At 41.5% G+C, this 63,743-nt stretch overlaps 2 protein-coding genes across 2 annotated transcripts; one reads left to right on the forward strand and one right to left on the reverse strand.

Annotated features, from left to right (window-relative positions):
* The first annotated feature begins 4,907 nt into the window (after nt 1-4,907).
* On the forward strand, nt 4,908-49,692 carry SHC3 (SHC adaptor protein 3). Its single transcript, XM_044446529.1, has 12 exons — nt 4,908-5,755; nt 25,195-25,265; nt 27,261-27,324; nt 32,034-32,153; nt 34,193-34,246; nt 37,485-37,536; nt 39,003-39,129; nt 40,665-40,818; nt 44,320-44,416; nt 45,728-45,922; nt 46,628-46,923; nt 49,564-49,692. Exons 1-12 carry the CDS (start codon nt 5,234-5,236, stop codon nt 49,690-49,692), a joined length of 1,881 nt encoding a protein of 626 aa, XP_044302464.1. The 5' UTR covers nt 4,908-5,233.
* Nucleotides 49,693-58,453: 8,761 nt separating this feature from the next.
* S1PR3 (sphingosine-1-phosphate receptor 3) lies at nt 58,454-60,632 on the reverse strand. Its single transcript, XM_044446414.1, has one exon. It carries the CDS (start codon nt 60,630-60,632, stop codon nt 59,499-59,501), a length of 1,134 nt encoding a protein of 377 aa, XP_044302349.1. The 3' UTR covers nt 58,454-59,498.
* Between the last annotated feature and the right edge of the window lie 3,111 nt (nt 60,633-63,743).

The raw sequence follows: 63,743 nt of genomic DNA on the forward strand, positions 1-63,743 counted from the left end.
ATTGCTCTCCTAAGTTCAGATGACATGACAACCCACCATAGATCAAAGAACCTCTAGAATGAGCCATGGTTGTTTCTTGCTGAAAAATAGGTCGCCCTGTAGGAAGTGGCCTGCATTCAGATAACATGGCAACCCATCATGGTTAGTCACCCGTGATGGGTTCTTGTGTCATGCAAACCAGATCTTTAAGTTCAACTGGAATGTGTGCATTCATTGTCAGAGACTACAGTTCAGACTGCACTGTGTAGTCACAAGAGCTGCTCACAGACCCAGACTTGAAGGTCCTCCACTATGGTTTGCTGCTGTTAAACTGTCCTCTTCCAGGAATGACTTCCAAATGCAGACAAGGCTTTAATGCACTTATTAGGCCCATCCTTAGCAACAAGATTGCCATGGAAACAGACAGTGAATATAAAAGGGGAGGTGGCATGATTTTTCAAAAATTGAAGTACTGAAGCCTCAATTTGCAAAATAGGAAAAGCTCAAACTTATACTCTTATTTACGTATTGCTTATTTCTGTTAGGACAGTCTGGTTCAGTTCAGAAACAGCTCTGTACTGTCTTGTCCAGCAAGGATAGGCTCAGACCCCCAGTATGGAAGGCTATGAGGGCACTCATGGATTTTTCTTCTCTGTGGAATGCTTTGAAACACAACACCACCACCACCACCAGCAATTTATTTTGAAACTGATTTCTGTGGATACTTACAACTGCAGGAGTTGCCTTGGGAAATTCACATGGCTGTGCATGTGACTGAGGGGAAAGGTGCTACATCGAGGAGGAAAGGAAGAGCCATATCAAAGAGATTGAGGGCTTGGGTTTGCTTTCTTTCAAAGACAGTGTTCAAGATTGGTTTGAAGTCAAGAGATATCTCTTATCATCATCGTCCACTCCCCTCCTCTGAATTTACCAGAAGTCCATTTGAACTCTATTTGTATAAAGTCTTCCACTGCCCCATGTTTAATACAGCAGGTAGAAAGTGCAACTCACATCAAGTTATAAAGAAAACATGTAAGTTTTTGAAATGGTCAATAATTCCTTTTATGACATCTAGGACATCATCATCATTGACATCACTATCATCATCTTCATCATCAGTATTATCATTATGGATCAGATCCCAGGATCCAAGTTGACTGAAGACACATTTACATTGTAGAGTGAGATATCTATATGTTATGTATTCATTTATTTTTCCAAGAAAGTCTTTGTAGCCAAGTCCACCAAAAACCTCCTATTTACTGAATGGCAATACTTCTTTAATGCAAAGATCTGGGCAGAGTAATCTTACCGTGAGTGGTGGGACAGAACTGAAGGCAGAGTATCCAGCATATCCAAAGCCCTGGCAGGGCAGAAGAAGAAGAACTGATAGTTTGCCCTTTTTCCACCTCCCTGCTTCTGGCATATTTTCCCCTTCTTCTGGATTCTCTCCCATTGATTGCAACAGATGGGAATTAATCCACAGATAATCGAGAGATTGCATAGATTTTTTTCTAGTTTGGGTGGAGGATGTTATGGGAATAGAAAGGCCTTTGAACAACAGTAATGTGGACTTTGGAGTTAGGGTTAAAGCCTTTCCACTCAACCATACAAAGCAGAGGGCAAGGAGGTTATACAGCTGCGAATGGGTGAAATTTGCATTCCTATCAAATTTTCTGTATTGTAGACTTTCTTTTTTCCTTGATAGTGTATTGTACAAAGATAAAAGGATACAGCAGGCTTTCTTGGATGTAGCTTGATCAAGCAGCAGGAATTTCATCAGGAAGCTAGAGTCAGGATTTAGTACTAGCTTCCCTTACTCTGAAGGGTGCTATAGCCATGTGTACCAAATTTAGAAAATAAGCAGTTCCCCACAGTGTGCCTTAAGCAACGGCACACTCTTCTTTCTGTTAAGTGGAATGGCATTAATATGGAAAGGCTCAGAGATGGAGAAGACTATCAGTGGTTCTAGTCACGATAGCAGCTACCATACTCTGATAGTAACAGACGCGGTATGCCTGTGTAGGCCTCCACCAGTTGCTGGAGGACACGAGCAGGAAGGAGATGCGGTGTTCTTGTCCCACTCATGAGCTTCCCAGTGTATCCCAGGTTAGCAACTGATTAACCATGGTGTGAACAGGATGCCAGAACAGATCGACCCTTGGTGTAATTCAGCGGGCTCTTCTTACGGTTTGTACCACCAGCCGTTTTCTGACTTCCCTCACTTCTAAATTGCAGCCTATGAAGTTATGGCTGCTGTGGACCTGCCAAAAACCATCATGCTTTCAACTGCAGTCTCAAATCCCTTGCAAAGGCCTCCTTCCCCGTGTGTGCTCAATGCGCTGCAGCTCATCCACGCAGTCAATTCCTTGCCTTGCTGCCAGGAATGGCATTGCCCATGGTTTGAAATGTAGGAAAAGAGGCTCCACAAATGCTTTGTTCCTGGGGCCTGGATCAGGGAGATACATGCAACTATTAGATGTTTCAGTATATCACAAGTTGGTAAATTAGCTGAATGAATCCACACTGCGCCCACTTTCAGAGAAACAGGGCATACATGAAACCTTTGTACCATATTGTATGCAAATATAAAGTATAAGAATCCTGATGGATCAAATCAGAAGTTCTTCTTCTTCAGCATCATGTCTCCTACAGGGACAACCAGAGTATGAGGCCAAAAGCTTTCTTCTACTGTTGGACGGCTTCTGAGTCTGGAGGTAGCATTTAGCTATCCTAACACCCCTTGATAGCCTTTTCCATCACCAATTTGTCTAATCTCCTTTTAAAGCCACCAGATCATGCCAGTGAAATCCTTAGGGTTAGTCTGTACTCTGTGAAGTGCTGTGGTCTGTTCTGAATCTCCCAGTAATTAGTTTCATTGGATGGCCTGGATCTTATCATTATGAGAGACTGAAAGAGAAAGAGACAGAGACAGAGAGAGACAGATATCTTTCTATCTTCCCCATGTCACACATCTTTTATAGACCTTGGTTGTCTTTCTCACTCCCCCCTTACTTTTTTCCTAAATTAAAAAGCCTCAGAACTGTGTTTTTAGTTCAGCATCTTCTAAACGTAAAAGCCCCTTTCAGCACAGGGGAAGTGCTTTGCCCAAATCTTGAATTGTGCCCAAAGTACCTGGCAATGTGAATTCATATGCATCAAGGTATGTATGCTCATGTTCCCATCCTCAGTAGGCATCAACCAACTAAATCAATGTTTGGGGACTGAAGCTCAAATGCATTCTTTATACTATATCTATCTATACTAAAATAGCCTTCAGGGAAAAAATGTAGTAGGATAAATTACTGGTTTGGAGACTCTGTATTTATCTAATGTGTGTGTGTGCATATCCTACCTGTGTGTGAAATGGAATCTTCCACTATTTAGCAAGCCTTTGTTGAATGAGTCATCCAGGCTGCATCCTATTGGTTCAGATAGTTAGCATCCAAGGATTGCCTGGCAGAGGCTGCAAGGCCCTGCTTCATTCACAGAAATGCTGGTATGTTAGCCAGCTCCTTCATTCACATATACAGAATTCCATTCACATTTTTCCCATTTTTTATCTACTTCTAATGAAGGGAATCATTTCTGAATGACAGAGATTTCGGCTTGTTGCTGAACACAAGAACAGAAATGATCTATACTATGTATATTTGCTGTTGCTAGGGTAGCAGGAGGAAGGAAAAAATGAATGCAGTGAGGATGCTGTAGCAGGTTTGCAGTGTGATGAAAGGCTATTCTGCAGATCACTGGAAACCTCCTCTTACAATGAATAGGACATGTTCATTCATCACTACTGGGATCAGAGGTGCTGCCTTCATTTATGTATCATCTATTCTTCTCATTAAATACCTGAATCGAAAGGTTCTATTGTATGGTTGCCTTTTCCATACTTCAGCCTTTCCCTCTGGAAAAATTATTGACTTGTATGTTATAATTTTATTATTTATTTATGCTTTTAAAAAAGTTTCAGTGCCATGATTCTTAATAGTATAGTTACTCAGGTTCATAATTTGCAGCATATGTAGATTGCAGGCATTTAGTATATAATTAGATTTCTCTATGAATATAACATTTTGCATGCTTGCAAAAAAAGATAACATGTATTTTTTATTGTTGGTGTATTAGTTGCTATATCTTCATATCAGGGTGTTTAGGTGTATTTTGTGATTATTACTGATCTAAGATTTATTAGTAGATTTATCTTCATTTTTTTGAAAGTGACCAGCACATTGCCTCGAGTACTTGATAGCTCTTTTTGTATTAGTTAACTGTTAGGCTTTCCATCAATAATGAAGCCCTGAACTTAGAATCTCTTTTGCTGTGGACTATTAGGACTGAAAAGGACATTGTTTCAGGAGTTTCTACTTATTGTCATAAACCAAAAAAGTTTTGTTGTTTCCCCAGCTGTAAGTTCTTCATATAATGTACATTAAAATAAAAAACTTTGTTAGTGGAGAAAGGAGAAGTACAAAGGCATCATAAGTTCAGAGAAAAAAATGGCAAAGTGGTGATTATGATGAGGATGTTCAGCTTTCCTGAAAGACAGACAGATAGACAGAGAAACCAAACTAGTTCTTTACACATTTATCTCCCTACATGGCATTTTTAAATGCATACGGTGTATTTTAGTAGTCTGAAAGCCTTTCCAAGTATGATTGCACTTGTCTGAATTTTATTAATCACAATGTTTTTGTCTTTCTCCTGCCTCCCCATGGCAGATTTAGGGTAGAAATAGTTGTGTGTGTGTGTGTGTGTGCGCGTGCGTGTGTATGTTCATGTGAGCAGTTAAGGTAGTTACTTTCAGCTATTGCAGGCACCTCCGGCTGCAAAAAAGGGGGGAGATAGAAAGAAAAACTGTGAATAAAATATCTGCTTAAGATAGGAAAAGGAAATTTGAGAATTGATTGGTGGTGGTGTGCTGTAAGTGGGTGGATTTTTCCCCCCTACAGGAAGTGATTTGCCGCGTTCACTGAGCCTTTTGTTGAAAAGGGTCCTTCTCATTTGTGTGAGTCATGCTTTTGCTGTGAGAGACTTGGCAGCTCTGAGCAGGACTGGGATCTTTCTCTTACACAGAAAACTACGCTTCACCTAACCTAACCATGGAACCTGAAACAAAATTCCTTTGAATCTCTCTTTAAAAACAATATCTTCCCCCATAACTGATCATCTTTGACATTCTGAATTGCCTGCTATGTTAGCACAGGAGTTGGTTGGCTTGCCAGAACATATGCAGGGTTCCAGATAGAAGGGCATGCTTCAACGTACCAAGTATAACCGCTTCAGGAATGATTCAGTGACATCGGTTGATGATCTTATCCATACTCTGTCCATGAACAGCAAGGTCTCCTCAATTGGTACAACTCCTACGCCGTCACCATACCTGGTCTCGCCTGAGATTCTCCAGAAGGACCAAGATGGATCCCCTGCCCTTTGCACCCTCATGCATAAAGTGCCCCTCTTGAAACTCTCCCACACTGGCAGCCTTTTGGGGATCAAGAACCTTTCCTCTGCAGTGAAGGAGCTTGCTGTCTCCAAGTTGCAGTGCAGCTCAGCAGCAGAGGCTTCAGACAACACATGTAACCTTGTCTCTGGTACGCCGTCTTCTCAGCAGGACAAGAGCAAAATGAATATGGGTAAAAAAACATGGTCAGAGGAAATGCACCTGGGAGGTGAAGACTGGAATCAGGGTAGGAGCCTCGCCAACAAAGTCTCCCAAGGGTGGCTGCATTCAAATGAGAAGATGCTGGGACCTGGAGTGATGTACATTGTGAAGGTTGGTCTGCTTTCTTTCCCATTCTGCTTTTTTAATCAATGAAAACCATCTTTCCTTGTTTCGGCAGCTGGGAAGCTTTCTGTTTGAGCATTTAATTTCTGTGAGTCTTGTGAAGACTATTAAGTGCAGAAAGACAATGTCAGAAATCCATGTTAATTTGTTTTAATTAAAGAAACATGCATGCTGACTCGTTGGAAGTTAATATGATTTAAAACAGTGCTAAAAATATTTCTCAAACAAAAGACTTTGCTTTTCTCTTCTGGAATAGTGGATGTATTCTGCACATATTTCTAGTGTGCCTGGTGCATCCTATAATAGGCAAAGTAAGAGTAACACCTTTATGTGAGATGAACCTGTGTTTATCCATCGCCATATTTCAAGCTTCAGTTCTCTCTAATGGAGTGTGTGTGTGTGTGTGTGTGTGAGTGAGAGAGAGAGAGAGAGAGAGTCTATTTTATTTACATACGTAGACTTCGGTGGGCAAAAGCAGAGCTTTCAGAATTTGTCTTATTTTGCAAACAGAAATATGCTTTCTTTAAGTGGTACAGACAAAATGCAGTCTTGTTTTACATAACAGCCTTTCAGTCACTTTAGCAGTGTTTCGTTTCTGTACATTGGTAGTTTAGGTGCAGTGTAAAAATCCATGCATATTTTAAGGTTAATATGGCTAAGGCACACTTCAGGGTTCTTAATGCACATTCTGACCAGATGGATGGAGAGGCTTAAAGCTGAGGTATATTTTGTGGCCAGAGAGTTTTCAGTGTGTATCAAACTACTTGGCTGAAGAATTATGGTATTGACAAGAAATGCTTAGTCCCCTTACTGAACAGATTTTTAGCAACATTAATTTGCTGTATCTTAAGTGCTTAAGCAGAAGTAAGTTATATTTAATATAAGTTATTCAAAATAGGCTTGATGATTTCAAATGAAAAATGCAGTGTTTCAATTAGTGCAGTAGTTTGCAGACACTTAATCTTCATCTAGTTAAGTTCTATTGGTTATATTTTCATTTTAAATATCTTGTTAAATATCTATCCTTAAAAGGGTGCTTTTAGCAGATGTGGAAAGCATTGTGATTGTTTAATGATGGTAATTACAACAAGTGGTTTAGTAAGAGCCTCTTTTTTTCTCCCCAGTATCAAAAAGACCAAGGCATGTAAAGTGAAATAAGCAATTCATTCCTGCCTTTCAGGACACATTTTCTGCTACTTCACAACGAAAGAGTCGTGCGACTTGTTGCTGGACTTTAACTCCTCTCTGTCTTTATCTGATTAAAATTCTAGTTCAGAGAATGTTGTGCACAAAATTCTTCTGACTCCAGACACCTGCCCAGTATTTATACTGTGCGGTTAAGATAGCGTAGCTAGTGCATAAATGGTCGTCCATGATAGGATGACTTCTGTTTGCATTATTTATGGTTACTGTATATTTGGAGCATGCATATTGACATGTAGCACTTTGGTTCACGGCAGTACTTCAGAAGGGTGATGGATGCCACTGTAGGCACAAAGAAAACAACAGAAGTGCAGGAGCTTTAGAGATTATTGCACAATCCCCCAAGTACTGAAAAGTAAACAAGAAATTTAATAATATGGCACGATACATGCCACTGACAGATAAAATTTCAGATCAAATTTAAGTCTAGCATTGAAGACCTATTAAGAACACAACATAAGAAGAGTGGCACCAAGCAGATGGAAAATAAATCTTTGTATTGGTGGACTCCTAATTTCAGTATTTAACAAAACGTATTCTTCTTCAGTAATAAATTATCTTTATTAAGTATTTCTGAAACTTCATCTGTAAGTGTTGAATTCACACATAGGATAGAAATGCAGTTTACATTTTTGGACTGATGTCAAAATAAGAAAGCAGGATATAGGCAATATACACTGAATGGGGCAGCTATGACGTACCAATATAAAATATTAGGGCATCTTTCATTATAATTAGACTGCCATGCCACACAATGCATTCACTATGCCAAAAACTGTATTCGTTATTAAGTATCAAAAGGGCTGTAATTTTATTGGTGATAATTTAATCAAGTAGATTTGGGAGCCCCCTTCCCCATAGAATAGTATAAATGCTGTACAGAAGATGGTAAACTCTTTATCAGTGTCAGAAAGGGTCAGAATGACGCTAAATAAATACGATTCATGATTTCTATTCCTCTCCCAATCTACCATGCTTAATAGATAAAATCAAAGCACACTAAAATGGGTCTTTAAATAGATGTTACTTGGTTTGGGTTTTTTCCCCCTTCTTTTTGAACAAACGTTGTCACATAGATATAGTGTTTTATATCTGATATTGGATGGGATGTATGAGAGATGTATTTCCTTAGTATAAGGGAAGGCTAAAACAGAAACGTTATCTCTCTCCTAGCCATTGGCAGAGAAGATGTATTCACAGGTTTATTAACAAGATAGTATAATGATATGTTGTTGGTTAAAAAAAAAACACGAAGTAATTTCCTTCACATTAACTGTAGGGATTCATGGACTGCCTTTCCATTGTCTTTAGTTGGTCTGCTAAGTAAATTGCATGAAGGCTATCAATAATTCTTCACAATGGAGATATTTTCTTGTCATCTTGGTGGAATATCTTGTATCTGTGTTTGTAGGCAGTGTTTTAAAAGAAAACACAAAGGGAGATAAGGCTGATATCAGCCCATGACAATCTCAGCTGTTCGTTTACTTGCCTGTCTTGATATTTTTTGATGTTAGAGGGACTGTGTGATGTGCCGATGACTGAGGTGTAGGGCAAACTGAGGAAGAAAAAGCTGATCATGATTACTGTTCTAGTTCTTTGAATTCACTGAGTGAAATGAACACATTGTGTTCTTATAATACTGACTTTCTAGTTCAAGCAAACTTTATCTGTTTCCAATGCCTACAGGTTGGTATTACTATTAACTAGTAAGGGTCAGTACCAAAAAGAGGATGTATAAATGTATAGCAATGTGGTTCCTAACAGATCTACAGTAGGGTGAAATTAAAAACCATATTCAAGATTTTCAGATAATATGATATGTGTAGATAGACGCCTTAATCCGGCAAAGGATATCTACTTGTGGAAACAGGCTTCCACACTCATTGCCAATATGGCCGTGGAGTCACATTTGCAGATCCAGTGTGGCAGTGGGTCTCCATCCACATCACAGTGGATAAACGAAGTGTGCTTTTACTGAACAGATGTACATTTTGATAAAAATGTGTGTCTTCACACAGGGCTACCTGTTGCTATGTTTGACTAGGCGCTGATCTCTAGACCTAAACCAAGGACAAAGAATTCCATAATTTCACCCACCACACACGCACACACTCAGAGAGAGAGAGAGAGAGAGAGAGAGAGAGAGAGAGAGAGAGAGAGAGAATGTATCATTTTTTTCAAATACAGAATAGAAAGGGAATTTGCTAGGCCTTATCAAGCACCAGGACCAACATATACTTTTTTTTTTTTTTTAAAAAAGTGGTTGACACTCTATTTTGTTCATTTTTTCTTTTGGTAAAAACATTAAACATTTTTTAAACATTTTGCATTCCAACATGGACACACAGGCAGGTGTGCATACATCCTGCTGAATTGATTGATTCTGATGTATCCACAGGCTGTCTGCATCCTAATTCAAAAAACGCTGGTTAAAAACAAATCTATTCATCAACAAATAAAATAACCATGTAACTTCATAGAAGCTTGCAGACTAACACTGGCACATATAATCATTAAATAAGAAAGGTTGCAGTCTTGTAGCCATTTACCTAAGAGTAAACCATATTAGTGAACCCTACTTTGATGTACATATTTGTACGATTGCTCTGTAAGGATTTAACTAGACTATCACTTGTTAAGACATGACAAAACATCTGAAATGTGATACATTTGAGATAGATGTAAATGAGGGAGATGCATATTAAAATACATTAAAATCATCTTAGAGAAGAAGAAAGATCTTAATAATCAATTTGCAAAAATAATGTTTGAATGTTTGCATGAAGCCTAAGTGAAGAGAAGCTGAATATCTCTCATTATCATTACCTGTGGTAAATGCAAGGATATATTCATAATTGACATGAGCAGTGTGATCAGATGCCAACCATGTATATTTAAGGGTGCTCATCATCACTAGAAATGAGTAAATTTACATGTATCCTAAGTGGCAGGATTAGGGTTGGAGGCCATATAAACTGGGACCATACACTTTTCCCGTATTGCAAGCAGCCTGAAGATATTGTATTGACTCCTGTGGTAAGAAGCCAAGTGGTACTTTTAGACCCAAACTTAAGCCAGCTGGAAGGACACATTAATCCAGATGATGTTTTCCTTTTGCTGCTTATAATTGGCAATTTGTTGTTGGCACATTTATTGCTTTTACTTAAGGTTTAATTTTTGTGAGCTTGTGATGATGAAAACAGTGGTGTCTTTATGTTCAGACAGATACACACACCCCGTTGGCCATTACCCTGAATACTGTACATTCCAAAATGACACGCATTTCCAGATCTCTAAATCCACTGCAGAAGCTCCTGTCATTCCAATATAAAGCAACTTCATATAGATAGGGTGGAAAAGCTATTGATTGATTAGTCCTGGAGTTTTTTGTAGTAAAAACTGAGAAAACTGCTGTTCTGCAAGCCATTCTCCCATGCATCCAGTATATGTATTTCTGATGATGAATTAACTCTATAACTAAAATTAAAGCCACAGCTAAATGTTTTTCCAATGAACAAAATGTGAGTGTCAATGTCAATTTCATTTATTTATTGGCACCTTTATATATATTATTCTTAGGGCTGGTTACATCAAACTGACAAAGTATAATAGAAAAAAGCTTTGTTTAGTGCCGCAATATCTGGTGTGTGTGGAAAAGCACTCTTTCATTAGATCTGCATGGATTTAATTGTGAGATGCAAGTTTAATAGGAGAAGTATGTTTAATAAGCAATCCTGGATTAGATCTGCATAGATTTAATAGGGAGATACGTATTTTTAAGAAACAAAAGAATTTTACAGTTCTATCAGAATAATTTTGCTTACTAAATATAGAATGTAATGATAAAAAAGGTTTGGATCCCAAGATAAGTTCAACCAAGTTCCTTTTCTGTCTCCTCCCCTGTCAATCAATCACCTGCACCCCCCCAAAAGCCTTTTTTGAGAGACAGGTGGTGTCATGAAGAATGTGGAACAAAGTCCTGCTGAAGGAAACAAGAATCATCCCAAACGGAACAGGCCACTTCCCACATAAAATTCCTCTTCTCATTAGTGTTGTCCTGGGTCATCTCCCATTGTTTAGAAGGGTCTCCACCAGGTTCAGCTTAAGAAACTTTGCTGTCCTGGATGAAATAGAAAATTGTGTCCTTCCCTACCTTCTCACATTCCCTGAGAGAAATAATGGATGATGAAAGATCTGCATATTTTACATGCAAATAACAACATTGCAACAATAAAATCAAAGGATAAAACATAGCAACAATGGCACAACACTTGCAGATAAAAGTCAAATAATCAACAAAACTTCACAGTAATATGCAAGGATTATAAAGAGACTTAAAACATACATATCACAAACCTGCTACAAACTTTACAGTTCAAACCACAAAGACAATCTCTGCCTTTGTTAAGTTTAACAAATTTTATTGCTAACTTTATTGTTTGGCAAATGCATTGTGACTGGATAACCTTCAGTGGCAGATTTACAAAACTTCAAATGATTGCTTCAACACAAATCCAAAAAATATGATATCCAGAATATTTAGGATTGTTGCATAAAGTTACAGTGGATGCTGTGAAATGCTTCTCTGTTTAGACGAGCACGATCTGAATGAAAATTTTACATATAAATGTTGAAGCAGCCAGCCTCAATCACGGCACCATCAATATACAGGCAAAATATCACCACAGTTAGTCCTTCTATGACTCTCCAGCCCTCTAAGAGAAAAGGCCCTAGTGTGGACATAGGGCTAGCCAGCCTAAATGCCCCAATTTTTATGCCCCCAGCCCTCCTTGTCAAACTCCTACTTAAGGCTCAGTCATGATGTGCTGTTTGTTGGATCACATGACCTGACAGCTCACTCCGGCAATAAGCCACAGTGGGCTGGTTGTGTTGCAAAGTACCTATGTATGCACTCAACAGGTGATTTGGATCATAATGGGTACTTCAGCCCCTCATTCTTGCAGGTGGTATTCCAGGGGGCACCAGGAAAAGGAAAAACTCTCTGTTTCTGTTTCTCTCAGTGGCTGCCAAATAGTCCTCATAGTACAATGAGCTTAGTTTCCAGTCCTAGCAGGGGTAGTCCCATGCACCTTGGCCCAGTCTAGGCTGTAAGCTGAACTCATCGCATCCTAAGGCAGGGCTCCTATTTGTCCTGTAGGGACAAAAGAAAGATGGGGGGAGGGGAGGCTGACGGAGCCCATGGAGCAGATCAGGCAGCAAGGTGGTGCAGTTCCTGCCCAGGACTCCAAGAGGAACTGAGAGGAAAGGTAGAATGCAGAGCGCTTGACCCAGTGGTGGCACTGCCCTGACCTCAAGGCTGTGCTGCCACTAAGTTAGCTGGGCACCCCCAGCAGTTCTCACCTTCTGCCCAAGAACTAACTTCTTGGGTAGGAAGCTGGAGGAGGCAGTGGTGGCCAATCTCTTCTCCATCACTGCCCCAAACACAGGACACCACCATGGAATAGATCACCGGCTCCTCCCCTTTTTAAGTATTCCTTGGGTTTTTATTTCTTGTGAATCTCAAAATCAAAGCCAAAAAGAAAGACAAATTAAAAACCCAAAGAAATAAAGTAAAATATTAGATTTATACATGAATTTATTGAGTGGATCTATTACAATGAACGCATGTATACTACATGTCCCCACATATTCTATATATAGCAAAATATACCACTACTAGGAATAATGCTTAGATTTCAACAACAGCAGTTCAGATATCCCTCTATTTCTCCATTCATAAATTATGCCTAAAATCACCCGTTCAAGAACTGAAAGCTTCATCAAGTCCTCAGCCCACTGTTTCATTGCAGCGGTCCATCTGTCCTTCCAGTGTTGCCGTGTTAGGCTTTTTGCTGTCAAAAGCATGTGGAGAATCCTTTCACGCTGACTGACCCCAGCCATCTTTGCCACTGGCTTGAGGGGGGGTCTGTGCCATTCTTGCCAGCAGCTTTGGCAAGGATGGCTGCAGGCAGGGCAAAGTTCCTGATAGCAGTGCCCAAGGGCCATGTGGGCACTTTGGAGGCTGTTTCAGAGGGAGTTTGGCCACTCATGCTGTGTGGCTTGCTGGATCGTAGGGCTCATGAATGGTGGGTCATGTCTTCTGCCTTCAGATCAAGCAACAACCCACCACGGGTGGCAATGACCCTAGAATAGCCCACAGGCACGGCAGGGTGGTTTGTTCAAAAAAACAAGCCATCCCTGGTGAGGAAGCCCCTCTGTATGATTGCCGGCCCATCTGCAAGAGTGCAACAACAAGAGCGTTGTCCTAGCCAGAGCACGGACAAGCCTGTCAGGCTTCCAGTCCCAGCATCATTCAGTGCTATTGTGGCACTGTTCTGTTTCTGTCCCTGCCTTTCCGGGAAACATGGCTTGCCAAAAACCCTGCACAGATCATACCCACCACAGAATCCTCTAACCTGGGCCCAACAATGCCCAGTCCTCAACAAAACAGAGAGGCAGAGCAGAACACCGAGTTATTTTGGCAACGGAGGCAGAAAAGCCCTCAAGTGCCTCTTCCTGAGAATAATTCTAATGGTAAAAAACTAGAATGCAGCTATTTCACGGCACTCAAACCCGCTGCCTCTCTCTGCTCTTGGAGCAGCCCTGTCCCACCCTCCTCCAGAGACACTTGGAGGTACACGGATTGCTGCATGGGGAAGAGAGGACAGGGAATTGAAAGGAAATTGAAGCTAATGTGAGATCCAAGCTAAAATAACTGTGTTGACAGAATGGCAAGTGTTTGTGAAGTAGCTGTGCATGCCTGCGCACGTGTGTGCATATGTGAATATTAAGGGTATTCCTTTTCAAGGCAGCCTGTGCATTTTGTAAAGAAATCAAATCACCAAGCTTTGTTGAAATTTTAATATCGAAATCTTAAAATCTGTTTGAAGTGTGGAGCTTCAAATTACAGCCCCAGACATTGATCAGAAAATTAATTGCAAACAGTTTTGAGCTATTTAAAGAAGAGTCTAAAAATAAAATGCAGTGATTCACAGCCACACAGTGGAATTCTAAAATATACCCTGTTCTCTGAGGAATCTATGCACAGCACGGCACAGCACAGCACACACTCACACACACACCACTTTCCAGTATTTATATATGGGAACTTGAGTTTTGCATTCTCTTGTGGCAGGTGAACTAAAACATTTAAGCCCAGATTTTAAAGCCTGAAGAGGCAAAAATTCCTTCACTGGTGAAACATTTAACTAAATCACTTATTTCTATCATGTCGAGTCAATAATTTCTAGGATATCTGTCTTCCAGAAAGGCTGTTGCTGCAAATCATTTGCATGCCACTTCTTGCTGTACACATTTTTAAAAAATCGAATCTAATCTAATTTAATAACATTCTGAATCATCTTGGGTTAATTCTCACCACAGTTCTCTAAGGCAAGTTAACCTGTTCAAGGATGCCCAGCAAGTCCACAGTAGAGTAGAGATTTGATGTGGTCTCTTCTGGATCCTATATCTGAGCCACCAGACCATGCTCACTTGAGCTATGACTTGAGCAATGACCCAATTAGTTAAAAGCTGCATTGTTTAAATGAACAAAGAGGACAAAGGGCTGATTACAACAAGCTTTGCAAAAATGCCAAAACAGAGCTCTAATGCACCGGAGAAGCAGGCAAACAAAGTCCCTGCACTGTATGGATTGATTTTTTAAAAGTAATTTCTGGGATGGAACTCATCCATTAGAGATTAGCATTTGCGCCCTTAGCCTTTTATGGTTAGAGTTCTTCTAAATGTCCTTGTTAAGCAACAAGGGGAAAAGAGTAAAGAGCATGTACAAAGGATCCAGTGATGGCTCACTCTTTGGTTATTGAGTCCTGCTCCTATCTGAATCCAACTTTTTGGCATACAGGATCTTTTTTATAGATGGACAATAGGTCCACCTAGCCTAGTCTTTTCCGGTATATTATTAGGAGTCTTGGGGAGAGATGTTTTCCATCATCTGCTACTTTATCCTTCTAGCTGGAGTTGCCAGGATTAAACCTGGGACTTTTTGTGTACAAAGCACATGCTCAGTCATTGAGTGTGACCCTTCTTCATTATTTGTTCATTTGTGGGTGAGTCTGAGCTGTTTTGGATGCGATCAGTGAATGGCTGGGGTCAGAATTCAGTACCAACTTCCTTTTTCTGGTTTTCCCTGTCATCCCAAATCAAATTTGCTCCTATTCTTTGGAGATATGGTGACTAGGAAGAAGGTCTTTTCCATGGCAGAACCCTGTTCATATCCCCTTGTCTGAAACAGGTTTGCAATCCTGGTTTGGAGGGTGAATGAGAACTAGCAACTATAGATTGTCTGTAGCATGTTGGTAACAGGAAGCACAAGTCAATTATGCTCCATGTTCCACCCTGCTTAAAATGATCTCTGAAATGGTCTACAGAGGCAAAGATTTGTTGAAGAAGAATAAGAGAGTCATTGATGAAATATGGACTCTTGATGCTTCTGCCTTATTGGACAAAATGTAATTGTATTCATAGTTCAAGGCAAACATTATCATCTGAATGACCTGGAAACACAATGCATTGGCTTGTCCATGATCTAGGTCTAACTGCTCTAGGTGTGAGCAAGACCAAACTCAAGCTAAAGAACTAAATCAACTCCAATTTTCAACAGAGCACAGTTATACAAGAAACAAAGGGAGAAGAGTCCAGAAATGATCAATGGCTTTTAAAATGAGATGAAACAGAGCATTAATTAGCTAAGATTTCATTTTTAAAGTCTAGAATGTGTCAGGTGTACACCTAAAAGCACCTAAAAGCATAGCAATGGGATGCCACTTTACACAGCATATGGAGAGACTTGCATTTGTTGTTACCGTGTGGTGCTGTGCTTTCAAACATCTCAGTGTCTCAACCAATGGGCAGGACCAACTCATTTCCTTCACCAATGGAAGTCTTCCATCGACAGAAAGGAAAAGAGCATGATGTCATTACTCACTGCCCCCCCCCATCCATCATACTGCTACACTCCCCTAAAATCTGCTGCAAAGGATACAAACTTCTGGAGATATTTCTGAGAGTAAAAGTGGCTACAGAAAAGAGGCAGCACTGAAAATTGCGTTGCACTCTGTTTTGAATCTGGACAGAATTGGCTGGATTCTGTCATGTGTCTTGAAAAGATTATTTTGTTTAAGTATTGTAAGTTTACACTAGATAAAGCAGTGCAAAATTATTTGCACCATCTCTACTATTTTGTTGCACCGCATGCCACTCCTATGAGCTTGAACCATTCGGTTTCAAGGACAGCTCAAACTTCTGTCCCTGCTCCATACTATTACTTCATATGTACAGCATTGGTGTTTTCTGGACCTAAGTGGCATCTAATACCACGTAAGATAGTATGTGAGGCTAGGCCTGTGCGTTGTCTCTTCTCAGTCACATGGGGCTGCTGGTGCATCAGGATTTGCCAAGAAGTGCATTTGGAGTTGTATGGGAACCAGGTAGCAATCCAGCTGCTAATGGAACCCCAGGAGTTCTGGCAGTGCAATGATGAGCCCACTGAATTTGATCCTGAATGTTTCAGTGGTAGGATCCTGATCATAGCATTGAAATGCAGCTCAGCATTTGATGTAATTAGACAGGAAGATAGAATAGTGAAAAGGAGCTCCAGTAGCAATTTAAGTTAATTTGCAAATGTTGCAGCTCCACATTGTTTGATTTCTACGGCAATGGCATATGTGAGTGCACATCTTTGTTAACATCTTTGGATACCATCTTTGTTCTTTATTGATCTATAAAGAAATTGTGAGTAATTATGCACAACTTTCGATTAAGTTCATTGCAGATTTATGGAGGAACGTTTCTGCTGGATTGTGTTGCGTGAGTTTAGATTTTCCGTTCCATTTCTTTTCAATTGGTCTTTGCTTCTTGTTTTGTTTTGGTTTTGGATCTGAGACAGAACACACATTCACTGGAGTCTTTAATGAGAATTAGCCATTATGGAGGTATTGATTCATTGGATCTGTTTCCGTGAGGTTCTCTGTGGGTACAAAACTTTTGGTAAATACTAGCAAATCCTTTCTGTATTTTTCAAGAAACAGGTATAGGCACCCACAGTTCTGTTTAATTATATATGCATTAATCAGATGATTGACACATACACAAAAGTGACTGTACAAGAAAATTCAGTTGGCAAAGTTGACCATTTGAATATTAGGAAATACTAGTCTTCAGAAGAATATGATGGTGATGAAGATGGATTGTAAGATAATTGTCTAGTTTCCCTCTGCTGTTTCCAACCTACCACAACTTTGTATTTTGCCTAAAAATGGAGTGCCTCATGTCAAACTAGAAAGTGTGCATGCAACAAACACCCTGGTATACAGCTGGGTGCCCTCTAAATCTTAAAGACTACAGCTTGCATGATCCCCAGCCAGCATGACAGATGATAAAGGATTAGGAGAAAAAAATAAGGGAACGAATGGAGCTCTATAAGCTGCTTTTTCCTCTTGTAAGGAAACCAGAGAGGGATATAAGTACATGATGGTGATAATGGGAGTTGTGGTGCAGAACTTCTGGAGAGTGCAAGGTCTCCTGCCTCTGGTGCCAAGGGGACAAACAGTGAAGTACCTGTCAGTACTCCTAGTCTCTTGTTGCAAATATCTGTATGAAACAGGCAAGTATCTGTAAGAGTGGGCTGTAGGTGGCTGTGGCTAATTTACTGTACCTGCCCATGGTAGTAAACATGTTCTTGCTGCCATGAAAAGGGTGAAGTGTCTCTTCGTGTTATAAAATGTTTTGTGCATACACAAAATACAGAATGTGTTTTTTAAATACATTAATTACATCGGTCAACTTGTGGCATGTAATCTGGTGTTCTATTGAGCACTCTGTGGCTTAAGAAATAAGCAGATTTTAATGTCTCACCCTTGCTTTTCCTCTCTGTTTGAACCAATTTGCTAGATTTAGTAGCTTGAACTGAGTCTCCCAGTTTTCATAGTGCAAAATTCAGGAAGTATACAAGATCGATCTGTACAAATGCATAGATATTTTTAAGTATATATATTTAAAGAGGTATTCTTTTCAAAATATTATTTTTTCATTGTCATAAAGGGAACATTCTTTTTGTTCATGTATGCCTGCCATCTTTAAAGGGAGTTGAGAAAGGAATTTTGGATTTAAAGTGTGGCTTCCTTCAAAAAACAGGTACTTGTAATAGACACATCCAATTAGCATCAGATAAATTCTAGACCATTTCTTCCTCTTCCTCTGAAATTGAAGCATGTTGGTATGCTGGAGGCAGGAATGAGAAAAACACTGTTAAGTCTAGAGGAAACCACCAGAAGAGAGCTTTTGCAGGATGGGAGGACCCAGCTTCAGGAAAGCTACATCTCAGGACATTATTTCAAAGCGAATGATCTGGCAATTAGGAATGCTTGATTAATTTGATGTTTGTAAATACCAGAACTGACTTAGCGGATCCACACTTTTCAGATGAATGCATGAAATGGAATGTGTAAATCAGAACAAATGTGTGAACGAGAAGATTTCACACTTCTCAGAATGCTGTGATGCAGTCCTCAAATTAAAATAACCTTAAAATAATGAACATTTTAAGGCATTTTGCTTTCTTAAAATAGCATTTTGAGAGAAGCAACATTTCAGAAAACATTTTCATAGAAAATGCATTGTATAGTTGTATATTTGAGGAGAAAATATATCAAACATATATACTTAATACACATATTTCTGGGAAGCATGGATCAGCTAGTTAGTGTTGGGTTCTGAGAAGAGAAGATCAGATTCCTTAAGCATTCTTACTTGCAGCATCATGCACCTAAAGACCATGCTGTGAAACTGTGGATTAATATAGAAATGGGACAGAATGGATTTAACAGTGAAGACATGTGGAAGGGTCATAGACCAGAAATAGACAGACGCATCCATCTGTAACAGTGGGCTTATTGAAGCAAAGCAGAGCGCTCTGTAGTCAGCGCCTGGATGAGAGGCAACCAGGGAACCTTAAACATATACAGCTTTGGGCTTCAGGATGAAATGTCATTCATACATATAATAAAATAAATACTCCTTGAGATTTTCAATTTTTGAACAGGTGGCCTTTTAGGCATAATTTGCAACTGGAATCTGGGGTGCCTTTCTTGAAGTCTATGCACAAGTATTTCATAATGGTAGTTTGTTCTGTTATATACGAACATATAGAGATATAAAATATATCTCTAGCATAGCATACTGCTATGGACATTTTTACATTTTATTCAAAAATTGTAATGCTTCCATTTCCTCCTTTTGGAATAGTGTGGTTTGTTTATTTTTTCTGTTGCATAATTTTAAAAATTAATCAAAGGAAGAAATGATCCATGAATATAGAGTTTTATTCCAGGTTCTTCTGCCTTTGCTTTGCCATTCATTCAATATTTAATCAATCAATTAATTGCACTTATTCATGCCAAGCCATTTTATCTTAGTCAAAAAGTCCCCTGAAGTGACTTATATAAATCAACTAAACAAAAAGGTCCACTCTCTAAAATCATACAACATAAAAGTCAGTGGTAGGGGCAGGAGGGAACAGGAAAAAGTGAATTTTAGCATCCCAGCTTCCCCTTTCATCTTCCACTGTTACTACCTACTGGAATGGTGGGAGAGGCGCATTAGAAGAGGATGGCACATTAGTAACCATGCCTATAGAGCAGGATTAAAACTGTTTATACTCATTATTTGGCATCTTACTCCAACTTGGTCTTTCGAGATAATAGAATAGTAGAGTTGGAAAGGGACAGAAAACTACTGGGTCCAACCCCTTGCTCAGTCCAGGACAGCAAATTAAACCATTCCTGTCAGATGGCTATCCAGTTGCATCTTGAATGCCTCTAGTGTGGGAGACCATTGTTGTACTGTTCTAACACTTAGGAAAATTTTCCTGATACCTCCATGTCCTACACTCCGGGATGACTGAAAAAGATCCTGCGTCCTCTTTGTGACAACCTTTCAAGCACTTGTCGAGGGCTATCATATCTCTCCTCAGTCTTCTCAAGGCTAAGCATGCCCAGTTCTTTCAATCTCTCCTCATAGGAATTTGTTTCCAGTCCCTGGGTCAACCTCGTGCCCTCCTCTGAAACCCTTCCAGCTTATCTGCATCTTTCTTAAACTGTGGTGGTCAGAACTGGACACTGTACTCTAGATAAAGCCTAACCAGTCAAGTTTCCCTTTACATGGCATTAGTACTTCACATTTGGAAGTGATACTTGTATTAATGCAGCCATTTTGCAGCCACATCACATTAGTGACTCATATTCAGCTTATGATCTACAACCATTCCAAGGTCCTTCTCCTTTGCGGTAGCGTTGAGCCAAATATTCCCTATCTTGTAACACTGTATTTGGTTTCTTTTTCCTAGGTACAGAATATAGCATTTGTTCCTATTGAATCATTATGTAGTTTTTAGTTCAGCATTCCAACCTATGCAGATCACCTTAAACCTTGTTTCTGCCTTCCAGTATTAGCTATCACACCCAGTTGTGTGTTATCATCATTCCTTGCATTTCCTCATCCAAATCATTAATAAAAATGTTGAAGAGCGCTGGGCCCAGGACTGATCCCTGTGGTAGCTACTTGTTAGCTCACCCCAGAAGGTTCCATTGATGAGCAGTCTGAGTCTGAGTCTGTAGCTACCTGTGGACCTACCTGATCGGTGTTCCAACTAGCAGACTTTTTACTAGTTTGGTAATCAGGACATCACAGGGCATTTTCTCAAAAGCTTTGCTGAAGTCAACATATACTATGTCTGCAGCATTCCCACAGTCCACCAGGAAGGTTACCCAATCAAAAAATGAAATCAGCTTCGTCTGGCAGGATTTGTTCATCAGTAATCCATGTTGGCTTCCAGTAATCACTACATTGTTTTCAAGGTATTTGTAGACTGACTGCGTTATAAACTGCTCCAGAATTTTCCCAGAGAATTATGTCAGAATGACTTGTCTGTAATTCCTAGGTTCTTTTTTTCCCTTTCTTGAAGACAGGGACAACCTTATCTCTTCTTCAGCCATCTGGCACTTCCCCTGTCCTCCATGATTTCTTAAAGAAAGTAGACAGTGGTTCTGAGAGTTCTTCTGCCAGCTCCTTCATGACTCTAGGATGGCGTTCATCAGGTCCTGGAGATTTGAACTCATTTAGCCAATTAGATGGTCCTTGACCACCTGCCTATCAATCTTGAGATGCCATTCTGCTCCTTCATCTTGTACTTTCCCTTCTACAGGTAAGTCATAGATCTTCTTTTAGGAGAAGACTGAGTCAAAGTAGGAATTGAGCACTTCTACTTTTGCTTTGTCTTGTGTTATTTTGCCATCCACATTGAGTAGCTGATCCCCCATTTATTTCATCTGTCTTTTACTTTGGACATATCGGAAGAAGGTTTTTTTGTTGCTTTTAGCATTTCTCACTAGCCTCAGTTCATTCCTAGCTTTTGCCTTCCTGATGCCTTCCCTGCAAGATGTCTAGATATAGTCCTGTAGCCAGTTTCTCTTATTTTCTAAGTGGCCAGGGCAGCCTCTGGTAGTCATATCACAAGCTGTTCCCATGTGGCCTAGGAACCTTGCAGTACCTCCTAGCTATTACTAGGCAAAAAGCAAGGCATATATGATTACCTTTCTATATTTTTAAATAAGTTGTTGTCATGAAACAATAAGCATCCGAGGATGATTGGGACCTGAAACTTTTGCCCTATGAGCTCTTCTTCAATGGCTGGTTAATACAGGCCTCCTCACTCGGTCCCTTCTAGATTTATTGTACTATAACTTCAGTCATCCCTGATGAGCAGGAATTGAATACATTTGTCCTTTTCATAGTTATTTTGGTTCTAACGTTTAATAACAGTAAACAGCAGCCTTGCATTGGCTAGAATTCTGCTATGTTTATATCACTTTCCTTAGAATGTAATCAAGAGAAGGCGCTTGTGTTTTAAGTGATCTTTCACACATGGAAATATTTGATATAACAAATATTTATATACTTCCCTTGTGTACAATTAAGAGTCTGGATTTTTTTAAAAATAAAACCATTTCTGTGCTATCACATTTCTGTACAAGTAATCAGTTCAACATGAATAAATCTTGGCAAGTTTTCGACGATGGTTTCTTTTCCCCCCAGCTAAGACTATTATAATGCAACAGTGAGACAGATTGTATTCTGATAGCCACAAATTAAAATGTGCCTAAGAAAGAAATATCTAATTCTGTAGGCTTATTTTTAGAATGGTGGATAGATGGCTGGCTGTCAACCAGCCTTTTCAGGGATTTTCTGTGCCAAGGTTAGCAAAAGCATCCGAGCACGCTGTTTGCATCATCAAAAATCTTTGACCAGAAACCAAAGAAACAGAAGGGTTTAAAAATGTCAGAGTTATACTTGATTACTTTTTCATGCCTTAAACATGTCTTAAGATCATACTGCACACCTCAGTCTCCCATACTTTTGCCAAGAGCTGCCATTTCAACTTTCATCTTTTGTGGGGCTTGTAGGAGGGCTTAATAAACCCAGAGTGACTTATTGTCTACATTCAGGCAACAAAATAAGCCATGGTCAAGTCAAAAAAGCAGAGAGCCTCCTGGCAAGAACAGCAGAAAGTGTTGCTGCTCTTGTTGATGGGCTAGCGAGCAACTGCCTTGCACAGGCACAGAGTGCCAAAGCAGCGGGCGTCTTCCAAATTTGGGAAACTTGTGGGGGGGGGGCAGGCGTGTGCCTTTAAATCATATCTCTCATGCTTCCCCAGGGTTTTCCTCTGGTTTTGCCACTTTCCAAGGTGGCAACCACTCAGAGGACACTGCACAACTGCAGGGAAATTTGGAGTTTCTTAGCCCCGCCCTGGGGATCCTGCTTGGAAGTGAAGGAGACCTGAGAAAAAAGCTTCCCTTACAGTTTCTTGGTTTCTTTTTATTTTTTGCCAGGGCTCCTTGGGCCTCTGTGTTATCCACACCTGGGATCTGTCCTGCTAAGATGACTGCATGGATACAGTGCCTTTGTCACATTGCAATGGACCCTATGGGACTATTAGTGCACGAGATAAGTTAAATAACTGAATAAATTTGTGGCCCCTTTTTTGTTTTTTTAAAGTGGGGTGTGCAGAAAGCACCCTTTGCAGCAGAATCCTTAGGGTTTTCCTCATGGTGCCCTTGGCTCCCCTCACTTTCCCCAGTGTGGATTGCACAGAGGTGCTTGTTTAAAAAGTCAAGACACAGCCGGTGCCACACAGCCTGATGCAGCTCAGAGGACACCTCAGTGCTCCCTCAGTGTTCCCTGGGATGGGGAGAAGGGAGAAAAAGAAGGGGAGAGGAGACACACGACCCCTGCTGTGCCTGGTCAGCTGACAGGAACAGAGGAATGTTAACCACAGTGCCTGGTTAAAATTTCCAAGGGGTTAACATGTTGTACAAATCCAGCTACTGTGTTGCAGTGATTAGAGGACTGCCTTGGGACTAAGAAATCTGGATTCTAGCCTCAATGTGGTAAAAAACTCACAGGGTGACCTTGGGTCAGTCTTACCTACATACCTCAGATGTAACCTCCCTTGTAAGCTATCTTGAGCTCCTTGCAAGAGAAAAACAGTGGCATAGAAACGTAACGATAAATGAAATATAAAGCTGGGGGTGATCTTTTTTAATGAGGCAAAGGTCATGTAGGGTGCTGACCCCTTCCATGCATGCTGCCTACTGCATCCCCACAATGGATTTCCTCCCAGTTTTACTTTCTTCTAGATGTGCTCTTCCACTGGGGAGAAAGTGATTTAAGTGGAGAAACTGTGAGTAGAGGGAAGCAGAGAGGAACGGGAAGTCTTTAATGGAGAGACAGGAATAGTGAAGGAAACTGCAGAACCAGGGATGGCTTAAGAGATTTTTTTTCCTGAGATGAATGATGGGATCTGGACCAGCCTCCTCATCTCATTTACAGAGGCTGACTGGACCATCAAATTGTGCTTCAGAACTAATGATGGGACAGCTCCCCACACACCTGAGTGCAGAAGCTTAGACTAGGGGCTTGGGGCAGGTCATGTGGCACACCCAATTCTGTCCTCCAATGCACGACCGCTGCTCTGGCCTCCCGCATCTGCAGCCCAAAGCAGCCACCTCACCTTTCATAGTGGTAGGGCCAGTCCTGTGGTTGCAGACACCGAAGAGCCTAGGAAATGGGTGCATGAGACACACATCAACAGGCTATTTGGAAGCCGTGCATATGCATGAGTAAAGCAGGCTAAAGGAGGTGTAAAAGCATCATGGTATGATCTGCTCCTTTCCATAAGCTTTCAAAGGCTTCCCACAAAGATTTGGTTGATCTTTCCTGGTACTAGCCCAAGGCCTGCCCTGCTGCTTTCATGAAGATCATCTGGTTGCTCACGTAGTCCCTACCAATAAAGTTAGGCTTTTCCACAGCTCAAATAAATCCATTCCTCCAAAGTATGCTTGTGCTGCTTTTCTAGATGAGGCTATTCAACCCAGAGTAGTTACTTCTGGTTTTGTTACAGAATTAAAATCTGAACTCTGCATGGATCATTTTCCATTCCTGTCTTTCCACCATAAAACCTCTACATGGTACTTGGTATTACTATTACTATTAGTATTACATCAGAGTGAAGTAATGCAACTACCCATGTGCTGATGAGACCTTTGTTTCTCTTTTCCCTGTTCCAAAATCTTCCACAAAATTACTTTTAAAAACCAGAAGCAACACTGAATGGTGAAAGAATTGTCTAAAATACCTCTAAACAACTCCAAGTGAGGAACGGCAGGAGTCCAGGAAAAGCTTTGTTTAGAAAACCTCATTGCTGGAGTAACTTGAAAGAGAAAGCTGGTGAGATGGTGGTGCCTTGATCTTTCTGTGTGAGGTGTGGTGGAGTCTCCTTTGTCCAAATGAGAGCCGGTGGTAGGAGACAAGAGAGAGGACTTGGTAGAAGCCCCTGATTGGAATGTTTGTTTCTGCTGCCTTGTACTATTATGTGATTTTGATACTGCATGTCCTTTTGGGATGGAGGTATTATACTGTTCATTTACTTGCTTTGAAAACCATTTTGGGGGCTCTTGTTTGGTGGGACAATGCTATATAAATACCATATGAACATAATAAAATCCATGTGGAGATCTCATCCTCCACCTGCTGAATTATCTTCAAGAAGGAATGGGTTGTGTCTGTATTTTGCATTTTCAACTATAATTCCTGTTATAAAATATCTTTCACATATGCTGATATGCACATTTCTTCTCCCACCTTTGTAGTACCTGGGATGTATAGAGGTCTTACGCTCCATGAGGTCCCTTGACTTCAATACTAGAACACAGATTACAAGGTAAGATAATGTGTTGCAGATTTATTTCATCCAGCTGGGGGTTGCACTTTCAAAATGGCAGAAGAGCTAGCTGTGGCATGTGAACTGGCCCAATGGTTTTGCAAGGAAGGCTGTCCTAGCAGCTTATACTACTTTTTGCGGGCTATATTTTGTATAATCTCTCTCTGTACCTTCTGAACTGTTGCTGTCCTATTTCCAAAGATTGATTGATTGATTGATTGATTGATTTATTATATACCTATCCTGCCCCATTGGCCAAAATGGCTCTCTGCTTACAGCTGGGCTAAGGAGATGAGCAAATACATTCTGTTAAAATTAGAGCTTGTTAATTTAGGTGACCATCCTCTAATCTAAGATGCATTGAACCCCAGGGGGCCTAATTTTGAGGAGAAGGAGAGAGATAAATTTGTATTGCTAGAGCTCACTATGATAACCAAAGTAAGAATGTCTTTTCTGTGGATCGGGAGTCTTCAGTATTTCCAGACCTGCAACCCACTTCCTAAACATGTATCTGAGGCCCACCTCCTTATTTTTTTCCAGGAAATTTTTATGAACTTAACATAAGAAAAACCAGCCTGGATCAGACCCAGCATCCAATCTCGACCAGCACTGTGTTCACACAGCAGCTGGTGTTGCTGCTCTTTCAACCTACCTAAGACCAGGCCATTACCCAGTAAAGGGTCCAAACCCACCAGCTCAAGGCTGATGCTGTAGACAGTATGTCATGCAATAGAGTTGGCTATTGAAGTCTGTTATGAAACAATATGATGCACATTATACCAACAGAATAATTATGCCATGTTACAGCATTACAAACAAGCCATCTACCAGACGGAAACAATCTAGGCAGCATCCGAAACTCAGTGTGCATCTCAGTAAGGAGTCTGTAACTGCTGTAGTTATTTTTTGCTTAGTAAATTTAGCATTAAAAAGTTTTCAGCTGGGATTGGGCTAATGACCTTTTATAGGATGAAAAATGACTTCCTAATATTCTTGTAAATCATTTTCTTATATGGAACAAACACTACTTTTGATGATGCCAGGAATCCAAGGCATGTCCAGAAAGGGGTCTGTGTGGAACACAAATTAGGAGAGCACCCTTTCCTCACTGATCATGCAGCAAATTATGTTGAAACGACCAGCAAACAAATGGATGGATCTAGCTCTTGAGCCTGACAATTCCTCCTCACAAATGACCAGGCGTCTTCTTCCTGACTATTCAGCTTATATGTTAGCATGATTTTATTTTACTTGATCCATTTTAGCTAGCACACTATGATGCCTTATTGGCAATGCATGCTAAATCTGGGTACATAACAGAACACCTCAACGATTGCTTTAACACAGAGTAAGATTCTATATCCTGTGATGTTTAAAGATGGCATTTGAGTACATCTGTGGATTTTGCCATATCAATCAACTGCTATAAGAGGAAGTTAACTGAAATGAGGTAATATCCATAGCAGTCTGAGAAAAATCTTGTTTTGGTTATGAGATGTGCTATCTGTGTATTTAAAAAATGAACAGATAGGAAAATAAAAATAAAGAATTGAAAGACTATGTGGCTGCAATAATCCTATAGGCTGATTTCATAGTAGCTGTCATTATATTCTCCTACTGCACTGAAACTGTTGTTAAATCAAGACTGAAGTAAATTTGTTGATCCCAGGCAATATGAGAAGCTATTCAGAAAATGCCTGTTCAGATAGAAGTGTAGCTCTGTCACTAAAAATGTACTTGGCCAAAAAGCTTACACTCCCTTCAGGAACTCAGCCCCATGACCTGCCAAAGCTTTCTTACTGTTTGAAATTATAAAATAATGTAATGCTTCAAGGGCACGAGTATGGTAAGGTTCTAAGGTTCTGTATTGCAGACTTTCCAGAAGAGTCTCATGCTGATGTCCTAGGAAACTGAATTAGACCTTTTAAAAACACAACTCCTAAAAATAATGAACAAGCATAACAATTTGCTATACACATTTTTCTGTCTCTCTAGGGAAGCAATTGGCCTTGTTTGTGAAGTAGTTCCAGGAGCCAAAGGAGCCTTCAAAAAAAGAAAGGTATTTGTTCTTGCAAATATCTCCTCAGCTCAAGTAATAAAATGAAATGCAGCTGCATGCCATGTCAGACTGAAGGTCTATCTGGTCCCACCTTCTGCTCCCACAGGGGTCACCTCATGGCCATGGGACGTGAGTGCAGCAGTACTCTCCTGGTCATGTTGCTCGGTACCTGGCATACCATGGCATGCTCCCTTCAATCCAAGAGGCAGCATACAGCCATCTTGACTGGTAGCCTTCAAGAGCCTTCTCTTCCATGAACCTGTCCAAGTTGGTGGCCCTTACCGCATCTTGTTATAGCAAGAGTCATAGTTTAACTATAAGCTCGATGCAGTTTTAACATGTGCAACCCTTGAACATGTGTGATTTTTGTTCTTCAAATAGTTATGAGGAGACCTAAGCAGGACTGGAATGGTGAGGAGGGAGCTAACTCTTTGCCCTTTTGCCACAGTCCCACTAAAATGCTGCATGAAGCTGCTGCGTGTCACAGGAAGAAAGCTTCCAGCTGTGTTTTTGCTAGGACAATGGCATACAGCAAACAGACTAAAGCCTGTCTTTGAAATAGTCCACCACAAGCTAAGCAGCCTACTATTTTCTTTAAGATAGTGATTGTGCAGAGCAGATCCCATCTAGTTTGGCCCATTAGGCTGGCTTAAAGCATCCTGGTGCATGAGGAAGAAGGGCCTTTGTCCTCACTCACCTAAATACTTCAAGATTCATGGAAATTTGCCAAGCTTATAATGGCACCCAAAGCTACTATCTGAGGTGGTCACCTCACTTTACCTTAACCTGTTGATGGTACACATTTTAAAAAGAGCAACTCCAAAGAAATTCCTTTTACATCCTTTGTCACACAGTTTTATTATGTATATAGCAGACTGAATATATGAAATGCTTGCAAGCCATGTACCATTCATCCTTCTAATAACCTCTGTGCAGCAGGGAATTCAGGTGAAGAATAGTGATTTGCCTCCAAAAGGTCCTTCACTGATTCTGGATTTCAGGTGAATCCAGATGGAACTAAGTGCAGCCCTGCTTTCTCCATCAGGCATAATGGATAGTATTTAGCACACGTCTTGACAAATTGGGAAAAAGAGTAAAGTGTTCATTAAAGGAGAAGCAGCAGTCATGTGCCTTCACAACAACTAAGAGCAGTGCTTTTTTTGTCATAGAACACACTGGAACAGAGTTCTGGCACCTTTTTTCGACATATTTTCCAAGTTTTAAAAGTAACTTTTGAAAATTTGATGTTTGGTCCACGTGGATTTGAATCACCCTGTCTAACGTAGCAGGTCGGCGGCAAAATCATTAAAATGGTGCATGCTTGTGGGTCTGCTTGTGTGTCGAGTCCGATGCATGCGTACTTCGTCCGTGATGGTTGTGATGACACTGCTTGGCTTGTGGCACTGCTTGGCTTGTGATTGGTCATGTGGTCGCATGCTGAGTGCTTACTGCGGGCGGCAACCATTAAGTTTCGTTACACAACTGAAATGTGTGGGTGTGTGTTCAGTGATTGACTACGTGCAAAAGGTAAATAATTTCATGAGTTCCGGCACCGTTTTTCTTACAAAAAAAGCACTGCCTAAGAGAAATCCAAACTGTGCACAGAGAAGCCTTCTTTTTCTTCTTCTTTTATTTTTGCTATTGCTGTTACCATGCAATTTGTTATATTTTATTGTATTTATCTGTTGGGCTTAGCCATTTTGATACCATTCAGTGGAAAGGTTAGACACAAATAAACACATATGGAACAGTATGTCCTTGGACTGTACCATTTCAGAATCTAGGTGAATGCATGCATTCTAGGGCATCCTTCCGTTTAATAAATGCCTTTCTCCAATAGCATTGTTAGAGAGAAGGCTGGCCAGAACACTCTGCAATGTGTTGATGTGTTGACGTGTTACAGATGATTCACACATGCCTGTACATTCTTTCATATTTCATCTGCTGTTGAGTCTCAAGTAACTTTCTCTTGGGTTGCACTGTCTTTGTGATAGTGTGGTGGATTGAAATGCATATGTGATTTTACCTTCACTGAGTGTGTCATGTAGAAGGACAGGACGTGTGAGAATTGTGATGGTGGAGGTAACACAGATTTTCATGATTAATCCCCCTCCCCCAGATTCATTTTCATTAGCCTCATGCTTGTATTGTATGTGTCAACCAAGTTGCAGATTTCTATCTCTAAAATGGGTTTCTGTTTGTGCATTTTTAAACACCAAAGAAATTTGCACTAATCAACCTATTTTCACTATTTGTGCAAGTTGGAAGATGAAAACTAGCCAATTTTAGTGTGTTGTGTGCTGATGGTGTTAGGCCTATGTGGTTTCTGGCTTCCAGTTTGTGTGGAATTGTGTGGAATTAATTGACAAACTATGTACATTTGCACAAATTATATAAATTGCACAAATTTTCTCAGGAGATTTTTTCTGCACAAGCTGTAGCCCATCTTATAGACAGGAGTACACAGAAGGAAACTCAGCTCAGCCTGCTTCTGAGCATCTGATCAGAAGTGGGCAGAAAGTCTGTTGAGTTCAGCTGTGCTGGACTTCCCAGTGTCATTGCATTCCCAGTCTTTAGATAGTTTTCTGTGAGAGGTGTTATTCTTAAATAAAGCTATTTATTTTCTGTGCTTGCTGTTCTTGTTCCTGTATTACATTTCCTCATTGCCGCAAATCTGCTAAAGCAGCGAGTATTTTCTCTGGGCCAGGAGCTGGCCGCTTTACCCTGATTTCAGCCAGTAGATCTGCTAAGACTTGTCTAACAGCATTTTCCCCACAGGTGTCTCTCTATCCTATAATTTCTGTTTCAAACTTATAATCCATAACACAGTGGGAGGGTATTTCACTTCCCCCAGACATTCTCTGTCTCTGACCTGCTGTATTTGAAAAGAAATATTTCTTTTGAAGGCCAATTGCAGTGCCAGGCTGGAATGGATTAGCAAATGTGCCTACGTCAAGGCTTGTGTGAGGTTCCCTCTTCTTAAATGGGAATTCTCTTCAATTTGGCTATGTATCGTGTTGAAGCTGTTATAACAACTTACATTCCTATCCATGCTAGAATTTACTTTCTTAAACTGGTTGATCCTCTGAAAAAATTCAGTCCAAGTTATCTTCTCTTCAACCTCATTCAGGAACTTGAGGAGGCTCATGTCTTTGAACTCTCATTCCAGTTATCGATTTAATAAGTTTATACCCAAATTTCAGAGATATGTCTCAAAGCAGCTTAGACACTATAAAGGGGTTGGACAAGCAAATATACACATGCAGATGGTGGTATCCAATAATGCCTTCACACTAGTAGGACCCATGGCTAATACAATGGGAACTTCACAGTTTCCAAAGCAATTAGAAGCAAACAGAAATGCTCATTTTGGAAATGGCACAGGGCCATGGAGCTCACAGAAGGGAGCTACACTGAACTGTCCCATTCTGGAAAGTAGTCCTGCTGCGGGGGCCTGGACTGATATTAATTGCAATGGACCCATCAAGTGGGGCCTAGGTCAAATCAAGCCAGAATGTGCCCTGGTAGCAAAAATAATTAAACTGAGATTGTTTCATGTTGGGCCCATCATGAGAAGGCAAGACTCACTGGAGAAGGTAATAATGCTAGGGAAAGCTGAAGGCAAAAGAAGAGGAGGAAAACCAAACCTGAGATGGTTCATTTTCATAAAGGAATGCACAGCTTTGAGTTTATATGCAAGGCTGTCCAAGACAGGACATTCTGAAGGGTTTTAATTCATGTGGTTGCCATAAGTTAGAGAAGATGGCATGTGACAACATCTACATTGTTTTCATAGTAACCCTGAAGTCCCAAGCAACAACAGACAAGGCAGCCTCAGTGCAGAAGCTGTAGTTTCCCAGAACCTAAAGCTTTGGGTTCTGAAGCCCAGTTCTGGGACTGGGCAAAGAAACTGTCAAGCAGAATCCCAACTGTATCTTGAGAACCCAGCATCAGGTCAAGACACACCAGATCAGGAGAGTCTGATACAATGCACTTGATCGGAGGGATAATACCTTTGTAAATGGAGGCAATGCAACTCCCTTTCCTTTAACTCTTGATAGCCATGTGGACAGAAGTGAGAAATATTTTCTCCCCTTCCTTCATGGAACCAGACCACAAGTCTCAGATGGGCAGGGTGGCATGGTTCTGAGGCACCACCTTATCTCCTCCTAGTTCAGTGGAATCCCAGGTTACCCTACCTCAGAGCAAACCCTTGGCATCTCTTTTCATATCTTCTCGGCCTGAGAATTTATCTTCCCACATATAATTCTTACAAGAAGTCCCCTGCAGCTTCTCCCATCCCTTGCTGCACAGATGTGTGAGGCTGCAGAAACAGATGCGAGCCCTTTAAAAAAAAATGCAGCTATTGTGCTGTGAGATAAAGACATCAGAAAACCAGACTCTGCCAGCCTGCTTAAGCTGGCAGGGCTTTGTTGGCACATCAACTCATTATGGTAGGATACTCTGGCCAGTGCTTCCTGCAATGCATTGTCCGAGGACCTGAGATGACTCCTGCTTTGCCTGATGTGACCCAGAACAGACCAAGAGTGCCATGCTGCAGGATGAGCTTCGGATAAAAGCAGCTGCACATTGGTGATTAAAAAGGCACACTCTTGATTGCTAAACCCTGGAGGCTTCACTTTATCCTGTGTAGTCAGGTGGCATCAAATGCCAGTAGAGTACTGAAATGCATTATTTTTCCTTTACAGCCACCAAGTAAAGCTCTTTCTAGTATCTTAGGGAAGAGCAATCTTCAGTTTGCAGGAATGAACATAAATCTGAATATATCTACCACCAGCTTAAACCTGATGACTCCTGATTCCAAACAGGTCTGTATCTTCCCATTCCTACATACTTGTGTTAAAGGTTCATGATGCTCATTGCTTGCTACATACCTATTTATTTCTATTCTTAATGTTCATGTACTTCTGAAAATACTACATGTGCACATCAACTCATCAACTGTTCCTACATCAAAAGGAACAGGTTCTCCCATCTGAGCATGCCAATACAAGTGAGATAATCTTCCAGGTAGCCCTCTACTCCCATTGTTGGAGGTCAGGTGGGTTCTGACCAGGGACAGAGCTTCTTGGTTGTGGCAGCCCAGCTGGAATCCAGAATCTGATATTTATTGCCATGTTTAGGACACAATCCTACTGTCTCCTGTCATTGGGAAAACATAGATTCTTCAGAGGTCCTGCAGACTCTGAAGGCAAAGCCCCAGACCACCTCACAGCTGGCACAGAAAGAACCACACTGGCAGCATCCCCTGAGCTTGCCACTGGGCCTCAGAGTGGGGGAAAGAGGATAAGGCAGAGAGCTGGGCCATGGAGTGGTGCTACCTCCAATCAGCAGCCCAGATTCCTTTCCTCCCCACCATGCTCAAACCCACATGGCCAAAGATGGCCATCTAGATGGAACGCAAGGTGTGAAGAAGTGTGGTGGTGGCAGAAACTGCTGCTGCTGCTCCTCCCGCTTCGTGTTGGATAGTCATAACCATTGAGGTCAGAGACTTGTGGGTGATAGGACTGCACCCTTCCTATGTGCATTTGCTCGGGATGTTTTTAGCTTTATTGCTTGTATGCATTCCTATTGTTATGGCCTGATGGTTTCAAATGAAGGAAGGAATGGATATCTTTGTCGAAAAGCCTTAAGATAAAATAAAATGCATTGGAGTGAAAGGAAAAACTTCATCCAGATATCAAATCCCCTTTTTTGCTCAAATTATTTTCTAGAAAATTAGATAAAGATATTATTTGGGTTTTTTAAACCTAAACAGAATTAGTAATTGCTTGAGTAGATGTAGTGTGGTATTAACCCATTTTTGTAGGACAGAAGGCTTCTAAATAAGAGCTGTAGTCACTGGTAGACCAAAGTGTTTTGCATGCAAAGGTCCCAGGAAGGCACATGAAGCAGCCACCATGCTGAAGCTAAGCAGGTCTTGATCTGGTCAGAATCTGGGCTGTGCTTGGAGGAGGTGATCACCGCTCAACCACAATAGAAGAAAGGTGGGATATAAATATAATAAAGAAATTAAAATAATAAAAGGTCACATCACACTATTGCCAGACAGGACTGGAAAGGCTCCTGCCCAAATCCCTAGAGAGTCACTGGTAGTCATTGTAAATACAATACTGAGCTAGTGTGGTGGAACCTGGTGCCACCAATGTTAGTGGAACAGTGTCTCCATTCTGGGCTGTAGTCCAAATGCTTAAGGAGCTGTCCACGGTCCTGAAATTAGGTTTCAGATAGGGTATAACACCATGGATTGTGCTTCAGACTAAAAGCCCAAGTGGATGCCCGACCCTGCTGACAATGAAGCCACCAGCCTCCTCCGAGAAGTGAGCATCATAAAGTTTGGTGCGCCCAGGGGCAACATTCCTTATTCCTTTCTACCACCTTCTTTAGCTTTAAGAAAATATGGACAGTATGTTGCCTGTATACTCAGAAGTTCTGGCTCTATGGGCATCCAGCTCATGATTGTGAATGGAGCTAGACAATCCTACAAACTGCTCCCCACAATCTGCATGAGTGGATGAATCCATGCTGTGCTCCCACCTGTCTTTGCCCATCCACATTGCCTATGGCAGTGAGGCTGGTCTGAAGAGTCTCCATGGATGACCTGCCTTGACAGATGCCAGGACTTCCAGTTTAACATCTAAATGCCAGTTTAAGATGTTGAGAAGTTGCTGTCACTGAGGTTTCAGGGATATATAACATTTATTGCTGATATTAGGATCATTTCTGCTTTTGGCCTCTGACCTTCCTTTGCAGCATATACTTTCTGCAGAATATGGTTCTAAATGAATGGAAAGATAGACAGACTGAATGTCATGCTGATGCTGCTCTTTTCCTAAACTCTCTACAGATTATAGCAAACCATCATATGCAGTCTATTTCCTTTGCATCTGGAGTAGACATGGTAAGTTTTGTCTTGTTCTTGTTTGGTTGGTTGGTTTCTCTTTTCCTTGATGGAAGAAAATACTGTGTTGCAACTGATTGCTTAACTTGCTCAGGAGATATTGCTAGTTAGACCTTGGCAATTAAATTCTAGGGAAAGCCACTGGAAATTCAAAGCATCACCTGGGGCAACCTAGACATACATGTGATAAATGAAGGTCCTCCCAATGATTTGCATTAAAGATAAAAATAAATAAAGATAAAGAAAATGCTTCAAGATGAAAAACAATAAAACTCCCAGATTGTTGATAGAACATGGATTGAACATGGATCCATTTCTGAACATGGATCAGAAAATTAACTGATTGTATCATGTGCTGTTGAGCAGGGGTAACAATTTTTTCAGCTTGTGGTCACATTTTAAGACTGCCCCGGATACCACCACAACATGTCTGCCATGGGATGTGTGGCTAGTCAGAAAAGTGAGTCATTGTATAACCCAGAAGTATATACAGGAAATGACTATCACAACTGTCAGACACCCACATTTGGCCACAAAGCAATCCTAGGTGCTGGTTTAAGTTCTTTCTCTTTTTTACGTGAGAGTGTAAGACGCCTTGGCACACATCAAGAAAGATGTCTGGGGTACATTGTGTCCATCAACTCCACAACATCTATCTCTGTTGTGGATTAATATTTCAGATGTGGACAGCCATGTTCTTAGGTCCAAATGAAAATGCGTTTCCCATCACCCTTAGCTTAGTTATGTGTCAGCGTTTTACTTGTGCTGCAGGACTCCAGTTTGGATTGGGCCTGAGACATTCTGTGAGGCGGGGGTGGGAGTTTAAACCTTTCTCTCCACCCATTTTTGTCCTGAACATCCACTCTTCTTCTTGGCAGGGGGCTAAAAAGAAGAAAATTCTGCATAGGAGTCACTATGAAGTCTAGTATATAGTTCTGGAAAGGGACCTTGGAAGTCTGCTGTCAGCTTCCACACCAGTCTGACATTTTGCAGCATTGCCATATCCTGGGCTGAGGAAGGCAGCCTCTTATAGAATCATGGAACTGTAGAATTTTAAGGGGCCTTCAAGCCATCAAGTCCAACTCGGTGCTCAGTGCAGAACTCCAAGTTGGTGGATCTTGGCTGACCAACAGATGGCTGTCCAACTGCTTCTTGAATGCCTCCAGTGTAGGAGAACCCACCAGCTTCCTAAGTACATTGTTTCACGGTCATATTGCTCTAAATCTGAAAGTTCTTCTTGATGTCCAGCTGGAATCTGGTTTCCTGTAACTTAATTCCATTATTCCGTGTCCTTCACTCTTTGATGATTGAGAAGAGATCCTGGCCATTCTCTATGTGACAGCCTTTCAATTATTTGCAAAGTGGTATCATATATCCACTCAGTCTTCTCTTCTCTAGGCTAAACATGACCACTTCTTTCAATCTTTCTTCCAAGGGCTTTGTTTCCTGAGCATCCTTGTTGTTCTCCTCTGAACTTTTTCCACGTTGTCTGCATCTTTCTTGAAGCATGGTGCCCAGAATGGAACACAATACTCAAGCTGAGGCCTCGCTAATGCCAAAGAGAGGGGAACCAGTACCTCACGTCGAAGCTATACTTCTATTAATGCAGCCCAAAATAGCATTTGCTATTGAATCATATTCAACTTCTGATCTACAATTCCAAGATCCTTCTCACTTGTAATGTTGTTGAGCCAAGTTACTCCTATCTTGTAACTGTGCATTTGGTTCCTTTTCCAAGGTATAGAACTTGGCATGTGTCCTTACTGAATTTCATTAGGTGGCTTTCATTCCAGCACTCCAGACCATCAAGATCACTTTGAATGCTATTTCTTTCTTCTAGGGTATTAGCCATTATGCATCCTCTGTAAATCTGATAAGCATACCTTGCACCTCTTCATCCAAGTCATTAATAAAAAGGTCGAAGAGCACTTTTCCCAGGACTGAGCCCTGTGGTAGCTCTCTCCATCGCTCATCCTGCCTGCATGGATGCTGCTGCTCCAACAGCTTATTGCTTCTTCAGCTCCTCCAGACAAGCACCAGCACATTAGGTTGGAGTATTGCAGCAGGGTACAGAACAGAGAGTGACCTTACTGATGTGCCCACAAAACTTCATCCCAAGCCACGGATGTGACCAAGGGACACAGTTCTCTGTGGCCTCAACTACAGCAAGGAATGACTTTAACACCAGCACCCTGTCCAGCCGTTTAAGCCTTTTCAACATTTGTTAGCCATGATAGCTAAAGGGAACATCCAGAAAGGACAGTATATCTCTCAACATGAGAAGACTTGAGTAAAAAGAGGGCATGTCTATTGATGTTGCATCCTGTTTGTGCACTTAGGGCTTTGTTTGCTTGTGCTTCTTATCAGGAAGAGTTTGCAGGCCAGTTTGCCTCATCAAGCATATAGCATTTATCTTAGAAACATAGAAACATAGAGTCAGAAGGGGTCTCCTAGGCCATCTAGTCTGGCCCCGGGCTCCAGGCGGCTCCTCTCATGACACGCCTACCATGTGCATGTCCAACCTATCCTTGAACACTCTTACCATTGGGGCCTCAACCACCTCCCATGCAAGCCCATTCCGTACCCTTGAGGGCCTAACTGTCAGGAAGTACTTCCTGGCATCCAAGCTGAATCTTTGTATCCTCCTTGTTAAGGCACATGTTTTACAAAGGATTCCTGTGATACACACAGAGCTTCTTCTGGTGCAGTTTCACAGAGTTCTGTGTAACCATCCCATGGATACTTAGAAACAAGTCCAGTTTAGCACAGTTGGACTTATTCTGGAGTTTTAAAAAGCAACAGCACAGGCTTGGGCTGGAGAAGAGAAGAGAAGCACATCTCCTTAAAGGTGTGGAAGAGGCGATTGTGGTATTAATTATAGTGAGAGCAACTACCTTCAACAGATATTGTAAATCGTAACACCATTTTTATACTATCTTAGATTTCAACTGATTGCCCCATGCTGAGGATTTGCTATATTGTTTTTGCAGGGTTGCCTGTGCAGGAGTTTCTGACTGTCAGCCTAATTAATTTATTGCCTCGAGAATCTAATCTCTCTATCTGGTTGATATTTATAACACACTTGTCACCATGGTATCCAAGCACGAGCAACCAGTGGCAAATACTCATATGAGAAGCGATGCACCTTTGTTTCAGCATAAAAGGAAAAACTCACATATTCATGGCAAATGCTTTTGTTCCCCCCGCCCCACTTCACTTCCCCTCCTCCTGTCAACAGGATACAACGGACTACGTTGCATATGTAGCTAAGGACCCCGTTAACCGCAGAGGTAAAGTAATGTTTAACCTTTAATCTTTTCTTTCTTTTCAAAGTGTGAGGGCACAATCATATGCATGACTGGACAGAAAAAGTCTAACATCTCCCGAAAGTTAGATTTTTATAACAGAAAAAAGTTGGAGAATGCTGGAAGTTATAGGACTGCCTTTTCTGTCTAGATATGCATAAGACCATACCACAACGTGTCCAACTTCTCATGAAGGCATCTGGTGTTCTGTGAAGAATGCCTTTGTACAGATAACTGCTTATCTCCTGCACTATGTTTGTTATTTGCACTGTTATTTGTTATAGTCATATCCGACCCTGACTCCAAAGTAATCAGGGCCAACTACACGAGATGCCAACAAGCCAATACTGGATCTCTCGTATATTTTAATTTTTGAAAATAATAGGTGCTGGAAAAGAAGGATGATTTGGATTAAGAAAGTGGTCCTGATGAAAATTATCTTCCCCAATTAGAAAAAACTTTCATGCACACAAGGTATACTCATAGCTTGCAATTCACGAAACTGGTCATCAAGAGAAATTCAGAGGATATCACTATCATTCTCAACACCCATGATGGCCAGTGAATGCACTGGAGTTAGGACAACAAGGACTGTGCTGTGCAATGTGTGAATAGTTTGCAGAGCCCTGCAGGGCCATGAGCTCATGATAACAGGGCCCTAAAGCAGCACAGGGGGGACCTTGTAACTCCCTGCTTTTTACATACCAAGTGACAATTCTTGGTAGAACAGAGATGGGGGCCCTCTGGCCTGGCCTGAAGATATTACCTGTTCCACTCAAGAACCTCCTCCTGGGCAGCTGAACGTGGCTTCTAAATCCTGCCCCATTCCAACAACAATATAGGGCAGCATAGAAATGAAATTGTCGTTGTTATTGCATCGTTCATTGTCGCAGTAAGGATGCTGAGTGGTACTCAAAGCTGGCAAATTCATCCAGCACTTGGAGAAGCCATTCCTCCAAATGCCAGGTGAGTCCATTGGTGTGCCCCAATCAGGATAATGAGTAACATACAAAAGAGGCATCTGGAGGAGCAAGTACCAGCTGAGTCCTGTGTCTCTCTGCTCAGCAAAACGCAAAATGGGTGGGGGCAATTCTCCCCTGCTGTGTTGCTGAGGACTGTGGATAAGAATGCTTTAAATCAAAGTATTGATGATTTATATAGCAAATGTCTGTAGGATATAAATGATCTGTTACCTCTTTGATGATACAGATCAGTAAAATGTACAAGTCCACTAGAAGAATAGATGAGCCAGTACTCTACTTCCCCATGAAACACAATTTTCTTTAAGGTCCGTATACCAGATCTGTGCTTTTAATTTTTACTAGTGCCATACTGATTTTGCTTTGCATTTGCCATTTAAGCTGCATTGAGAATAAAGGTGGAAAACTGTAGCATTTGTTTTTCCAGATACAGGCTTTTGAGTACTCTTCTTGTTTTCCCATTACTTCCAGCATGCCATATCCTGGAATGCTGCGATGGCCTGGCCCAGGATATTATCAGCACCATTGGGCAAGCATTTGAACTCCGTTTTAAGCAATATCTACAGTGTCCATCTAAGATTCCTCCTCTGCATGATAGGTGAGAGCTACCACAAGATTTATTGTTGTTCTTGCTTTTGATTGGAACGCTTTCAAGAACTTTCAAAAACTGGTGAAATAAAGGACACCCTTGTACATCTGTTTGCAGAAGAGACCAACTGGCTGCAAAAGAGATTCTTGGGACAGCTATTTCAGTCAACAGATGAAGGCTTATTTCTGTAGAAGTTACCATGTGCTAGTCCCAAATCTCTGTTGCATGTAACCGGAAACACCATAGTGACTAGAGTGTCAGTTCACTCTAGTCAATCCCTGTCTGACTTGTCTTTCTTCTTCATCGTCCTTTCTACACATGGAAGTGATAAGAGGAAGACAGACCGTGTGGACGACAGACTCTAGTGGGTCAAGTCAATGGCAATCCTTCTTCCCACAGGAGGGCAAAGATGGCATACTGCACACATCAAGAAAGTTGAGCCTTCTCTGATTCTCCAAGCAGAGCAGTAGTGGTGTGAAACAAGTTGTTAGAGTATCTGACTTTGATGAAACTAGTATTTGACTGAGATATTAAGGGAGAGGTATAATAGAGGTTTTCAGTGAACCTGCAGCAATCAAGATATGCTTTCTATATTTTATTATGCATGAGATGTAAACTACAGAAGATGCAAGCTAAGCAGAGGAGAGGAAAGGAAACAGAGACATAAAGGTCAAAAGGCACCCCCAAAAGACAATCATCAGCCAAGGATTAACACAATAGCTGCCACCATAATGATGGAAATTAGTGCCTGAAGACTTAAATAGCAGCAGTGACAATTATCCAAACAATTATCTTAATATATATTGCTCAACTAGAAATCTATTGGCCCAGATTCAAATTCTTCCTCAAATCTTTGGACCATGTCCATAGATAAATTCTGTGGTCAATATGACAAAGGAACTGAATTCTTAAGGAACTGAATATATTCATCTATTATTATTATTATTATTATTATTATTATTATTATTATTATTATACATTACCTTTATAACCTGCCTTTCTTCTCTTGCAAGGAACCCAAAGTAGCTTGCAAGTTTTTCCTTCTTTCCATTTATCCTCATAACAATCACACTGTGAGGTAGGTTAAGCTGAGAATGAAAGATTGGTCCAAAGTCAGTGCATGTCAAAGTTGGGAGAGCCAGTGTGGTGTAGTGGTTAAGAGTGTGGGGCTGGGACTCAGGTGATCTGAGTCCTCACTCAGCCATGCAGCCAAACTGGGTGACTTTGAGCCAGTCACAGACTCTCAGCCCAATGTACTTCACAGGCGTTGTTGTAGGGATAAGACTGAGAGCAGCAGGAGGAGAATGATGTAATCTGCTTTGAGTCTGTTGTAAGGAAAAAACAGAATATCAATCTAATAAAATCAATAATTAAAGTCACTTAGTAAACTTCATGGATAAAGGGAGACTAGAACCTGGATCTTCCAAGTCCCCCGTCCCACATTATGAGCATCGCACCACACTGGTTCATATTTTATATGTTCTGACAATATTGTAATTGAATAGACAACAGAAGAATGCTAAGAAACTACTTCTTTCTGACAGGATGCAAAGTATGGATGAACTTTGGATGGAGGAAGAGGGCGAGGCAACAGAACACCCCTATTACAACAGCATCCCAAACAAAATACCTCCTACAGGGGGCCTTGTTGATGCAAGACTCAAAGCCAAGCTCCCTTCCATTTCGGATCCACCTCAGGTAGGTGAAAAAATTCCTTTCTTGGTGTTCTTAGTTAACATTGCAATGCTTTTAAAATAACCGTATAAATGATACATAGACGCAAATGGTGGAGATGAACCTTGCTAATATCTTGAGTCTACTGAACAAAAGGTTATAATTCATCAGCTCAGGAGGGAGTTCAATAAGGGAGGACTCACCACTCAGAAGAACCTATTACTAGTGGCCACTTCCCTTACTGACTTTAGAGGGAAGCCAGTGAGTAGGGCTTCCAAAGATGATCTCAAAGCACAGCCAGGTTCATATATATACAAATGATCTTTCAGATAACCTAAGTCATGCCTGTTTAGGACACCAGAGTCAAAATCAGTACTGTAAATTGGGCCCTGAACACATTGCCAACCATATGCAGAATTGGTTATGATGTGACTATCTAACTTCAAAAGGGGGACATGTGGCTGCATTCTGTATCAGCCAAGATTTCTGAGTCATCCTCAAGGGCCTCATGGAATGGGATGGAACTAGGGCTCAGTCAGTGCATGTACATCCCTGACCACAATCCAGAAAGCTATTTCAGGGGGGATTCTGTCCCCCTTGCCCACTCACCTGGCATGCCTGTCTGATCAGTGGGACCACTGGATGCCCACATATGCTGCATAACCTTAGTCTGAACAGGATATGCTGCATAAATTCCAAGGCATGTGGCCTTCAACTGCATGACCAATACCTTGGATAAAATTCTGAAACTGACCATGCCTTGGAACTTATGCTAAAAGAATATGATTTATTCTTTTAGCATTTAAAATATTTTATATTGCTTTTAAAGATAAAAATCTTCCCATGTAAAACAGTAAAATATTTATATAAGTAAAACAGTAATACTAATATAGAATACTAATATTCTAATATAACTAACAAAAAATAACCACACGAGGTTCAAATAATAAAATATGAAATGTGGACCAGAAACATTACAGGCAGACTGAAAGTCTGTGTATTCGTTCCTGTTTAAAAGTTGTCAGGGAAGGAGCTAGGCATACCTCCATAGAAACCCATTCCATAAGGATGGGGCCTCCACAGAAAAGGCTTTGCCTCTTGTGCAAAGCTAATGCTGATCACGAAGTGAACTGCAGAAATAGTGCAACTGCACATATACACAAAACATATTTGATGGTAACTTTTTATGTTGCATCTGGCTTTGAAATATTTCTGAAAATTTTCTGTCTGGAGGTCTAGACATTTACAATCTTGCCATTCTATTTATTATTTTTTAGTGGGAAATGAGGGAAATGTGATGAAGTCTGGTCATTTACTAAAGATGCTTTAGTAAGTCTTGGGCGGGGGAGAGTTACAGACATTTGCAAGAATTTTCTGACACTCCCTCTTTAACAGCAGCATTTAAAGTTAACTGCTGTTTAAAACAAAACATCACCCTGAGAGCTCGGCCTGTGAACCAAGTCTTGGCCTCCTCTTTGGGACCAGGTTTGAAAGGATGACTTCATGATTTGGAGCTCAGACCCCACCTGCTTAGGTTCTTGAACCTGTTGTACTTCTTTTAGTTCTAGTACTTTGCTTCTGGGAAATTGAGACTGGCTGTGCTTCTCATGGTAGACACTTTATGCTTGGGCAGGCCTCATCAGATGGCAACCATGCTGTAAGAACACATATGATTCCAAAAAGTTTGGGAACCCTTGCTGTATCCAAAAGTACTCACCCAAAACTATTTTGGAGGTGTGTTAAGCAGAGTATAAAGCCAACAGAAGTCCCTGGTCACTGGGAAGGAGGACTGGGGAATGTCAACCTTAAGAGCATGAGATTCTCCCAGCTGAATAGAGCCAAAGGTCCAGGAAGGGCAGCATCTTGTTCCCTGCTCTGTCAAACCAGATACATCCAAAAAGCCCATGAGGTAGGCTTAAAAACAGCAATGCCCCGCTTTTGTCCTCTGGGGCATTTAGCCCTGGCATCATTAAGGCCCATATAGCCCTTCTGCATGAAGCCAGTGAGAAACAGTTTCCACAGATGTCACCAATCCTTTTTTAACGGCACCCAAGCTAGTGATAAAGCAGCCAGGTCCATAAATCAATGAACTGCAGTATTGTGTGTGGCAATCTTTTGTTTGCCCTTACTCTATACAGAACCAGTTCTAGTTTCACAAAGGTCCGAGGGAGGCATCCATCTCTTCATTTACTTTCTTCAAACCACCTATAAACCACCCTCATGCCCATTCCACCCCTGTTCCTGTCACAATTTTTCTAAATTAAAGAGTCCTAACAAAGTCTTTTCTTCAGAAGAAGGTGCCTGAATCCCTTATCATCCTGACTGCTCCCTTTTGCCCCCTTTCCAGCTCAATGCTGTTATTGAGAAGCAGCATTCAGAAGTATACAAAGCATTTTAAGTGGGGCTGCACCATAGATCGTAGACCTATTATGACACCAGTAGTTTTATTTGTAATCCCCTTCCTATTGTCACTCTTACCTTGAAATAGGTTCCCCCGCTCCTTTGTTTATTCTGAAGAGCCAGCGCTTTCACTAAATGATGACCTCAAGGTCTCTTTCCTGGTTTTTCATTTCTAGCTCATATGTGAAGTCAGGAATTCTGCTGTCCTTCTGAAAGTACATCTTTACCCTTATATGTTACATATCAGCTGTCTGATAACTGATCTACCTCACCCAATAGTTTCAACACTGACCGGCAATGGCATTTCAGGAGTTTCTTCAGCCTTCCCAGAGGTGCTGGGAAGTGAACACAGGCCCTTCTGCATGTAAAGCGAGTGCCCTGCCATTGAGCCGTGGCCTCTAACTGAGTGTCTGAAACTGATTGTGCTATATACCTGTTGAAATACTGATGAATGCATAAAATGTGTATTTCATTTGCATTGCTTTCCCTCTTAAACAATGGTAGTTTTTAATGTAATCTTGCATGACTAAATCAAAGAAATCTCTTATAAAGGTGGTGATAGGGAGCAAAAGTGATATGGTGACCTTTATACCTTGCTGTGATATTTTATGTCCATACTCCTGTAATTTTAACTAAGTTAACGATCATTTTCACCACCATTATAGTAATGAATAATGATTCCTAAATCTGGCATCAGTTATAATACATCGTATAATTAAGAATTATTGGGCAGGCACTTAGATTCATGGTCCAATATCTTGCATTTCATTATTTGGTAGAAGTTTGATTGGGATTATATGGTTGTCAAGTTTATTCCAGGAAAGGGTGGTTAAACAGAGACGTTCCTTTTATAGATGTAATATACCTACTTTGTCATTTAGAATTACAGGGGTTAATAAAACAGGAAAGGAGTACAATTTCCCCGAAGGTCATCTTTTTTCTCCTCCTCCTACGCAAACTCATTCATAAAAGAATGCTCAGGCATAGTGTCATACTTGATGAATGAACGAAGACTGGGTTTGGGTAGAATTGCACCTGGACCAATCATAAAAAAGACCCACTGAAAATGCATTACAGTTTTTAAAGGTAGAGCTTGCATGAAGAATATTTTTAATACCACCTTAGTCCACATCGGCAATGGGAAGAGAGCAAACTTACTACCAGAGTCAGCACATTGGAGACCTATTTGATGAAGACTGGCAACAGGGACCTAGTAGGCAAGGTAAGCTGCATCCTAAAACAGGCGCTCGCTCTCTCTCTCTCTCTCTCTCTCTCTCTCTCTCTCTCTCTCTCTCTCCCCCTCCCTCCATAAATGTTCCATGAATGTTAGGGTTCTGGGTAGAATAATGTGGATAAACAGAGGCCTTTGTGTAATGGACAGTGCCCAGGCCTGTGGTCTGCAATGCTTCTTCTGCCACTGCAGCAAGTGAAGACTTTGAGGTAAAGGGAGAGGGGAGAGGGAAAGGAGATGGAGATGGGGAGAAGTATATAAAAAATTGTGCATTGCACATAAAGAAAATGACTTGAAGTAGAGGAGTGGGTTTTGTTTTTGCTTTTGCTTCCCCCCCCTTCCGTGACACATTTATACATACGTATGTGCCATTTCTGCAACCCCCTAAATACGATGAGAAAAGCACTAAGATGTAATTCACTTCCCCCTGTTGACAACATGTTCCCTATAACTTATATATGTTACCATACACGAGGCATTCTGTGTCCCAAAAACAACATGTTTACAGTATGTTACCACCATCATTAGTTTCCTTTCAGTAACCAAAACCAGGTAGCCATTTTGATGCAAAGGAACCATCTACTGATGCAGAATCCATCTTTATAGAAACAGATGGAAAAACAAAACTGAAGTGGAGTCCTGCTGTCTGGGACTGGCAGAAGTAGCTCCAGTAAGATTCCCACATGATATGACAGAGAGATAGTATGAGGCACTTGCTTTCCTGTTATCCCTGCTATATCCCATAATATTCTAACACAGCCTTCCCTAACTTTATGCTTTATAGAATATCATTCTTTAATGTTTAGATGAAGGCTGTCTCATTCAGTTGAAGGGAAAAAAACTTTTTCAAACTTAAAAGCTTCCTGCTTGTGCTTCTTGTATTGCATTCTGTGAGTGCAGTAGTGGGATTACTGCTGAAAAGCTGGTGATTGCCCCATGAATTACCTCTAATAAATAACCCTTAATGCCAGTTCCTTCATATTGGTAAAGAGAGCAGGGGGCTTTGATTACTCATTCTCCCTATTTTGCTGCATAAAAGGAAATGAAAAAAATAATGAGAAGAAATGAAAAATTAAGTTTCTAAAAATCTTCAGTCTCAATCTGGTGTGGGAAGGAAGGAAGACAGAACAGAAAATGCTGGAATGCTACGGGCTGGCAATGATGGATTCCATAAGTGTGAATGAACCAATAAGGGCAATTCCAGATTGAACCGCTAGTGTGGAAGCACTCTGAGGCAATGACCTGATCTTTTGAACTGCGGAATTGCAGTTTGGATTAAAAATGATGCACTGGTTTTCACAGGGTCTTTGGACATCTACAACATGCCAGAAGGAAAGTCTAACACAACTTCACCAGGAGAGGTGCCAACTTATGTAAATACACAACATATAAATATGGAAACACTGCATGCTCTTCAGGCTGATGCGGAAAACCTGCTTGCTGGAACAGCAGAAAGTACCAAAGACAGCAGCCCAGGAAAAGATCTTTTTGACATGAGTAAGTTCCTCTTAGAAATCACACTTGGATGAGGTTTTTCCCCTACATTCCTTAATTCCATGCATTGTCAACAGTCACTCTCTTGAGGAACTATCAAGAAAAAGAATTCTGCTCTAGCTCTTAGACTTTTCATTAAAAAGTGCTTTCGGAGTTAGCTAAAACCTGCAGTCCTGGAAGGAGTTGAAAGCATCCTCTTACTTGCTGGCAGGATTAGCATGGTACATTTCAGCTTTTTCAGTGATGACCAAGCCACTTTTCTGCTGCTGGGTTCTCCTTCCCTCCCCTGTTCTTCTGATAATTGTGCTGTTCCTCCCATTGCAAATTAGGCAGACCAGATGGGAGCAGAACAAGAGGGCTGCCCATGAACTGTGGGAAAAAGGAGACGTGTGATGTTCCTCTTATTTGCTGGTTTAAATCTGAGGGGAGTGCAATCCTCATCTTAGGGCTTTCAAAAGAGATAAAAAAATGGTAGATGGTTATATTTTTGAAGTCAGCCTTTGAAGCATATAGAAGAGAAAATGGAGCAATTCAGCTAAGGAGCCATTGATTTTGGTGGATGATAACCCCTGAGTTTTTCTGAGCTGTGGTAAGATCCCTAGATGTCTTTCCTTAATGTAGTCCCTTTTATTTTTTGGCAGGGATATGAAAGAGTGGTACTATTTATATTACTCATAATTTGTATCTATTTTCCACTCTTAATGCCAGGCCCTTTTGAAGATGCTCTCAAGAACCAAATGCCTGGGCCCATTTTGAACAAGTCTACCTCAGTTGAATGTAGCAGTCCTCTTCTACCCAGAGCAGCTGGTGTGACAGCAGCTGCAGAACTGAGCACAGAACCCTGGTATCAAGGAGAGATGACCAGGAAAGAAGCAGAACAGCTCTTAAAGAAATGTGGAGACTTCCTCGTTAGGAAAAGTACCTCCAACCCAGGCTCCTATGTCCTGACTGGACTACAGAATGGGCAAGCCAAACATCTCCTCCTGGTGGATCCTGAAGGAACAGTAAGTGCTTGTAGGTAGTGACAAGGGAAGCTACCTCTTAATCCTGATTCAGAGCAAATATCTTCCTTTAATGCTATTTCATGATGGGCTTCGCCTTTATGCTTGTCCTTGCAATGTACATAGAAGCAGTGAGGTCTCCCATGTCACCCTATATGGGGAGACTGATACGTGTATGATGAAAATGTGTTAGCCTTCAAAATACTTCAAGAGTGACCCTTTGATCTTTCATAAAACAGCCCTCAGTATATAAAACTAGTTTCCTTTCGAGGGGAAAGAATTTCTCACCTCTGTAAAAATCTCTCTATTTATTGTACTATGGGAGTATAACAGTAGCTCTACAGATGGATCCCAAGCACATTGGAGCTAGGCCCTGATTTCCACCAGGTCTGAGTCTGGTAAATCCAAGCTCTTCCCAAACCCAGTTACTTTCCAGGTCTGTCATTTGAACCAAATCTCTTTTCAGGTGTATAACTCCCAGGTAGTTTGGATCAAGTTAATGCTACATAACAGGAACCTACTGCCCTAATATTACTTCAAGGTAGAGCTGATAATCTGTGACACTCTGCATTACCGTCACATGCTGTTTAACTGAAGGGCTGCTGCAGTGCAAATGAAGTTCTGATTAGAAGAAACAGCCTTTTTATGGGCCTTAGATTTCCGATGTTGGCTCACAGCCTGGTCTCTGGTGTCATGTAAAAACTAGAAGAAACAATGGATGCAACTCACACATGTAACACTAGAGGACAGTCAAAGATTATTTTCATAATGATTTCCCCGCAAAATGAAAATAGCCAGTAGTTGCTGGTGCTTCGGACAGGGTAAGTGCTTCATGGAAAAAGCAAGGAAGTTACTGAATTTTCTCTGCCTTGCTGGTCAAAATGGTTGTGAATCTTGCACAAAGACTACCTATGCAGTTTTATACAGAAAAAGTGTTGCATCCCCAGCATTCCTCTACAACTGGGAGTTGTAGGAGTTTCTTTGCCTTAACATTCATGGGATCGAGCTGCTAGTATTAAAAAAATGCAACTCATTTCCTAGCTCAGATATCACCACTGTGCTGAGATTGGAGCTCAGCTTTACTATCCCTGTTCACAGTGTTATTTCTTAATTTACTCATTTATTTATAAATTATTGGGATTGGTTTTGTATTTTTAAAAAATCCAAAGCCAATATAGATCGATTTAAACCAAAGTAATTTAAATTGGCAATTAAAAAGGCTGATTTAAACCACTGGTTAAAATCAAGTTTCCCATTGGAACTTTCTCACATATTTTCTGAACAGTGGTGCAGGTCTGACTTCTAAGCTATGTTCATTTATGAATGACAAAGCAATCCTGTACATATCCGCTCAGAAGGAAATCTCACTGAGGGTAGTGGCACTCACTGCTGGTGAGTGAGTATAGATTGCAGTCTAACGAATGAACTATTTTCACTATTTCATTCTTATAAATTGGCCTTGCTTTTTTTTCTCACCATGTATTTCACATGCTTTCTTTGTTTACCTGTGAAGAGAATAGCTTCAAAGTATTTCCATACAGGGCAAAAGAAGAAGGGGGCGGCAGAGGATGAGGAGGCAAGGTGGAGTCACTGGGGCAGTGGGTGTGGGCTTGGGTGGACTCCGGGGGATGGTGGAGGACAGGAGAGCCTGAAGGAATGTTCTCCATGGGATTATGAAGGGTCGGGCATGACTTTGCAACTAAACAAACAAAAAATGTCCATACAGAGAGTCATATGTTCAGCGTCCATGACAATTGGAGTTTAAGATAACTTAAAAATTATCTGAATAAAATCAATTATTAAAATGCCTAGAAAAGAAACTGGTTTTGCCTGGCACTGAAAAGATTATAGCGAAGGTGCCAGGCGAACTGCTTTTGGGAGGCTGTTCCACAAACGGGGTGCTCCTACCGAGAAGGCCCCTCTTCTGTTAGCCATCCTCCTTACCTCCTTGGAGGATGGAGCTTTCAGAAGGGCCTTCAAGACAGATCTTCAGGACCAAGTAGCGATAGTGATAACTAAGTTCCAGACTATGCCTGAGAGGAGAATCCCACTAAAGCTTTGCTTTGGCAACCATTTGCTGAATCATTTACATTTACATCCAGACAGCCAGTGTGGCATGGTCAGAGTGTTGGACTGGGGACCTGGGAGATCTGGTTCTAGTTCCCACTCGGCCACAAAGCTGGCTGGATGACCGGGCTGATCCCAGCCTCTCAGACAAGCTACCTCACAGGGTTGTTGCTGTGAGATAAAAAAGAGCTGTCTAAGCAGCCTTGTGTTCCTCACAAGAAAAAAGGCAGGACATAAATGCAATAGTACAAATAAATAATAATAACAGTATTATCATGTAACAATAATAATCCACTACTGTTAGTGCTTTCCACAACTGCTTATGCCACAGGAAAAAGTGGTGGAGTCGGCTTAGTTCTCTTGGTAATGGTAAGGCCACAGGTTCAATTTCCTGCTATGCCATGAACCACTCTCTCTCACCTAAGCTCTATACTATACATGTATACTGGGCTGATATATGGGTAAGATCCATATGGCTATCCAGTCTAGTTTGGACCTTAGTTAACAGGTCAACATTACCACTTTTGGTTGCTGCATCTACAGATGGACCTTCTAACGGCATGTTCTTCTTTTCAGGTGCGTACAAAGGACCGCATATTCGACAGCATTAGCCACCTCATCAACCACCACCTTGAGAACCACTTGCCAATTGTCTCTTCTGGGAGTGAGCTCTGCCTCCAGCAGCCAGCGAAGAGGAAGCAGTGATGAGCCGCATGGCCGCCATCTCGCACGAGCTGCGCGTAGAAAGGAATGGCAAGGCTGTGACCCTAGAAACAGAGGCAGAATGTCCTCTATTACACTTTATGTAGGTTAAAAAGTGCTGTTCCACACGCTAGCAAGGGGAAAAGCATTCTTCTGACTCTCTAAGGACAGTAAAGGATACATAAAATAGTGGACAGGAAGGTTTTCTTTAAAAAAATGACTTTAATCAAAGTGCTCTGATTCCTTAATATGAATATTGACCGTGTACATACACACATATTCTATATAAATACGGTAGATATTTATATTTTTGAAGTCAGACTGCTGTAGATGAGGAACAAAAGATGTTCTGTTCCATACCTTTTTAACTGAACAAAATGTCCAGTGTGTGTGATTGTGAAGATTAAAATATCACTATAAAGTCTTATTTCCTTGAGAAAATTGATACTGGGAATCTTAAGGGTAGTTTTATGAAACAATAAGCACAATAACAGAGTAAAAAAGCAGACAAAATGCAATGATTAAGTTCCATATGAGGAGAAATGAGCTAGTATTCCAACAGGGAAAGTTAGCTTGAAGCAACTTTTGAAAACATGAGTTGTCTTAAGCAAAAGATCATTCCATCCCCGCTCTTTCTGATGACCATTTAAGATACTCTATAACACGACTCCCAATTGTTTGTAGCTTGGTTTGACTTTGACTAGATGTGATCTCTCTTGTGTATGAGGTATATCCATTGACTTTTCTAATAATATACCTGATGATACAACTTTGATTATTAAAATAGTATTCAATATTAAGATTTTTCTACATGTAATTTACTTCTTGCAGCAGGGGATATAATAACATGTGTACATCTTTTTCCAGGAAGATGCTAGAAACCTTGCACAAGAGTGATTTCTAAACATATTAAGCCCTGGGCATAGGCAACAACAGCTGCTTGCCCACCAAATATCAAAGAATATATCTATGTCTCATAAAAAAAGATGCTTCTAAGAAGCTCAGCAAGGCTCAGATTGGCATCACACTGTGGATGCAAGATGTATATAGTGGTGATATGCATGGAAAGGTGCATGTGTGTACAATTGTCTCTTGTTAGATTTGGTTGACATGCTCCAAGATACACAAACTTGGTCTGAACTTGTCTGTGATGTGCAACAAAGACAGAAAGAGATAGACACTGAAGTCAAGATGTCTCCGCATGAATTTTCTTTCATTTTATTCAGACAAATGAAAGATGTTTCAGTTTAGTTTCTGTCATGAGTTAGATCTATACAACACTGCCCAAGCCCAGTGGGACCACTGCTTGTGCAATGGGGATTTAGTGCTTGAGAGAAGAACCAGAAATTAGTGGCAAAGGGAGAAGCTGGATTTTCTCAGGTACGTGCACCATCCCATTCAAGATGACACTGGTTGACATGCTAACCCTTCCCCAGGTATGTTTTACTGAAACTCCTATGGTTGCCAAATAGCGTAAGAGTGTGGGCAGAGGATTCATATGAGAGCTGCAGCGCAACAGATCAGAATGGCATCAAGTTGGGGAGGCACTGCAAAGAGCAATCTTGTACATTACTTTGACAAGGGTATCAACCTCTTGCTCTGATGTGCAACAGGAGCACAAAATACATTCCCAGTTCCAATATTGTGAGTGCACATAGTATGTAAAGAAGAAAGCAATCTGTGTTGGAAAATGAACACATGGAGGAGAAGATAACCAGGCATCCCTCTTTTCTAGTAGCCCAACTGGCAGGAAAAAAATTGCTCTCTTCATGTGGTAAATTAGCATTGCAATACAAACGTCCTATTTCCAAGTTATTTCAGAGACAGTCGGAGTTGATATCTCATAGCCTTTGGCAATTAGAGACAAATGAAACATCGCTTATGATGCAAGGGGCATCATGCAATGCATAGAACAGCTGCTAACAACCATCCCAATTTCTTCTAAGACAGTAAGTGGCTGCTAAGGAACGGAAAGTCAGAGGGATGACTGTTGGCTGCATCTGAAAGAGAGTGAGATAAACATGGGGAAAACATTCTTTTTCTGCCTGTAACTTCAGCAAATGGCAAACTTTGGAAGTTTAACTTTTAATTAAAAAAGATGCCTCTTTTCCTAGGCCTCATTTTCCCAGATAAGGAGTATATGTGCTGAGCAAATTAAGTGGGAGATCTGGGAACAGTTTGCAAGAGTTCATCCATTCATTGTGCAGTGTGTTACCTGATTGCTTGAAAGTTCCAACAAGGACTTGGAAATGGAAACAATTAAGAGATCAACTTCAGAATGGATAATGACAGGCTGAGTTTCTAAAATAAGAATCAATCTGATGAAGTTGGTCCAAAAATGACAGTCAGTATAACTTTTCCAAATCACCATAAACAAGCTCTCTTTCAAACTGTCTTCTTTCTTAGATTCAAAGATTCATAGAAGAGTAGGGTTCGAAGGGGCCAAGAAGGCCATCAGGTCTAACTCCCTGCTGGTGCAAGCCAGCAGTTACACCATCGCAATCAGATGACTGTCCAGTTTCGCTTTGAGTGTCTCTGGTGTGGGAAAGCTCATGACCTCTCTTGGCAACTGGTTCTGCTGTCATATTGCTCTTACAGAGCAATGTCTAAAGAGAAATTATGGCATGGATAAATCTTCTGTATGTGAAACAATTGGCCTTGACATTGGAAAAGAAAATGCTTTAAAAATCATATCAAAATTTAACTCAAAATTCTGTTATTTCTATCATAATTTAGTAGGAAGTGGATTTTGGCAGTCCACTTATGACTTCAAATCTGAGTTCGGCACTCATCTTTGCACTGTCCATTGTGCAAAATGTTGAGTTTGACGTTGCAATTTCAGATTTGTCTTGGCTTACAGACAATGCAAAAGGACAGAGATCAAATGCTTACTAGCCAGCTGTGCTAACCAGTGACTGCAGGAAAATGAGATCCCAGTGTTCATCATGAGATCCGAGGGTTTATCCAGTCTCTGATGTTGGATAACCTGATGACATCATCTGGCCTGTTGCTGTGTAGATTTTACCTTTTGGACTGCTAATTGCATGCTGCAATGGGCTACCGGCCCCTTCCCACTCCCTTTCCCATGTTCACTGTATAGTGATGGGAGCCACTCAGGGTAAAGGCCTCAGTCCTCCTCAGTTGCTGGTCCATACCTGTAAACAGGCGGTGCACTGGGTCTCCTCCGTAAGTGGTGATGATTGTTCAGGCTGTGCCTAAATGCAAAGTAACAATTTTGAGAAAATTGTGTTTGATCTTAAGTGCTTAAAAAACATTCATGTGTTTGTGAGTGCATGCGCAAGTGCTTGTGGGTGCATGCATGGGTGTGTGCGAAAGAGAAAAAGAGAGTGAGAGAATGTGTGTGTTTTTGGGAGCAACAAAAACTCTCAGTTCCTACCAAAGTGGACCACGAGGCTTCCAGGGTCTTTCGACCATTATGGAATGTTTTCAGAAAGTAAGCTGCAGCAGGAATTGGACCATCAGAATTTGGAAGCACAGTATGAATAGAAAACACTCCAGAGAGACACTGGGAGAATAAAAAACACTAGAATTCTGGCTTGTGCCTCCAGAGTTTTCCTGTTTCATCTCCGCTGAATGATATTCTCTGTCCTTTCTAATCAGCTCATGCTGTACTGCTAAACCATGAAAATTCATAAATGCTTATGGCATTGTACAGTAATTTGGCAAGCCAAATTCTAGCTGCTGGATGAAATATATACATAAGGGAATTTAGGCAGGAAAATGTTTTGTGGGTGTAATTATGCTTAAGCAGTTCTTTCCACGCATTTTAGTTTTTTACATTTGCTGTAACTGGAGTGGGAAAACTCACTTCCATGAAAGGGGATGCCAGTCACAAATGACTACTTTAATGTAAACAGATCACTAAATGACCCTTTTCACTGTAGTTCAATTAAAGTAAATGACACTAAATGGGGAACATTCGATGAAAATGTCCCTTGCCACTGAATATGTGCATACTTACTGTCAGTCAGTCAATACTTTGCTGAAAGCAATGGTCATGGTAAAAATAGGAACATTTAACACAGGAAAATCAAATCTAAGGTTCAGAGCAACAAATTCAAGATGCATTACGCACATCAGATTATATTGTTTCCTGTGGGTGTTAATAGAGTAAGGATAGTATGGTATCCAAAATTAAGCTAAGGACTGTGGCAATTTTGCTTTCAATCTCTTCTTTGCCAGAACTTTCAAAAGGCTGTTAACCTCAGAGCTATCTCACTGGATCAGGGGGCGTTGCTTCCTTCATGGTATATTGTTAAGTGCTGTGTTCTCTTGAACCTGTAGCTATTATGCTCCTCAAGTTCCACAGGAAGGATTGCAGTCAAGCGCAGAATCGTATCCTGTATGGGATGGTACATGGATCCTGGAATTTGCCATGCACCCCTTCCAGCACTTTAGCTCCAACTCAGAAGATTTTTCCTTTGTAGGTGCTGCGGGGTGGGAAGAAGAGGTAGTAAGAGGGGACTAGGTACAAAGCTGCATGTTCTCATCCGGAGACACCATCGTCCTTATTGGTTCTGGTGAAGGAAGGGCGGGGGGAACTCAAGCAGCAGCTCAGTTTGGCCTGTGCGGTACCCAAAACTCTCTGGAGCCCTTCTAAGAAGATGCAGCTGAGATGCAGAACCTGCTCCAGCCTGAAGACCAACTTCCATTTCAGAGAAGCTCTTTGGATCCCAGAAGCCATTCTTAAGTGAAATCACTCTTCCAAACAGACTACCCCATTTGGAAGTTGTGGGTTTGTTTCCTCTGTTCTCCCTTGACCTCACCGAGTGCCCTGAAATGATGATGTTACTCCAGGAAGGGAGAAAATTCTGGCTAGCAATGAAAGCAACTCTTCCTGCTCTTCAAGGTTCCTCAGAGGTATCATGGCACAGCAAGCATTAAGCCAGAGGCTTTCTGGGGGAAGGGAAAAGCACGGCCTTTCCTGGGAGGAGTTCAACTGCTGCCATAGTCAGCCAAAGCAAGCCTGAGTAAGAGGGAGCTTGCTACTGCAGGTTATTGGGTGCTGGGGGCAGCCCACTACTTGCCTCAGAGTCTGGTTACTACCAGAAATGGGGACGGGATCTCCCTGCTTCTTACATGCCCTCACCATGTGTGGCTTGGCTCAGTTTGCAGAAATAATTCAGAGCCATCTCCTCTTTCCGGAGTGCAGCTCAGCTCTTAATTGTAGCACGCTCTGGACTGTGTAGACTGACCTGGCTTGGGGCAGGAGGCTGGCCCAGAAGGCATTTTTGCTCCTTGCCAGTATCCCCAGATATGTCGACAACTTCGATTCAGCCTCTTCCTCCTTGACGTGACTTTAGGAGCAGAGAAGCAGATCTCCTACACTCCTGGCTTGGCTTCTGTGCCTAGAAGAAATGGCCCCTTCCCAAAAGACCCCCAAGCATCAAGAAGGACGTTTGCTGGAAAACGGCATGCGGATGTTGCTCCTGGCAACCTGCAGGCAGTGCTAGCTGGAGCACCATAATCATCACGGCCTCTGTGGCTCTTCATGCATGCCTGCTTCAGGACACATTGCAGACAGCGTGGTCAGGGCCGGGTTGTTGTGGCTTGGATCCCGTTCTGGACAGACACACCCTCATCTCTCTGGAACAAGGCGAGCAAGGCACATTTTGAAAGCATCTGCTCCTGCTGACTTTCACGGAGCCAGGGTCAGCCCGGGTTCGGCTGCCAGCCAATTTGAGACCTCCTTGGCATGTCTGACACCAAGATGTGCCTCTGCTTGGTCGGTTTTAGAGCACTGCCCTGCCAGCAAATAATCATAGTATAGGAAAAGAGGGTGTGCCTTAGCCCCACTCGTTTCAGCAGAGCTTAATCTGCTGCCCTGTTTCTTTGAGCTCTTTGGAATTAAGTGCATTTTTGCCACAATGCTATATTCTCTTTTAAAATTATTGTCAGTCATCTGGGGCATGTTATGATTGAAGGGAGGGCTAGGCAGGCAGTGTGGTGTAGTGGTTAGAGTGCTGGACCTGCAACCTGGGAGATTCAGGTTCTAGACTATGGCCCACTTGGCCATGAAGCTCCCTGGGTGACTAGCTCAGCCTAACCCACCTCACAGGGTTGTGCTTGTTGATGTTCAGATAAAAATGATGCTGTGGAAGCTTGCCTTGCGTTTTGCATCAAATGCAGTCTACTACTACTACTAATGATTATGATCATAAGATTAGATAATTAAATATATTTATACTTACCTGCTCGAATATAATCCTATGTATTTTTACTTGGGACTGCACCCTTTCAAATCAGTGGAGATCTGGTTTATGGATTCAGCAGGAAAAGGCAGGTGGCAAGAGTGGTGAGATGGCAGAGTGACATCAATTCGGAAAGGCCCTCTGTACGTGTGTGTGCGCCTTATTTGTCCCAGCAAATAAGTGTGAGTTTCTCATTCGGCTCATTCCCTGTTGAGCTATGTTTCTATTTGCGGGCATGTGTCCTGGTGGGGGAAGCTTCAGAAATGTGGTTTTCCACCTGACATACTGTCAGATACGGACTGGCTCTGGCGCCTCATTCTGATGCATGCGTAGAGACCAAGGCTAACTTCCGAATAAACTGGGCTGCATGGTCTGTGCGCGATCGTGCTGTGTCTGTGGTCAGTCCTGTTGCTGCATGGCAGTTAGCATTCCCCCATGCTGAGTGTTTGCATGCTAGCCCAGCGAAGGCAAGCCAACGCCAGTTACTCATGGCAGCTTCCCAAGCATCCCAGAAGGTTCCCAGGCACCCAGACAGGAAACATGGTCTCATGTCATACAAAGTGGCATGTCCTACAGTACAGCCAGAAGCATTACGAGAGCTGCAGAAATTGTTCTGTCTAAGCATATGATGGGTTGTTGCACGTATTATTACAACTTAATGCAGATTCCCTTCCAGGAATCCGGGGTTAGTTGTTCAAGACTCAATTCACAGCTACAGGTTGAGCATCTGTGTCACAATCTTAGTCCCTGAAGCACTCTTTGCGTATTGATATAAGAAGGAGAGAATGCGACAGATAGAATGGGATTGTCACTTGCTGCTTTAAGCGATTTTTATTCAGTATGTCAGTTTACATGATCTGGTTTCTTTTCACAGTTTCAGTATATAGTCTCATATTTTGCACAGAGATCGAGAGGTTAATGTATAGACCTGCTTGCATATATTTTTAACTAGGAATAACACATATGCAAATTCACTATAATCATTTTTGCTACAGAAAATGGGAGAGACAAGAGAATCTTGCATGCATGCTGAGTACTGTAACATAACATGCAAGTCACTCCGCTTGGCATAGTGGGAAGGTGTCTTTACTTCCATGTGCCTAGGTTCTTGAAGGCAGGCATAGATTTTCAATAAAGTCACTTGATGTGCTGTCTAAAAAGTATGACCCACTTTCTACGAAGAACCTTTCTACACCATCTTTCCTGCCCCCTCCACAATCTAGCAAAGAATCCCCCAGATAACCATGGAACAATGTGGCACAAACACATGATTCCAAACACATTTCAAAATCTAGAACAGAAGGACACTTATTGCAAGCGTAACAAGTCACCCATCTGCAGTCTCGAGCCACAGAGAGTGCTCTGTGATAACAAAATTTGTTTGTGATTTTTTCAATTCCTAGGGGAGAATGGTTCAGTCAAGGAATGCTAAATATCAGTGCTGCTGCTTTGAAAGAAACAGAAGGCTACTTGAAAAAGTTCTGAGCATTGAGGGGGCATGTATGAGAATGCCATAAAACATTTCCGGTTGTTTCTTCTATTTAGGCGAACTTTATTTCCTGTGGTACATTCACCAGTTTTTACCAGTGTATGGATAAGCCCATACAGTCCTGCTCATTTCCTTCTGGCACAAATCGTACAGCCCAAGAAGGAACTGGGGATCAGGGAGTCCCTTTGAGCCAGATGTCAATTTTACAGCTGTCTGAAGAGAAAACATTGGCAATAATTTACTTGATTCCAATTTGAGTTAGGTGTAGATGTCAATGAAAATTAATATTGAGATTGCGATTGTAAATTTGTAAAGCTCTGTTAGCCTAAGCTGTAACTTCCTTGAAGTTGTCTTTGGAGAAGACCATGGCACTTTAGGTAGACAATGCCACTTGGGTTTTTGTTCGGAACTTCAATTATGCCCACTGGCCCTTCAATTAAAAGAAAATAAGGAAAAGGGAAAGAACCCCTTCTCCTCAGCCTTTAAAGACCAAAGTAGAAACATACATAATGTTTAAAAATATATACATGATATATGCATAAATCCCAAAATCACACATTTCAACTAATGACCCTAAACTATGTTAAATAATAAAAAAGAGATTCTGTGAGCCTGAACAATTATTACACATTTTTAAAAGTCCGTATAAAATAGGAATGGCTTCCAATCACAGCTGCCCTGTTTAGCTGCTCACAGGAAGATTGCATTGACAACTGCAGGACAGAATACTGGGCTGGTACAGCATGTAACTTCCCTCCTCCAATACTTTATTGACATCTTTTTTCATATGTTTTTAAATAGATTACTCAAAGCATACCTGCTCACCCTGCTTGGCATATTACACAGAGTTAGATTACAGAGAGTATCATAACATCAGCTAACATAAACTCTTGCCACACAACTGGCATATTCAAATGTACAAATAAAAAGATAAGTAGTGGTGGCCACCTAATGAGAAGGAGAAGAGCCTAATGCTGGGAACAATAGATGGCAAAAGAAGAAGGGACGGCAGAGGATGAGGTGGCTGGATGGAGTCACTGAAGCAGTCGGTGTGAGCTTTGGTGGACTCTGGGGGATGGTGGAGGACAGGAAGGGCTGGGGGAGTGTTGTCCATGGGGTCGCGACGGGTCGGACGTGACTTCGTGACTAGCATAGCATGGCATACCTCAGCCCTAAAGATATTCTTGGCATAGCATGCATATCAGTGTAAGATCCTATGTATGCCTTTGTAATATCTTCTTAATGTGATGTTTATGGCACAGCCTTGTATAGCAACCAGCGTATTCTATCCCAAGTATGTATTTTTTGACATAGCAAGCCTTAGAATCTGGGAATAAATAGCTTTAGTGTGACTCCATTAAAAGAATTCTCCATTAGGAGAATGTTGAGTTATATAAAGGGAAAATCATTCACAACCCAAAGTGAAAATGATTTCCTTATTCATCCAAGTCACAGTGGAAGGGACCCGAGTATGCCATGTTCAGTGAACATGTGGGTCCTAGTATAGATATGTACAGACATATATAAACACACACACACTAGGTTAAACAGGGCCCTTGAGCATTGCCCTCAAATATGGTGAAGAAAGCAAAAGTTCAGCCTGGGTGAGATGGCGCATACAGATCCTAAGAACCATGTTCTATATAGAAGTCAGGAAAACACTGTGCTTGAAGTGAGTGGGCTGAGAAAAAAGGAGGTGGAAATATGAGGATGGGGGGACCAAACACCTCTGAACTATTGAGAGATACATATTGATCATAGGTGCAGACTGGATTTCATTCACTGATATAACATAACCAACCCTTATTTCTGCATTGTTTCACAAATGCCTATATGGTTTGGATCAAACTGCATCAAGAAAATCCATATCAAATCTCCCATTTTTCTTTACACAGACATTATGAGAGGAAGCCAAGGGCTTTCCTGACTCAATTTCTCGTGGAACGGACTCCATCCAAATCATCTTGTGCTAAAACCAGAAACTTTGGATTAAGTAACTGGTTAGTGTTTTCCCCCTATGATTTAAGTGCATGAAAAAACCTCACTAAAAAAAGCTTGGCTCTGAAAAGCCACAGAAGAATCCTTGGTTTGCAGTTAGTTAGTGGACTTCATTTGCAGAAGTTTCCATTGTGAAAAGAAGATTCATTTTTTTCAGCAATACATGATGAACTTTTAGTCTGTGGGAATTCGTTCTTGGGCTTCTGTGTGTTGTTGCTGCTGCTGGATTTGCTTCGGCTCTGATCTGGGGTGGGCTGGATGGGCAAAGACATTGTGGCATTGGCCTTCACCAGGCAGCCACAAACAAGGCGGAAGAAAGCCCGACGCATTTCTTTGCTGGCCAGAGTGTAGATGATGGGGTTCATTGCTGAATTTAGGACTGCCAAGGCAATAAAGCCATCTTCTCGGTATAAAATGAGACACTCCTTAACATCACATGCCACATCAATCAGCAACAGAATAAACAACGGGGACCAGCAGGCAATGAAAACTCCCACAACGATCACAACAGTCCTAAGCAATGCCATAGACCTCTCTGAGTTGCTGTGATTGGTGACATTACGGCTACTGGACTTAACCAAGATGTAGATGCGGGCATAGAGGATGACAATGGCCACTAGAATGGCTATAAATATGATGATGCAAAAAGCCACATACTTTTTGGAATACAGTGGTAGAACAGTGGAACAATCTTTTAGGTTGCCAATACAATTCCAACCGAGGATTGGTAAAGCACCCAAGGAAACTGAGATAAGCCAGCATGTTCCAATGAGCAGAAAGACTCTGTACTTTTTATTAGCGTCATATGGCCTCATTTTGATCATTGTCAAGTGTCGCTCGATAGCGATGGCTAATAAGCTGAAAGTGGAAGCACCCAGGGCTACAAACATGCTTCCTTCCCGAACAAACCAGATCCTGAAAGAGAGGGTCAGAGTCTTATTTCCTGACATCAGGATGTTTACTTTGTAGACTATCCCAGCCAGCAGGTCACAGAGGGCAAGATTGCCAATGAAAAAGTACATGCGATTGTGAAATTTGTTGTTCTTCCAGATGGCAATCAGAACCATCAGGTTCTCCAAGATGATAAAACTACAGATGATTAGAAGTGCAATAGTTGTCAGTCCTTTTTCTTTCCCTCGGTCAAGCTTTCCAGTGTAATTGTAATGACAGCGTATCACAGGGTCCATGGCTTCATTTTCTTGATTCGAAAAGGGACAAGTGGGTGGTGAGCTGATCAAAGCCATGGCTTGGCTTTAGATGCGTTCGCTTGCCTAAGTCCAGTTTTATTCCGACTGCTTTCCACAAGGGGGCGCTCAGGTCACACCCCTTAGAACACTGCTTCGAAGATGCCGCTGGCTGGCTGCTTGCCAGTGTCCCCTGGCACCAATATCGAGACCTTTAAAGCAGCAAGAAAAAGACAATGTAAGTCAATTACACTCAATTCGCTGGGAAATGCATTAAAATCAGCAAACCTTGTGTTTTCTGGCACAATATACTAGAGAAAAAGTGTCTGGATTGCTCAAAATGATCCGGTGTTTGAGATCTACTAGACAAGTCTAGACATTGCCAGAGACTGGAGACGACCACCAAACTGGCACCCTTTATCAAGTTTTCTTCCTCTGCTTCCAGGAGTCAGGACACTCGGCCATATCCCAACACCACCATGCCATCGATTCCTCCGCCTGGCATAGGCAACAGGGCTGGGGGAATGCACACCCGGTGGCAAATTATCTAACTGCAGATTAGGGTGGGGAAGAAGATAATCCATCCCAGGTCATCGCAGTGGTGCTTTGGTAGAAGCCCCTTGGTGTTGTTAACATCTCATTTTATGGCAAGTGGCAATAGCATTTGTGATGCTTCACTGCATAATTTACTGCACATTTCAAGTCTATTTAAAATTCAGCCATTAAAAAAAAAGTGGGGGAAGAAGGTGAAAAAGTAGGGGCAGCAAGAGAGGACCATACTGTCTGGGTTACTTGATCTGTGACACACAGAGCATCCTTCAGCCAAGGTTAAACATGTTCATGTCTCTCTGGTTCCACTGGGAGGCTTCAGCTTGGCAATGAAATCCTATGCATCTTCGCTCAGAAGTAAGTCCCAATGAGTTCAACGAGACTTATTCCTAGGTAAGCACATATAAAATTGCACCCTAAATCCCTCATTGTAATTAATGGATCCTAACACCAGCTGGCACATCCTGATCAAAGGTCTGAGCATTAGAAAATCTGGATAACTACTGCCTGGATACTGGACTCTTTTAGTCCTGTATCTATGTGAAGCTGGATACCATACTGAATTCTGAAGAGCTCAAGCTAGTTGTCGCTAGTTGTCTATCAACCATATAGGATACTGACTTACAATCTTCCTTCTGATGACTAACAAGGACATTGACTCTGTATGCTTTCTGATTTGCTATCTCCATACTAAGAGGAAACACAGTAAAAATATACAGCATTGACATGGGAGCAGAGTTTATGTGCAAGCTATTCTTCATTCTATTAAAAAGGTAATGGTCTCAAAAATTATTCTAAATAGCCAGTAATGTAGACTCATCATGAACGATTGATCATCATTAATAATAACCCAACTGTCCTTGGACCTCTTTGGTCCTTCAGGCACAAAGACTCTGGTATGCCTCTCCTACTCAGGGGCAAAATTCCCAAGAGCCACTGAGCTATGTAATGGACATCTCTGTGTCAATCAGGTAGAAAATCACAAGAATTCCTGATAACACTAAAGACCTAGAAAACTGAGCAAGGCAATCTCAACATGTCTGTTCAGAAATCCTACTTAGTCCTACTCAGAAGTATCCCTACCCCCAAGAAAGCAAGTGTTGGATTGCAGTTTCGGAAACTTCTCTGGGATCTGTTTTGGGTCCTGATGGAGACAGATTATGGTTTAAAATACCTTGCGTTTGATTCAGTATCTAGCCTGATAGATTTAAATTAGTGTTAGCCAAGTCTCTCTCTCTCTCTCTCTCTCTCTCTCTCTCTCTCTATATATATATATATATATATATATGTATAAAAAATAAATTAATGGTGCTTTAATTTATTGCATATGAATATAGTCTCAGCATTGATTCTTTTATGAGATGCATAAAATAGTTCACAATTTAGTAAGCATTGCTAGATAGGATCCCATCTTTGCAGCTTTGGTTTTGCATTTCCTAGTACAGTAAAACACGAACTCCAGCATGTTTCCTCACAAAAGAAACAAGCGTGCCCTTGGTGGTTAGACCTGATCTCCAGTGAAAACGTGCAGTACGAGTTACAGTGTCCAGGCAAAGTTGGTTCCCATTTCATATGACAGCAGGTCTCTGGCAAAGTATTTCCACATGGCTCTGCATTTTTCTGTGGCAGATGTACATAAATCACCCTTAACCACCTGAGGAAGCTTTTGCATAAGTCACAAAATAGCATGCTGCTTCTTTTCAGTGGAGACTAAGCATCTGTCCCCTATCTCTACAAGGAGACACTGGAAGACAAATGAAGTGTAGAATCACTGATAGGTGTTAATCGGGAAGCATTCCTGCTTGTTTTCTGGTGGGCGGGGATTTTAAGCACACATACTGGGATGAGAAGTTCACAGAAGTGTTAGGTTACTTAGACATCTACCCAGCCCCCTTCAAGTATTACATCATGTGCAAGGACTGCAGCAGCCCCAGCTATTCTAAGCTCTGCATGAAGAACAATTCTCACTTCAGGGTGAGCTCTGCAAATGCCAGAGACTCTCTGGTACCCATGGCTGCTTCCAGATGTGGCTTTTATTGTGCAATTACCCTCTTCAAATATGGAGGGGCTGGGGCCAGATATCGTTGCAAACCTCCCATGTTTTCCCACATTCTTCTGTCTGTTTTCTCACCCTAGTAAATCTGTTAAGGAGAGAAAGATGGGAGAGCTGCATAATGCTGGTAGCAGTCGGAGCTGCCTGCCTGGGAGCACCGCTCGTGTATTTATAGCCTGTGAGTCACATCTGACATGCTAGATCAGCAAATAGGTGCCTGGAGATTTTGCAGGATGCCAAGATCTGTGCTGGCACAATGCGCATGGAGCAGCCTGCCAACGGGCTAGTCCACCCAAGTCCTTCCCATCCTGTGCCCCCTCCGTGTGTTGAGGAGACGGCCCTCGCTGGCTTATTTGTGCAAACGGCCGCACACGCATCGAAGCCCCCTCTGCAACATGTGCTGTGGCAGGGTGAGAAAGAACGTGAATGGAGTGACAGGAGCAGTGGCCATGACTCTGAACCCTTCATACTTCACTGAACATCTGGAGGACCACTTGAAGGAGGCTACTGACAGGGAACATGGGGAAGGGAAGGGAAGGGAAGGGAAGGGAAGGGAAGGGAAGGGAAGG

The sequence above is a fragment of the Varanus komodoensis genome, unplaced genomic scaffold (assembly GCF_004798865.1).
Source record: "Varanus komodoensis strain SLA01 unplaced genomic scaffold, ASM479886v1 scaffold5, whole genome shotgun sequence".
NCBI classification, from domain to species: Eukaryota; Metazoa; Chordata; class Lepidosauria; order Squamata; family Varanidae; genus Varanus; species Varanus komodoensis.

Coding starts and splice junctions, on each gene's coding strand:
- S1PR3 (XM_044446414.1), bottom strand. CDS start 60,632: ATGGCTTTGATCAGCTCACCACCCACTTGTCCCTTTTCGAATCAAGAA.
- SHC3 (XM_044446529.1), top strand. CDS start 5,234: ATGCTTCAACGTACCAAGTATAACCGCTTCAGGAATGATTCAGTGACA. Junction 25,266..27,260: donor ACTAGAACACAGATTACAAG/GTAAGATAATGT, acceptor CTGTCTCTCTAG/GGAAGCAATTGGCCTTGTTT. Junction 46,924..49,563: donor TGGTGGATCCTGAAGGAACA/GTAAGTGCTTGT, acceptor TCTTCTTTTCAG/GTGCGTACAAAGGACCGCAT.